General features: G+C 43.2%; 1 protein-coding gene across 3 annotated transcripts; it reads left to right on the top strand.

Moving 5' to 3' along the window:
- The first annotated feature begins 9,054 nt into the window (after positions 1-9,054).
- Positions 9,055-46,273, top strand: CAV1 (caveolin 1). Of its 3 annotated transcripts, none has more exons than XM_081102018.1 (3): positions 9,055-9,137; positions 10,440-10,604; positions 44,058-46,273. In XM_081102018.1, the coding sequence occupies exons 1-3, from the start codon at positions 9,108-9,110 to the stop codon at positions 44,397-44,399; spliced, it is 537 nt and encodes a 178-aa protein (XP_080958144.1). In that variant the 5' UTR covers positions 9,055-9,107; the 3' UTR covers positions 44,400-46,273. The 3 variants fall into 3 exon arrangements, with proteins under 3 accessions (XP_080958144.1, XP_080958145.1, XP_080958146.1); XM_081102019.1 differs by lacking the exon at positions 9,055-9,137 and adding an exon at positions 9,342-9,771 and having other exon boundaries at positions 44,058-46,272; XM_081102020.1 differs by lacking the exon at positions 9,055-9,137 and adding an exon at positions 9,765-10,036 and having other exon boundaries at positions 44,058-46,272.
- Positions 46,274-72,089: the final 25,816 nt, after the last annotated feature.

The raw sequence follows: 72,089 nt of genomic DNA on the forward strand, positions 1-72,089 counted from the left end.
GCTCCCTTTGGATTGTGTTCTTCGGATGACTGTGGCTGACATTTTGCCTGCCAGTTCTTGGCTTCCTGGGAGGTTCTTAGGTAGTAGCCACTGTTGGAAACTCTCCTCCTTTGGCTTTCAGCAACTAGTTTGTAACTTCATGTGATCCACAGTTTGTGTCTGTCTTCACAGGACTTGGCCATGTGTGGGAGGGGCAACCTGTAAAGGTAGATTTGTTAGCAGCACGGGGCCCAGGGGTGGGTCAGCAAACTTCCCCAGGTTCCCCATGCTTTGCCTCCACCTGTCTTTGTCTGCCTGCTGGCTGTCAATCTTAATCTCAAAAGACTGTTTCTGAAAGGGATTTAGGCGGAATTGGGAGCATAGACCCCTGGGTCTCCTCTGAGGGGGAGGTGATGTTCAGATTTCAGGGAAAGTGACTGGGTGTGTTTCCCCATCCCAGAGCTACTCCTCTGAGAGTGTTCCAGAATATATCCCTGCCCTCAGCTTGGCCGAGATCCCGGTATGCAGTCCAGTGGGATCAGTTGGATACTGGGAGATTCTATCAGCTCTCCAGCCAAGTTCTCTGGATAGAGGGGTGGACAGCACCACCCCCAGTCCAGTCACTGACGCTCCCTGAGACTGTTTAAACCTGTAGGCTTGGCCTCTGCTGCTGTCTCCTTTGTAAAGGTCATGTTGCATGGTGTGGCAGGTGGGGCTCCGGAGGATGGGTCAGGCTATATCACCTAGGGTGGATTTTTTTTTCCTTTTCCTGAGATATGGCTTCTGGGAGGGGCCAGTGCCTCAGGAAAAATGGCCATTTGGTTTGCAGGGTGCGACTAAATGCAGTTCTCCTGGCCACCTCTTTTCCATGTCTCCCCCAAATGCTTCCTACCCCAGCTTCTCCTTAGGCATCTTCAGGCCATACCGCGCTCCCTCCACTGGAGCCTTGGGTGAGTAGCTGCAAACAAAAATCCTGTGCTCTGGATTTAAAAACAAACAACAACAGAAAAACAAGCAAACAAAAAAACACTACAGTGGGGCCTTGACTTACGAGTGTCCCGACTAGCAAGTTTTCTGAGATACCAGCTGTCTCTTGGCAGATTTTTTGCATTGAGTTGATAGAGTAATTTGAGTTAACGAGCTCCTTAACGAGCTCGGTCTCGGAAGGAATTAAACTCATAAGTCAAGGCCCCACTGTATCTTTATCTCTGACAACCTCCGGTCTCCTCAGAGGCCAGAAGCCCTGCTGTCTTTCATGGCCGGATGTTACGTGGGCCCCCTTTCTCAGCTGTGTTGCTCTAGGAGGTGGAGCCCAGCCTGGGTTCCAGGCCACAATCTTCTCAGGGAAAAGACCCTCTTGTAGCAGAGAGATCCCTCTTCATGCTCAGCCTGCTCCGTGTGGAAGCTGTGTCAGCCCCTCTCATGACCTCACCCTTCCTACCAGCCTCCTATCTGTCCTTCCTCGATAACAGGTCTCCTCAGCTGGAATGCAGTTGGTAATTCCATGTGAATGTTCCCCAATTTAGTTTTTTGTTGTTGTTGTTTATTTTATGTTATTTTATTTTTTTATTTTTAAAATACTTATTGTTGAGAGTATTAGAGATATCACTCATTTTTCACCCTATTGTCCCCCTCCAGCCCGTTCCCACCTCACCCCAGGCCTTCGTAACCCTATTGTCTGTGTCCATAGTTAATGTATATATGCATATACGATCTTTGTTTAATCTCTTCCCACCCCTTCACCTCTTTCCCTCTGAGAATCATCAGTCTGTTCCATTTCCATGCCTCTGATTCTATTTTTTTTAATGTATTTTTATTGATTTCAGAGAGGAAGGGAGAGGGAGAGAGAGATAGAAACATCAATGTTGAGTGAGAATCATCGATTGGCTGCCTCTTGCATGTCCCCCACTGAGGATTGAGCCCGCAACCTGGGCATGTGCCCTTGACTGGAATCGAACCCAGGATCCTTCAGTCTGCATGCTGATGCGCCATCCACTGAGCCAAACCAGCCAGGACTCTGATTCGATTTTATTCACCAGTTTATTCTGTTTGGTAGATTTCTTATTCATTTATTTTGATTTTTAGATTCAATTGTTGATAGATGTGTACTTATTGTCATTTTATTATTCTTATTCTCCTTCTCCTTCTTCTCCTTCCTCCTTCTCCTCCTCCTCCTCCTCCTCCTCCTCCTCCTCCTCCTCTTCCTCCTCCTCCTTTTTCTTCTTCTTCTTCTTCTTCTTCTTCTTCTTCTTCTTCTTCTTCTTCTTCTTCTTCTTCTTCTTCTTTTCTGCTTCTTCCTCTTCATAAAGAATACCCTTCAACATTTCATGTAATACTGGTTTAGTGGTGATGAACTTCTTTAGTTTTTTATTGTCTGTGAAGCTCTTTATCTGACCTTCAATTTTAAGTGATAGCTTTGCTGGGTAGAGTAATCTTGGTTTTAGGTCCTTGCTATTCATCACTTTGAATATTTCTTGCCACTCCCTTCTGGCTTGCAAATTTCCTGTTGAGAAATCAGCTGAAAGTTGTATGGGCATTCCCTTGTAGGTCTAACTGCTTTTCTCTTGCTGCTTTTAAGATTCTCTCGTTGTCTTTAGCCCTTGGCATTTTACTTATGATGTGTCTTGGTGTGGGTCTCTTTGGATTCCTCTTGTTTGGAACTCTCTGTGCTTCCTGGACTTGTAAATCTAATTCTTTCACTAGGTAGGGGAATTTTTCTGTCATTATTTATTCAAATAGGTTTTCAATATTTTGCGCACTCTCTTCTCCTTCTGGCACCCCCATAATTTGAATGTTGGTACACTTGAAGTTGTCCCAGAGGCTCCTTACACTATCTTCATATTTTTGGATTCTTTTTTCTTTTTGCTCTTCGGATTGGGTGTTTTTTGCTTTCTCATATTTCAAGTCATTTATTTGATTCTCAGAATCCTCTCTACTGTTGAATGCCTGTAAATTATTATTTATTTCAGTTGGTGTATGTTTAATTTCTGACTGGTCCTGCTCAAGGGAGAAGAAATTGGGAAAATAAGCAAAGTAATTTTTGACATACCTGTGTCCCTAGCACAGGCTGAGATAAGTTGGAAGAATCTAAGAACAGAGATATTTGTGCCTCCTCCTTATGGGTAGAGCCCATGGAGGTAGCCACCTCCTGGAGTTTCTTGGCACCATGGCCCAGTGTTTGTTCTGTTCTCTACACTGCATTCACATGGGAGGCTCCATGATGCTGTGCCCCGCCTACCCACTCAGATTCATCAGACTTGCATAGAGTCCAAGAGAAGGACAGAAGTAGCAAAAGTTTCTCCAGCTCTAAGGGTCCTATGGAATAAGTAGCAGAGTTGTGAATGAACCAATGACCAAGGACAGAATTCTGTACCTATCAGCAGATCCAAGATATACAATCAAAAAAGAGTCTATCCTGCACAGACCAATCCTGAGATTCCTTGGCAATTTGGAGTCTCTGGCATGTAGAGATGCAACCTCAACAAAATGGAAGAAACTAGGAATTGCCTGAGAGGAAGGTTCTGCCACCTGAAGGAATGCAAGGTTGTGAAAGAAATTAAATTCAGTTACAGAAAAAGAGAAAGTTGCATCCCACAAGGAACGTCAATAGTATCTATGATGTTTTCTACCTTAAAAAAAATCTGAAACAAATAAAGCAAATTTATTATTTGATCAGGCTTGATGGCAGGTGTTCTTTACACTATTTGCTCTCTTAGATGGTGAACTATATTACAATAAAAATACTTTAAGGTAAAATATATATATTCTAATACTGAATCTGTGAACTGAAATTTGTACCCTTAATTCTTATCTGTTATGAACTAGGCAGTATCTTTAGTGCTTTAAAGCATCCCTCTTGGGTAGATGTAAATTATATTTTTCACTTTACAAATTTATAAAGTAGAGCTAACTTTAAAAAAAAAAAACTAGTATGAAAAGACTACTTTCTTAGCCACCTTGATCAGAAAGATTTTTAAAATATAGAAATTGTTGTTTATTTTTTTAGGAAAATACTTTTTTAAAAAATCATTTCAAATACTCAAAATGGAAAGGCTCAAACCAAGGAAGATTTCAGTGGAGCATTCAAGCCAAGACAGGAATAGGAAGGGATCAGGTGATCAAGCAAGTCTTAATCTAGAAAGCAGTATCTTTTCATGTATAAAGTGGAAAATACGGAAGAAGTATGGGAAGTATGGGAAGGAAGATGGAATGGAAGTGAATAGGGGTGACTAACGGAAGGTATGTGAGGTGATGATGGTGGTAATTAGGGTAAATATTCAGCTGAACACACAGATTGTAAAAATATTGACATTTGTGTATTTTCATGCAAATAGTCACTCTCTGACGTACTCCCCACCTCCTCCTCTCTCACCCTTCCCCAAAGGGCCCCCACCCTCCCAATGAGCCAGCAACAAGCCAGTAAGACTTTAAGGCTCAGCTCCAGAGCTGGGGCCCAAGTCTGGAATGACTGTGGGTGTCTCTGCCAGACTGGTCATTAGCTTTTTATATTATACACTAGAGGCCCGGTGCATGAAATTCATGCACTGGGGCTGGGGGGAGGGGGTGTCCCTCACCCTGCACCCTCTCCAATCTGGGACCCCTCTAGGGATGTCCGACTGCCCGTTTAGGCCTGATACTAGTAGGATCGGGCCTAAACGGGCAGTCGGACATCCCTCTCGCAATCCAGGACTGCTGGCTCCCAACTGCTCGCCTGCCTGCCTACCTGATTGCCCCTAACTGCTTCTGCCTACCAGCCTGATCACCCCCTAACTGGTCCCCTGCTGGCTCTATCACCCCTAACTGCCCTCCCCTGCAGGCCTGGTCACCCCCAACTGCCCTCCCCTGCTGGACCGGTCACTCCTAACTTCCCTCCTTTGCCAGCCCGGTCACCCCTAACTGCCCTCTCCTGCTGGCCTGGTTGCCCACAACTGCCCTCCCCTGCAGGGCTGGTTACTCTCAACTGCCCTCCCTTTCAGGCCTGGTCCCTCCCAACTGCCCTCCTCTGCTGGCCATCTTGTGTCCACATGGGGGTGGCCATCTTTGACCACATGGGGGCAGCCATCTTGTGTGTTGGAGTGATGGTCAATTTGCATATCACTCTTTTATTAGATAGAATAGTAATAACCTTATTGATAATCCAAACTCTACTCACTTTTCTGAACTCATTAACAAAGGCACATTTGGGCAGCCTCAGACTTTTGAGTGCCGGGAAGTATTGGAAGAATACCTACTTCTTAAAACCTGGATACCATTCTAAGTGACCAAACATTAGGTTCCTAATCCTAAAGTGGGAATTAGATGGAGCCACCTAAAAGTATGAAGAGAACCTAGATGGTAGGAACTAGAAAAGAAAGCTGTGCCATGTGCCTTGAGAAGATGAGAATACAAAAGGCAAACAACTTCACAATCTCACTAGACTACATACGAATCCGAATTCCATGTCCTGTAAATTGTTAACAGGTGCTAGTATTTATCAACTTTAAAATGTTCCATTACCCCCAGTTAACGTAAAAACATTCAAACCTGTAAAGAATTTTTGTGAGTTTATTTGAGCCAAGTTGTCGACAATTGCCAGGAAGCAGAATCTCAACAGATTGGGATAATGCTGTGGAGAATGGCAGTTCTTCACCTTGTTTTATACATTACAATCAAAAAAGGAGACATAAGTGGGTTACAGGAAATCCATTGGTGATAGATTAGGGAGGCCAGAGAAAGCAAAGGGGGGACTTCTGGGATTGGATAAAATGTAAAATGATAGACACATACTTCTTTTATGTAGGTGGGTGCAGAATCGTTAACAGTAAACAATTAACATGACAACAATAACAATGACAGCATTTATGATCTCCTTCCTGGTGCCCAGGCGCATTTGGTTGTGCCCTGAGGGGTCCTGAAAAAGGGAAATTACAAGTTACCCTGACATTTCATAGGTGTGTTATCTTAGATGCAAAAAGATGATAGACTCAGTTAACATAAAGATTGACCTTGTCAGGGAAGATACTAGCCTAGGACATGATACCCACTATAAACTGCTTTTAGTTAAAGTTTTAATTTCAGACCATCCTTTGTGGTTACCTTAGGCCTTTGAGTTTGCAAGACTTCCCTGAACTTGTCAGGTTAGCATGTGGGGCCCCTTTTGTTGTCCACATCCCACAAAACTCTTTAAGAATCTTATATAATAAAGAGGTAATGTGCAAATTAACCTTCACGCCCTCACAAGATAGCTTCCTAAGACCAGGCTGGCAGGGGGGCTAGTGAGGAACAACCAAACGACTGAACAGCAGACTGTGTGGGGTGACCAGGCTGGCGGGGGGAGGGAGCAGTTGGGGGCAACCAGGTCAGCAAGGGGGGCAGTAAGAGGCGACCAGGCCAATAGGGGGAGAAGTTGGGGGCGATTAGGCTGGCAGGGGAGGCAGTGAGAGGCAACTAGGCGGGGGGGGGGGGCAGTTAGGGGTGACCAGGCTGGCAGGGGGGACAGTAAGGGGTGACCAGGCTGGCAGGGCAAGGGCAGTTGGGTGCGACCAGGCCGGCAGTGGGGGCAGTTAGGGGTGATCAGGCTGGTATGCAGAGGCAGTGAGGGGTGATCAGTCTGGCAGGGGAAGGGGCAATTAGGGGCGACCAGGTCAGCAGGGGGAGCAGTTAGGGGTGACCAGGCAGACAGGCAGGTGAGTGATTAGGAGACAGCGGTCCAGGATTGTGAGAGGGATATCCAACTGCCAGTTTAGGCCTGGATCGGACCTAAACCGGCAGTTGGACATCCCCCGAGGGGTCCTGGATTGGAAAGGGTGCAGGCTGGGCTCAGGGGACACCCCCCCTCCCCCGCACCGGGCCTCTAGTAAATAATATTTATGTATTTAACTCCAGTTTTCTCATCTCTAAGATGGCTGGTTTGCACAATCTGTGTCCCTTTATATTTTTAGTAACATATAATACATGGGCTAACTTCTGAGACTGCTTCTTTAAAAACAATAGAGGGCAAATGATTGCCATTCACCCATGTTTTAGTAAATGATTTGGAGAAAGTTATTAACTTGCCTCCAAGCCTAACATTATCTATCTGGGAATCAAAGAAAAAATATTTTGTTTTGTTTTTACATCATCTATTCATTTCAATTCTCGTACTATGCTAACAATGTTCTTCTTCATCTTTTTATTTCTCATAAAGTTGGAGCCTATTCTCAAACTCAACTATTGTAACCACAAAAGGATCTGTTTCTCTTTTGTGCCAGCTTCTTGTAGAGGCAGGTTAATGAAGGTTTGTGGTTTTCCCTCTCATTAGGAATTCATTTTGGCATTGACAACGCTTCACTGATCATTATGATTCTGTGTGCTGCTGCTGGTTCCGCTTAGATGTAGACTCCCCCGTCAGGCTGCTTTCCCTCCTTTTAGTACTAGTTAAGCATTCACCCACAGGCCTCCCCAGAAAGTCTATCTCTTGCTGGAATGCAGGACATGCTCTCTCCCTGTTCCTGTTGATGTTTTCCACAGTCAAGATTACTCATCACAGCTGAAGACTGAATAACAATAGATGGGAACTGGTTTCCACATTTTTCCATAGAAGTTAACCCCAACTGCTTTGCAGCTAACATTTATGGAGGGACTGGGCGCCACACAGGACACGGAACCTGACAAGACCCTTTTCTAGCATAGCATGTTTGTTAACACACAATTTATTCAAAGAATTTACAAATGAAATTTGGTAGAAATAGCATTTTAAGAAAAAAATAACTTTTGGAAGATCTTTAGTATTCTAATGATGATTAGCCGGCACAATTCAAATCATGCCAATATTTGTGACATTCCCCCCACCACATGGTTTAAAACTCTAGTTTTAAAAGTTGTATTGCCTTTTGCTATCAACAATAGGCGGTCTTTTGTAGTTCTACTTTACAGATAATCAACTAGGTAATCAACTCAAAGAGTTCCATCCTCTATTTTCCCTTTTCTCCTCTTTTTGTGCCCTCCCCATAGTCCCTTTTCTAGACTGTCAGCTCTTTTAATGTAACATGTGCCCTTTCGGGTGTATTTCCGACTATTTTTTATTTCAAGTCATAATTTAACTTTTGATTGCATGTGGAAACTTAGGTTTAAAAAAAATCCTTTCCATTCTTGGATAGTAAATTTCCTAAAGTAAAAATGACTGATCATTGTTTAATTCATCTTGTGCTACTTTATAATAAGGTAAAGAGAGAAGCCCCAAATTCAGGAACAGATAACATATTTTAATTACTAAAACTTTCAAATATTTTATACCTATGGCATAACCTGTTGGCATAAATTCCCTTTAGAAAAGATTCGTAGTAAATTTATAGCAAAGGTTAATATTTCATTTCTTATTTCACATTATTTGGAAGCCATTCCAGAAGCGATTGGGAAACATTCAATTATTCTGCATGCGTTTGTCCACGTTTCCATCCACAGCAACTACTAGTAGATGTAGACCAGAGACACTAAAGCACGCCACACACGCACCGCACAGATTCCTGCCTTGTGTTTAGATGTGAACGGCACCTAAAGGTTCCGAGCCATTTTTTTTTTTACCCCTTCCTCTGTGAAACAAGGAGATGGTAGTGTCTTAGACCAGGATGGAACATGGACGACGAGAAGAAATGGCTTAGAAAGGGCAGAGTCCTTTTAAAGCTCTGGCTTCCTTACTGGGCATCTATCTTGCAGGCGTGTGGGAAGTCTCCACTCTCCACGCCTGCCGGGATGATGCACCGAGCAAACATTCGCTCTCCTCGGGACGCCTCTCAGTGGTTCCCAGCTGGGAAGATGTTGCCCCGGGTTTAAAATATCTGCCCCAGCAGCCCAGCGTGGGTGCAGCGCTTCCTCACTGCTCTGTGCTCCCTGCGGGCGCTCCCCGCCCTCCGCATCGGGAACTTTGGGGATGTGCCTAGACCCGGCGCAGCGCAGGTCCTGACCAACCCTGAGCAGAACAAACCCTTGGCGGGCGGCCAGGAGGCTCCCTCCCAGCCACCGCCCGCCCCCCGCCCCCCCGCCCTCCGCCAGCTCCATCCTCCCCCCTCACCCCCCCCCCCCCCCCGTACAATACAAGATCTTTCTTCCTCTGTTCCCTTAAATCACAGCCCGGGGAAATCTCAAGAGCCTTCATCCAGCCACGGGCCAGCATGTCTGGGGGCAAATACGTGGACTCCGAGGTAGGCTTGGGGGTGCGCGCCCGCGGGGCGCGGGGGTGCCTGCCTGTGCCATCTCCCTCTCCAAGCGTCCGGCGCTCCTCCGGCCCCAGCCCTCTCTCTTTGGAGAACTCTCGCGCCGAGCGGCTGCGGAATGGGCCTGGGCGGGGAGGTGAAGAGGGGGCAGGAATATTTCAAGTTTTCCTCCTGGGAAGGACTGGGGGCCCTGAGCTAGAGGCGCCCGGAGAAGGTGGTCGGGGTTTGAGGTTGGGTCTCCCTGACGGAGGACGAGTTTCTCCACGGGCCCCGGTGCCACCTGATGGCGGGACCCCCCTGGCCGGCTGGGAGGCGGGAGCTGGAGCGCGGGGTGGGAGCCCGCTCACCCGCCGTCCCGTCCGGGGGACAGTCCCGGCGACTCCCCGCCGGGCGCCTGGCCCTCCGGGCGGTGCGCGCCGTGTTTGCACTTTGCAAAGCTCTCAGGCCGCCTCAAGGGCTCCTCCTGCACCTCGGCGCCAGGCAGGGGTGTTTGAAGAGGGACGCACCTCCCTCCCCGCAACTACCACCACCCCTTTCACCACCCTCCAGCCTGGGTGTGGAGCCTTCGTTCCCCCAAACGTAGCGGCAGTGGCGCCAAGGGTGGGTCGGAGCCGTGGTGCAGGTGAGAGATACCAGGGAGGTTAGGGGGCTGACACCGCTCCGCCCTGAGGTTGGAGCGTGCGGAGCTGGGGTAGGGGGGTTAGGGGGAGAAGCAAAGGGCAGAAGGAGGGTGGAGGGCGCGGGCAGGTGCCCGGGAAACGCTGCCGGGAAGCCACGAAATGGGGGCATTCCACGAGTCCGGGGGTTCAAGTTGAATCTCAAGGATGCAACTGGAATTGTGGAGAGAGGGGGAATAGGCAGGGGCCGGGGACGAGAAAGCTGAACAGGTGAAGCGCTCGGGGGATGAAAGAGGGGGGCTGCAGGGAAGTCAGGGGTCGGTCCCATCGCCGCCGGGTCTAGGCGGGGTCCCTGGAGCCAGGCGCGCCAGGGCGGGGGCCGGGCGGTGCGCGGAGGGGGTTGCCCTGACCCCTGGCGGCGGGCGCGGGAGGCTGGCGCTCCCTGCCGGGTAAGGAGGGGTGTGGTGTCTTCTCCCCGATCCTCTTAAAAAGCTGGCGGCGCCGAGGAGTTGCCTGCGTGCGCCGCCGCTGCGGGAGCGGTTTGTTCGATTTTGAGCCTGGAGGTTTGCCCCGCCGCCAGGCTGACTTCTGATCGCGTTTTTCTTTTGGAAAATTTCTTCCAACTGTTGGTGCCCTTCTCTCTCTCTCTCTCGTGGCCGCCCGCCCTCTGCAGGGACATCTGTACACTGTTCCCACCCGGGAACAGGGCAACATCTACAAGCCCCACAACAAGGACATGGCAGACGAAATGAACGAGAGGCAAGTGTACGACGCTCATACCAAGGAGATCGACCTGGTTAACCGTGACCCCAAGCATCTCAACGACCACGTGGTCAAGGTAAGGGGAGGTCTGTCCCTGGAGGGGATGCTGTCAGGGCCCGGACAGCTCTCTTCTGGCCAGCAGCCTGTGCATCCTTTTCTGCCTTTACCGCGCGCGCACACACCCCGTTTTCTGGGCTTGGTCTCCCCTCCCCCAGCCTGCTGTTTAGTTCAGGTGGAATTTAGCTGACTTGGGCTTTGTAGGCGAAGCTTACAAAGTGTATAACTGCACTCTTCTCCTGGCAAATGAAGCTCCTGATCGCAGCGACAGACCCCACTGCTTGAAAGGGTGAAATGGTTGTGCAACAGGTCACCCCCTCCATTCCCAGGTTGAAAGTCTAGTGAAGGGTGGTGCCCCCTGCACAAGTAATTGACGTAGTCAGGTCATTTCTGAGGTCAGGTGCCAAAGGTGAAAGCTGGACCACAGGGGGGGGCATGTTCTCCTCAACAAAAATCAAGTAACTGAAGTGATTTTCTTAAACACAATCAAGTGGGTAGAAGTGCTTTCATCTAAAGATTATGCAAATATAATCATAGATACTCATATAGATCCATATATGAAGAGTGTTTAACTGGAAAAAAACATGACACTTGTGCACAACTGAACAAAACTACAAAATCACAAATAATGCACAGCTCTGGGTTTCTCCCTTAGAAACCTCTAGTTAGATGTGGAAAGTTGCTTCTTAGTGACTACCTGGGTCAGCTTTCGCTGAGCTAAAAGGACATTCCTGTTGCAATTCCCTTTTATACTATTAGGATGTACTTGGTGAGATTAAACATAGGTTAACTGAACAGGTTATTGGCCAAACTTAGATCTGACTTGGGGGTCAGTTTTTTATTTCATGATGTTATTTAACTTTGACCCTTTCAGAGGAATTTATTGTCTGCACCCATCTGGATTGTGAAATCATGGGCGTGAGCCATCCTTGGCAGAGGGTTTTCTTTGAGGGACCAGGAAGGCCAAGAAAAGTCCTGGCCTGGGAGATAGGGTGTGAAGACCCAGTTCTGTACCATCCCAGAGCAGCCAGTGGGGTGAATGAACCACTTCGCCCACTGGGCCTCCCATCCATGGATGGAAGAAGCTATAGTTGAGACTGTTCACATTCATGAATAATAGATTTCAAAAAGGGGAACAATTTAAGCTGTAACTAGAAGGAAAATGTAACTGTCAGAATGGACTCTCTTGGCTTGCTGGTGGAGGGAAAGAGGAAATTTGGAGCCTTCGCAGGTTTTTCTACTAGCCAGGTCATGGGATATTTAAAGGTAGCAGCAATAACCAGAGTAGCTTATAAACTGAAAATGGGAATTGCTATAAACTGTTTACTAAAAACATTACCTTAAAAGGGGTAAGGGCATTTTTTGCTTTTCCCCGTCTCCTGTAGCTTTGGGCGAGAAGGAGAGATGCCAGGAAAAGAGGCAGAAGTCAGGAAGGGCTGGCTGCGCTGGGGCCTCCCTGTTGTTCCACCACAGTGTGAGTGGGGTTCCTGGAGCGAGCAAACCTCCCTGATGAGTCAGAGAGGCCAGGAGTGTGGATGTGGCTCTCCACACATAGCATGACTAAGCTGAGAAAGAAGAGCCCGCTGGGAAAAGAGACTTCAATGCGGATGGAAAAAGGGCATAACAGGCCTAGAGGAAATAGCAGTTTACAGAGTAGCATTTCAGAGAGCAAGTGTGGGGATCCTCATATTAGAGAAATTAAAAGGGAGGACTAGGGCAAGCTCCTGCTGGCTTCGAGAAAGCAAACCCCACCCACTTGCTCATAGAACTGTGAGCAAAGCAAGACAGACAGAAAACATGTGCCTTGGGAAGAATTGGGGAGGCCCACTTACTCAGATGCCCCACTTAGAGAGGACTTCAGGATGCCCTGCAGAGAGGGAGGGAGACCCAAGAGTGCCCCCTGCCAGAGGGCGGAGAAAGGGGGCTTTCGCCTTACAGAGACTCCTAGTCCTTTTCTTTGAGTACAAGCATAAACACAACGACAGAATCAGGGGTGATCCTCCTTATGTTACCATGACAATAAATAACGAATTTCCCTAAATTTTCTTTTGATGGCACAGATTTCTTAAGATAATAAAGACATCCAAAGCCTCACTGTTAATGCATGGTAGCTTAAAACTTCACATGATAATAAACAGCAATCAATTGAATCTATGATTAAAGGTACCAAATCAGGTAAGGAAAGTTCTGTTCTGAAGGCAAGCAGCTCTGTAAAAGCAGCTCTGTCCAATTCTGTAGCCACTTGAAATTTAAGCGTAAGTAATTTACATAAAATAAAATTTAAAACTCAGTTCCTCCGTCACTCCAGCCACAAAGAGTTCCCAGCACATGAGACTAGGGGCTACCACAGGAGACAGCATAGTAGATGTAGAGCATTTGGACAGCACCAGATGTGAGTGTTCCCTGCATTTTACAAAAGGTTCCTATGCCAAGTTTAGAATAATAACTCTGGATGTAGAAGAAATTAAACCCTGATGTACAGTGAGAAGAACAGCATAGTATTATCTACAGCAAGCATGTCAAACTCACGGCCCGCGGACCACATGCGGCCCACAAGGGATATTTTTGTGGCCCGGCCAATATAATGGTATGTAAGAAACATTTTAATAAAAATTTAATAATTTAATTTTTACAATAGCCTGTTATAGGATATTGTACACGTTCACTAATGACTGATTACTATAATCATGTTGCATTCATTTCCTTTACCCACCTTACCCACAGGCGCACCATTTTAGCAGCCAATTGCCACGTCATTAGTCTTGTACTGACGTGTTTGGTGTGCGCAATAGGAAATAGTTCACTTTCGGAGAACAAGAAAAATAGGTTTATTTGCATCATGCTTATTAATCTGTGCAGTTATTCAGTGTCTGGTAAGTTAATGTTCAAGAAAAAATATTAGTTTTTATTAAAATGTTCTATTATTTTATGTTAACGATTACTCATTCATTTCAGCCCTTTGTATTCAGCATGTCTCCGTAGAAATAAACCTACGTTTCTATGAAAATTGAAGCTTTTGGGGTTTTTTGCCGCCACATAAACTTAAACCTTGTTTATTTGGCCTGTGTTGCCTTTGAGTTTGACATGCTTGCTCTACAGTATCCTCTACATCCCACAAAACAGCTATGTAGGGAGGGGAAGAAAACTCAGAATTGGCTGTGTCATGAATTTATATTTCAAAAAGGTGTTTTACCACCTATTCCACTGGCTTTAATGGCATAAAGTAGTCTATACCATTTAGTTCCACTGAATTTGTTCCTTATATTACTAAAGGTTTGCTGCTCTATATTATGAGATATCTGTACTGATATTTATCTAAAAGGAGTGGGCTATGAATGCTTCTTAAAATTTCCTCTAATTAAAGTGATCACAACTTCAGATCCTTCTCCCTCCAAGATTTCTATGTCTTCTTCTTACGTTCCCATTTTCATCTATATGTTTATTATTATGTACATATTTGGAATTTCTAGATAAATAAAATGGCTTCAAATTTATAATTCTGATATCACATTAGCCATCAATTAATTCACTTATTCAAGTCTTCTATGCTGAACTAAACACATACTACAAAGGGTAATCCCTAAAATAATTTCTAGAAATCGCAAAGATTAGAATTATGCGACAAGATACATACAGATGAAAAGTTTAAAAAAATACACACATACAATATCACAACAGTAAGTCACTGCCACATGTTAACTAAGGGGTTCTTTTTTGGTTGGACTACCAGGAAACATAACTAGATTTTAAGCTTTATTGACCCATGTTATTTATTCTCTCCCACATAAGGATTTTAATTTTCACTTTCATTTCCAATGGGCATGCTGTTTTATGCAGTTGCTATAGTGAGCTCTCTCATCATCATTTTGGAAATAGACCAAATACATATTACAATAAATCAAAAATAAGTGATAGTGACTATTGTATAATAAGGTTTTTAAAAAGTGCATGATATGAATTATCTTGATTTTGGTAATCATCCTACAATGTAGATGTATTTCAAATGATCATATTGTATACTTTAAATATATACAATTATATTTGTTAATCATTCCTCAATAAAGTTTAAGGGAATGGTATTAAGTGTTAGGGAGGCCCTACTTTGGAGAGGGCATTAGGGAGAGAGAAGAGGGGTGCACTAGAGAAAGGTTAATGGAGAAGAGCATGAAGGAGATGCAGTCTGAGTTGGGTCACACAGGACAGATGGAATGCAAATATCTGAGAGAAGCACAGGGGGGCATTCTAAATGAGCAAAGCATGGGAGCGAGAATGTCTCTCCGAGGTCATGAGCCTGCAATGCCTCCTAGCCCATTTTTTATTGGAAGAGACTTTAGTGACAGAGTGGCCGGTCATAAGATGAAAAAATTCATCATGGCCAGGTGGCGGAGTCCTGAACCCAGTACACATGATAAGTGTCGACTCTATCGGGTCAGCAGTGCAGTCAGGAGCACTTCAAGCACAAGGATGAATGCTGAAGGGAGGCATTTTGGAAGATGCCTGGTTAGGGCACAGGATGTAATAAAACATAGCTGGTCTGGATGAGCAGAGGACAGTTACACTATAATTGCACTAAATGGGGAGGGCAGTATGTGATAGCATTGGGAATAAAATCATATAAGCACAAAATGACGGAATTTTAGGATTAGAAGGGAATGGAATGGTTATATGAGACTAACTTCCACTTCCTCTTTTTTAACATTAGCAGGAATTTAGGGCTAAAGAAGTTTAAAATATTATCCATGTTTTCACTTGGTTACTGTATGAAAAGATATTTTGAAATGTATCACAAGGGAAGGAAAGACAAGATTATGTGATTCCCCTGGACGATTGTCATAAGGAGAGAAATTAGTTGAGATAATTCTGATGTTAGTTCTGAGACAAATCAAGACATCTGAGAGGAGATCCTTGCTGGGAAATACAAATATGCGTTTGTAATTTTCTTTTCCAAAGCTTGATTCTCAAATAGACATGAAATTTTTTTAGTAGTCAGCAAAAGGCATGCACATGGTAATCCCTGTGTTGGTTTCAAAATAACAGCCTCTGTGATTTCTTTCAACTTGAAATCATTCTAGGGTGATTGATGATTAATATCAGTATAATAGTAATTTTTAAGTTTATTCGATATAGCTATAATCAAATCATAAGGTTTAAAACAGCGGTTCTCAACCTGTGGGTCGCGACCCCTTTGCGGGTCTAACGACCCTTTCACAGGGGTCGCCTAAGACCATCGGAAAACACATATATAATTACTTATTGTTTTTGTGATTAATCACTATGCTTTAATTATGTTCAATTTGTAACAATGAAAATACATCCTGCATATCAGATATTTACATTACGATTCATAACAGTAGCAAAATTACAGTTATGAAGTAGCAATGAAAATAATTTTATGGTTGGGGGTCACCACAACATGAGGAACTGTATTAAAGGGTCGCAGCATTAGGAAGGTTGAGAACCACTGGTTTAAAAGATCAGATTATCTCAAAGAACTCAGCACATTGGTAATACTATCTTCTGTTGGGACTATTGTTTGTGTGTTTGTTTTGGGAGATGGTGATTAATATTCTGTCACACATGAGATTTTGCATGGAATTCAGAGTCCCCAGCTTATAAAAGAGCATTATAATCATCTTATGTGGGAAACTATCCTCACATCACTGAGCAAAGAATTATACTAAAATGGGGGATATTATTCATTCATAAGAATTTGAAACACTTTCAAGTTCAGCCAACAGTGATATACATTTTAAATGCTTATGGAAAGTCTTTTTTATGTTCTCTACCTCCTAGTTGTGGTAAAAAAAAAAAAAATTGAAGAGTTAGCTCCATTTTGGTTCTAGAATAGAATGTCATATTATTTAAGACAAGATACACCAAATACCCTTGAACTGTAAAAAAGTTTGTAATGTGGGTAATTCTCCCAATTAATAACAGTGTTGGCTACATTTTAAAGGGGCTTAGCCCTGGCCAGTGTTGCTTAGTGATTAGAACTTGGGCCCTGAGTTGGATTCATAGTCAAGGACGTGTACTTGGGTTGCAGGTTCCATCCCCCACCTCAGTAGGGGCGGGAGTAGGAGGCAACCAATCAATGTGTCTCTCTCACTCTCCCTCCCTCCCTTCCACTCTCTCTCTAAAAATCAATGGGAAAAATGTCCTCAGGTGAGGATTAACATAAATAAGTAAATGCATACATACATACATACATACATACATGCATAAATGGGCTTAAAGTACGAACCGCTGCCATAGTAAGCAGCATCTGGGAAGTCCAGTATGCAGCCTGCCCACTCAAGTCCGTAGAAACAACAGCCACTTGCATATTTCAAGCAAAACTGCTTTTGAGTTTGCCCTAGTTTCCACATAAGTTCTCTGTGACGAAATGGTCAGAGAACTGGTCCCCAGGAGACCTGGGCTGTGTGCACCTGGGGGTTCAGGGCCTTTTCATGACTCAGCTGGCTGGGCTTGCAGTGGGGAAAGGGCAGGGCTGCTATTTTCATACAAAGATGGTTTATGCCAAGAAACGCACTCTTCCAATCTCTGGACCTTGTGGTGTATGCATATTATCTTCATTAATGTACATAGAGCTCCTAAAGAATAAATTTGCATGCTGTATTTCTTTTTAAAGAAGTTCCTAAAAAATAAGCCTTCGGTCCCTAGAAATATTCCTAACACATAGGTACTCAAAGGCACCCTGACAGAGTGGAAAGAGTATTGTGCCAGAATAAGAAAAGATATTTTTGCAACTTTTTTTTTTTTTCTAAAACTTGAGTGTGATAATATGCAGGCACAAAATTCTTTTTCTCTAACACAGCAAAGCAGCCCCTTTGGCGGTCGAACGACCCTTTCACAGGGGTCGCCTAAGACCATCCTGCATATCAGATATTTATATTACGATTCATAACAGTAGCAACATTACAGTGATGAAGTAGCCACGGAAATAATTTTATGGTTGGGTCACAACATGAGGAACTGTATTTAAAGGGCCAGAAGGTTGAGAACCACTGCTCTAACAGTCAGGAAAAATGCATGCATTTAGTAATCGGATCAGTTGGTTTCCATAGAAGGGCCTAATGCTTTTGTGGCCTCTTCCAGCTAGAAAGCTTAGAGCAGGGGTCCTCAAACTTTTTAAACAGGGGGCCAGTTCACTGTCCCTCAGACCACTGGAGAGCCGGACTATAGTTTAAAAAAAAACTATGAACAAATTCCTATGCACACTGCACATATCTTATTTTGAAGTAAAAAACCAAAACGGGAACAAATACAATATTTGTATTTGCATGTGGCCCGCGGGCCGTCGTTTGAGGACCCCTGGTTTAAAGTCTCAATAGAGTGTACTGCACACCATGGAAGGACTACAATCAGGAATAAGATAGGTAGGAGCACCATCCAGAGTTTATGGCTATCTTCTTGCCTCCCTTCATGCAGTTTCCTTTGAAAACTTTTGCTGAAATTCCTTTACCAAATTTTGCTGTCTGTTAAAACCTTATAACCTTCAGGGTTTAGTTCAAAAATACCTCACCTCTCATGCCTCCAGTTGTTCCTGAGCCAGTAAACAAGGCTTGGGCAAAATAAGAGGCATATTTTTTATACAAGCTGCCCCTGTTTGAGCCCTATAAAAAGTGCAATTAAATTATGGACCATATTCCAGTTCTCTAAAACTCTCTCTTCCCACATTGGTGCTCAATTTCTAATCTCCTTATTGAAAATTTGACATTTGCAGCCTTTTTAAAACCTCGTAGCATCTTTACAAATCCAAATTTGGCTGAGCAGCTGACTCACCAAAATAATTTTTAAAAATACTGATGCCTGGGCCCATTACAGATCTACTGAATTAGCACTTCTAGAGATGGGGCCTAAGAGTCTTTGTTTTTCAAAGCTCACCAATGATTACATTTGTGAGGTCAGGTTTAGAAGTAATTGTACCCAAGGTTGGCTTAAAGATATACACCTTAGATGGTTTCACCCAAAGATAACAGATGAGTCACCCTGTATAGTAGCTCCAGATGTTCTTCCTGCCAGGAAAATACTTGGGAGTCAGGCCCATTTAAACCGGAGAGTTTTGAAACACCATAGCAGCGGTTCTCAACCTGTGGGTCGAGACCCCTTTGGGGGTCGAACGACCCTTTCACAGGGGTCACCTAAGACCATCAGAAAGCACATCTATAATTACATATTTTTGTGATTAATCACTATGCTTTAATTATGTTCAATTTGTAACAATGAAATTGGGGGTCACCACAACATGAAGAACTGTATTAAAGGGCCATGGCATTAGGAAGGTTGAGAACCACTGCCATAGAGGGTTCCCAAACCAAGCATGCTCAATGGTCCTCCATCCCTTGAGGCCACTTGGGCTTCCAGCCAACTGCAAGCCCAGAGCCGCATGGTGACATAGGAGGGGGGTGTTCATATGTCCTAGGTTGTCCCGCATAAACCAGTTACTACTGGCCAGCCCTGAGTAACTAACTATTAGTAGTGTCCCCATTCATGCCTAGAAGTGCCCAAGTTTGGAAGAAAAACGATATGATCACAAATGGGTTGGCAATGACCTGCCACTGACTCCTATGCCTGGAATCACTGGAAGCCCCTACATACACTATTTTTTAGCTGAATGAGCAAAATTTCCACACTCCAGACATGTTTTCTCTCCTCTCCACTCTCCAGTGTTACCTCTCTCCTGCCCTTCATCACAGCCCTCACGCTGCACTAAAATGCGGAGGAGGAACCCTTAACCGCCAATCTAACCTCACCCTTTAGCTTCTTTCCCGGCAACCCAAGTTTAATAAAACTGACGTCCTTTCATCATATATTTTGTCAACTACTCAATCAAAGATTAAAATGTCTAAAATAGTTTAAACTCTTTTTCAATGAGTTCAGGAAACAACAAAAAAAAATGGCATGCTTTCATATGAACCATTGTTTAAGGTGGAGGAAATGTTTTTTAATTTTGTCTTAAAGGAAATCTGCATGACCCATGTACTGTGCAAATACCCAGGGAATTAACTGGTAGAACAGATTGACACCTGCACAAAATACATACTTCCTGCCTCTCACGGGAACATGTTGATGGTTCAGATATAAAACACATCTTGTTTTCTTTATCAAAACTTGCAAAAATGTCTCTTATTGGTCACTATGTCAAAGCAGAGGAAGTGCATATTCCTAAAAACACAACTGAGCTGCCCCTTCGCCACTGTGAGCTGTTTAGGTCATTAAGAGACAGGCATTTTGATGATGTATCTATGTGCTTAATCTCAGAATAGGAATTTAACAGTCACGTTTTAAAAAGATGCATTCAGTGTATAAACCTTTCCTGAGCCCAGCAATGACATTATGATACAAATGGACATCGATAGATTCTATGTAAAAAGGTAAATTGAGTCTGGAGATTGCACTGGGCCATCTCACGTATGTTGCGGGTGTCAAACACAATTACATTTTCTCATTTACAATGATGAACTGGAAAATATGCTGACTTCTGGACCCAAGCCATGAAACAAGGAGATTGAGGGGAAAGGAAGCAAAGATAAAGAAAAATCCACAAGGCCCTTCTCCCTGTCCTGCCACCGGCTCTGTGCGGGATGGGACATTTCACATGCGAGGATATGATCAGGCGCAGGCGCAGGCACTGACTGAGTATTAACTCACTGCTCCTTCCCCCAAGGGGTTTAGAGTTTATCTGGGAAACACACATGTAAACACATCCAAGTGAGGTCGTGTAACTAAGGGGCAGGCCAGAATTGGGCAGAAAGCAGAGGATTTTCAGCAGTCTCCAAAGCCAAAACACATGTTCACCAGGCACTGGAGGCAGTAAATGGGTCCCTGTTTGATCCAAAAGAGGGAACAGCTGGAGAAAAAGACCCAGAGACCTGAGGACACTTGGCATGTTCTGGGCACCAGTGGCAAGTCAGTGTGGCCAGAGCAAAGGGACACTAGCAGGAGGCAGATCAGCAGGGCCTCTGGCCAAGGGGCACCAAGGCATTTGTCCCCTTGCAGGCCACAGCAACTCAGTACCTTTTAGACCAGGAGGGACCTGGTGAGCGACAGCCGATGCTAATTACAAAGCCTAACTCCAGTGCGGTGGGCAAACCACGCGGTGCTAAATGTGCAGGTGGAAGTGAGACAGGAGAGGGCTGCTTCCGCCAGCTCTCCCGAAGGCCAGCTCGGTGGCACAGGTTACTGACTCCTCCACTGGTCCTTTGAGGAGGCTGCTACTGTTATTACCCACCATCCTCTTCATTTTGCAGGTAAGGAAGCTCAGGCTTAGCCATTTGCTCAGGGTTACAGAGGTAGGAGGTGGCAGGGTCAAACTCTGAGTCAGGGTTGGAATCCAGATGATGCGCCCTCCAGGCTCAGGGCATGTGCTATGGTGCCGCTCTTTAAAACTGGCCGTGATCCAAGCAGGCAGTGATGGAGAAAAGTGACGGTTTTCTTGCAGTGGGTGGGCAGCATTTAGCCAGGGGAATTCCAGGAGCCATCTGTTTAGGGAGTGACAGGCCTGCACTTCCAAGGCCAGACTTTGGATCCTGGCAGGTGGGCTGGGAAGGAGTAAAGGACCAATGTAAAGACGAAGGTAAAACCCCAAACCTCAAGAAATGCAGATGCGGGGTGAATTCCCAACAAGGCAAGGAAGGTCGATTCCCAAAGACCGGAAGTGGGGTACAGAGTGTGGTCTCAGGGATTAGAAGTGGAACCCATGCTCAGAACCAGACAAGCTACCAAGCTACAATCCTAGCTTGTGTTGACTTGTTTGAGTCTTTTATTTTACTTTTATTTCAGTCCTCGCCGAGGATATGTTTTTTAAATTTATTTTGAGAGAGAGAGAGAGAGAGAGAGAGAGAGAGAGAGAGAGAGAGAATGAGAGAGAGAGAAACATCGATCGATGTAAGAGAGAAACTTCATTTGGTTGCTTCCCATACGTGCTCGGAATGGGATGGAACCTGCAGCCTAGGCATGTGCCCTTACGGGAATCGAACCACAACCTTTTTTGGTGTAAGGGAAGTTGCTCCAACCAACTGAGCCACCTGGCAGAGGGTGGATCACCTGAGTCTTTTAAAGCACCCCGATTGCCTAGGGCGGCCAGCTCCTGGGGCACTGATCCTCTGTGGGTGTGGGTGGGTGCCAGGGAATGAAGCAGGTCCTGACGGGCACTGGGAGAACAGCTTCTCACTTTGCCTGCTGGGTTTCTAGGTACCTGTGCCACTATAGCAATACGTTGTGGAAACAGGGAACAACTGAGAAAAGCCTTAGTTTTATGCTAGTGGCAGAAATGTGTATGTAATTCTGAAAGTAGTTTCTCTTAGACCTCCTTCCTAGTTGTTACATATTTGTTCTCAAAAACAAGTGCCAGACGTAAGGGAGAGACTTAATAGTGCATTTTACACTTAAGTGAATCTTTCAGAACAGTTAAAATGTCCTGTCAATCATGGCTCGCTATTTTCCTTTTTATTATTATTATTTTATTGATTTCAGAGAGGAAGGGAGAGAGAAGAGAGATAGAAACATCAATGATGAGAGAGAATCATTGATCGGCTGCCTCCTGCACGCCCCCTGCTGGGGATCAAACCCGCAGCCCAGGCATGTGCCTTTGACGGGAACTGAACCCAGGACCCTTCAGTCCACAGGCCAATGCTCTATCCATTGAGCCAAACCAGCTAGGGCTGCCTTTTCTATATTATTAGCAGTAATATAGTAAAAGCTGGAAATGGCATACCAAAATATGTCAAGAAAATGGAATTGCATTCACTGGATTTCATCACCAGTTATTTTGCTTAGGTCAACCGATCTCTCTTCCTTGCTTGTCCCTGAGCACCAGGGTTTGTAGTAGGGAGAGAAATTGTTCACTAAACTATTTGGGGTAAGTGCCTCTACCTACTCTAGTTATAAAGGTAGGAATGAGAGTCATTCCCAGGTCATGGGCTTCCCAGAAAGGCCATTCAACAAATACAGGTGTCCCAAAAAATGCCTCTCCCGCCTCCATGGCAGCACTAAGGATGTCCGACTGACAGCTTAGGCCCGGGGAGTGGTCCTAAGCTGTCAGTTGGACATCCCCCTAGGGCTCCAGGACTGTGAGAGGGCACAGGCTGGGCTGAGGGACCCTCCAAGTGCATGAATTTTGTGCACTGGGCCTCTAGTGAAAAATACACTTTAACAGCTGATAGCTCAATTTTGAAAATGAAATGTACTTTAAGAAACATTGCCTTTATAATAATTCAAAATGTGTGTGTACATTTTGGGGGGCACCTTATATTTAAGAAGGATGCACTCTGGACCAGGCATGGAGCATGGCCCGAGTCCTGCTGCACAGGAGCCTGCCTGGTAGAACCATAGCCACGCCCGAGGCTCAGCTCAGATTGCTGGGCCTGTCAGCCTTCCCTGGCAGCCTCGTCAGAACTGCTCATCTCTTCTTTTGGCTTCCACCACATATGTTTCTATTTCTATCTCAGGGTGTATCAAGGCCTTCTAAGTGTTCGGCTTCTCTTGCCCATGCCTCTTCCCCTGCTTCTCTTCCCACTTCAGGTGTAAGTTCCTCAAAAGCTTCCCAGTGCCCACCCCGACCCTACACTGAGTCTGCCGTTAGAAAATGGATACCCAACTGAATCTGCTGAAAGTAATCTGAAACCCTTCTTTAAGTAACTGAAGGTCTCCTCTAAGCAAACAGACAGTGGGATTCATGACTGAGTGTCTTCCTTTTACCCCTTTTCTCTATAAAAGCCACATTTAAAATCTTATAAGAAAAGTATAGCCCTAGCTGCTTTGGTTCAGTAGATAGAGCATTGGCCTGTGGACTGAAGGGTCCCAGGTTCGATTCTGGCCAAGGGTACATGCCCAGGTTGTGGGTTTGATCCCCAGGAGGGGGTGTGCAGGAGGCAGCCGATCAATGATTCTCTCTCATCACTGATGTTTCTCTCTCTTTCTCTCTCTTTCCCTCTCCCTTCCTCTCTGTCTGAAATCAATAAACTAAAAAAAATAAAATAAAAAGTTTATCCAATTAATAAAGAAATCCAAAAGCATTCTCTCTATTTACTAACGTAAAGAGAAAATGTGTTCTAATATGTGTATATATTTATTAAGATTTGTAGTCTCCATTTTTAGGAGAATACAAATACATGTGTCCGGTGGCATCCCAGGGCCTGGAGGACAAGGCTAATTTCCTAAGTATCTGGGGGCCAGGCAGGCAAATTCCCAGGGTCCAAGAGATGCCATCCGGCTGCTTGGCATTGTCCCCTAGGTCCAGAGGTGTTAAGGCTGAGAATTGTTCTCAGGCCACATGAGAATCCCCCTGCCAAGAAAGATATAAACAGACTCTCTGTTGAACCCCTGACATGTCTCATGTCTTCTCCTCCCCCCCCCCGCCCCCTCTAAACAATGGCAAACATCAGAGGAATGTCTAGGTCAGGAGACATCCCTGAAAAAAAAGCTAAAATCCTCCAAGCCTGAAGGAGACAACAGTCTTGAGACCCCAAGCCCCTTCTTCCGTCTTTTTGGCTTTACTGCTTTTAGATATTAAGTACACAGACCTCTGAGATTTTACTAGCTGGAAGGTGGCGACCATTAATCCACTACTCCAACAACATGGAAGTCTCTTTGTGCCTCAGAGGTGGTCTCGCATAGATTTCCGATCTCTTCTACAGAAAAAAAAAAAAAGTGAAAATGCTTAAGTGCCTCTAAAAGGGGTCAGACATTATTCATTTCACTATTGATGTTTGTGCCAACTGAAGGGACCACTAGCTCCTTTTGCAGATGTCTTTCTCTCATCTCCTATGAGAGGAGATGGATTTATTGTAATATGTATAAAAGTAATACTTGTCCATTTGACCCCAAATAGTTTAAGTATCAACAAGCTAAGTATAGGAAATCAGGATTAGGATTCAGTTTAGAATAGGTAGGACTCAGAAGTAGCCATCAAAAGAGGGTGGTGACGCGCAATGTGAATTTCAGGTGTGACTTGTATCTGATATATAGCCAAGACCATGGTTTTTGCACATTTACTATTTTATTAATGACTAGAATGAACAAGTTAAGAGGACTCTCAACTTACAAATGACACCAATTACAATGACCTTATTAGTATATGTAATAAAAAAAAAATCAAAGTGATTTTGACAAAATGCAAATATCCCATAAAAATAAGATAAAGACTAATTCAAAGTAAGATAATGTTTTATGAGCAGAAATAAAACATAGAGATATTAAGTAGGAAACAAATAGGTAAACACATCCTACAGTATATAATAAAAGCCTAATATGCTAAGCGTCCAGTCGACCAGTTGGCTGTTCAACCAATCAAAGTGTAATATGCTAATGATATGCTAAGGCAGCTCAACCACTCGCTATGACATGCACTGACCACCAGGGGTAGACATTCAACTGGTCAACCAGTCACTATGACATGCACTGACCACCATGGGGCAGACGCTCTGACCGGTAGGTTAGCTTGCTGCTGGGGCCTGGCCGATTGGGACTGAGCAAGAGGAGCCAGACACACCCTGGAGCCCTCCTGCAGTCCCTCCCCAGCTGGCCAACCTCCCACGTCTCTCCCTGGCCTCGATCGTGCACAGGTGGGGTCCCTTGGCCTGGCCTGTGCCCTATCGCAATCAGGGACTCCTCGGGGGATGTCAGAGAGCTTGTTTAGGCCTGATCCTACAGGGGGAGTGCCGCTCAGCCAGAAGCCAGGTTCACGGCTGGCAAGCACAACAGTGGTGGCAGGAGCCTCTCCTGCCTCCATGGCAGCACTAAGGATGTCCGACTGACAGCTTAGGCCCGGGGAGCAGCCCTAAGCTGTCAGTTGGACATCCCCCTAGGGCTCCAGGACTGTGAGAGGGCACAGGCTGGGCTGAGGGACCCTCCAAGTGCGTGAATTTTGTGCACTGGGCCTCTAGTGAAAAATAAAAAAATACGAGAAGAGGGTTGTCATTTCTGTAGGAGCTTTTGATGTGGAAAACCAAGATGCTTCGTGAGCATAATGGATATGGAAAGCCCTTGTAATAATTCCACAGTTTCCAAGACACCAAGATCTCCAAGGTGAAAATCACTATTTTAAATTCATCCTTAAATGAATCCACCACACTTCATACCCCTGGGGCAATAGAGAACCCACACTAAGTGTATTGATTGTTCCTGACCATTAAACATCTAAAGAAGTTAATGATATTTTAAAGGAAGTCTTAATGAATGGGATCAAAAGGATAATGTGATCAAAAGAAGTGTCATATACAAGATTCTCTACTTTACTAGTATTTGCTGTTGGTTTGACATTAAAAATGGATTCCTGATTTGATCTTATGAGGGACGTAGAGATGCTGGAAAGAGCAAAAGGAAGGAGATAAGGGATGGAGAGAAACCCCCAGCTGGGGCTGGGGCAGGACTTTTTTGTCTGAATGATTTGTTAGAAGAGTTGGAAAGGAGCATGGAATGACAACTGCTTCTGGTTATTGCCAGGTTATTATGAGACAAGAAAAATACTGCTCAGACACAATCACCATTCAGACAAGGGAAAAGGGAGGAAGGGGCGTACCCTTGTTTAAAGTGTTAATTTACATGGGAAAAGGGATTCCAGGTAAGGACTGGGTCACAGGAGGTTATTTTGTAATAGTTGTGTATTAAAATCCCTTCCTTGTCTGTGTAACTTCTCACATCTTACCTCTACAATTACAATTTGATGTATAACAACATTGACACACGGCCTCATCATTAAACCTAGGCATAGGTATGAACACTTTCCCCTATTTCCTCAAGATACCTGGTGTGTTTGGGGCAAAGGGGGGTTTATGTGGCAACGCAGCTGTGGTTGAGAATGCAAGTGGTAAACATCTGAAAGCAGAACACTGCACTGAATGTGCCGAAAGGTCAGTATGAAACGCTGTCTTCATGGCCAGCGCGCCCGTCCACTCCTACACGCTGCACATGCACAGTTTGCAGCTAGCATAAGCCCCTATTGTGATTGAAACTCATGAGAGAGTGCGCTTTCTGCCGAGGTGGCTGTTTTGTGACTTTAGACCAGTGGGTCTTTACTCTGGCTGCAGGTCATCGGGGCACTGTTTATATATAATGCTGTAGATGCTCTCTCCCTAGAAATTCCGATTGCATTGATATGGTGGGGCCCATGCCTATGTATTCTCTTTCTTTTTTTTTTTTTTTTCTGTTTTGAAAGCTTCCCAGATGAGGCTAATGTACAGCCAGAATGGAGTCTGTTTCGGACTCTCAGAATAAAGAAAACCATGTGCCATGATAAAACTTTCAGGACCATAAAGGCCACAGTGAGGAAATTATTACTTCTCATTTCGGGGACTAAGCATTTTTATTGGAATATTGTATTTGTCATTCAAATTCCCATAACAACAACAAAAAAATACTTTCTGGAACTCTATTGTATGTGAGGTAAACCTCATGTCCCTTATATAATCTAGTCCTGTTGTTTTTCCCTTTTCTCATCCTTTCTATTCCCAAAGAGGAAGATCGGATGGCTAGAGTGTGAGCATGCCATCTCCATGCCCCTTTCCTACCTCAGTCCATGGCTCAGGCATCCTAAGAAGGGAGCTCACAGCACGCACTGGTTGTTTTTCCTAACGGTGCGTCAACGCTCCTGTGCTGCCAGTGGCGACGCGAAGTTTCCCTGGACCTGGGCACAAGCAAGTGTCCTTCGTGTCTCCAGTGCCTGGCACAGAGAAGAGACCCCAAGTCACTGAGAAGTGCTTTCCTGATGCCAGTCCCTCGTCAGAGCAGATGGGTGAACTACGCCCCCGAGGACGTTTCCGAGGCCCTGACACCGGAGGTTACTTGGGCCTTGGAAGAGTCACTGGGCCCTCCAGACAGCAGGCTCCTCATCGAGAGCCATGACGAAGCTGAACCTAAAGATCTCTAGGTCACTTTCATTTCCAAAATCTTTGGTTCTGATTGGCTAGTATTCAGAAAAGAATGGAAGGCTGTAAAAGACCTTCTTCTTAGACTTTACCACTTGCCATTCTCAAACTTCAGATTGGGCTTAATTAAATCGTCTTTGGAATACTGAGCTCCCAATGCATGCTGACTGCAAATATCACACAGACAAGCGTTTGGCACTGAAGAAGTTCAAGAGCTGGGGTTCTCGTCCTCTCCTCATCTGGGCTCAGCACTCGGAGGTCTTCCCTGTTACTGTCCTTAACTCCACGTTGGCTGCTTGTGTTCCAGGATGCTCAGAAAGTCAGTATCGAAGGTGGTTACAAACTGTCAGTAAATTTTTTGTAACCAGACATTCTTAGTTTATTTAACAGAGAAGTGCATAATTACTTGCAACTTTAGTTAGAGCGATGGTCTTAAAAAGGTCTGGCTAGACAGAAAATGCTCAGACTTTATACATGCTGACAGTTGTCAAATTCACCTAGTTCATGGGGCCACCCATTTCTGAAGTCCTTTTTTTATTTTTTTAAATCCTCACCGGAGGATGTGTTTATTGATTTTTAGAGAGAAAGGATGGGAGAGAGATTGACAGAGAAAGAGAGAGAAAGAGAAAGAGAGAGAAACATTGATGTAAGAGGGAAACACCAATTGGTTGCCTCCCATATGTGCCCGGGTCGAACCCAAAACCTAGGTATGTGCCCTGACCTGGAATCAAACCTGCAACCCTTTATGGGACGATGCTCCAACCATTGACCCACACCAGCCGGGATGAAGTTCTTTTAAAGGCCATCTGTGAGCAATAGGATCAAATGACTAAGCACTACAGGGCAGAAACACTATTACTTTGAGCAGATTTTCCTATTACCCGGCTGTAAAGAGTTTGCTTTTCTCTGACTTATATAGAGTTTAGCGTTGAGGATCCTGTATGATTTGAATCCCATCACTTGGCACCCCAGCTGTATGGTATGATTCTGTAAACCAAGTTGTTTGAATTCCAGACCACCTAAACATTCTTAGGGAACTCATCAGCTCCCTAAGCTAAGCTATGTCAGAATCTATAGGTTTGAATCCAAATTTCATGATAAGCAAAAACTGAATTGATCTGTCGTCCACTTTATCAGTCATCTTTTGTCCACTCTTTTACCAAAATTACTGTGACTGGGTTAAAATAAGTGAATGTAATCAATGCATGCAATTACTAACCCTTCAGCTAGATATTAACATTCAGAGCTTTCTTTTCTAAAGGAGATTTATCAGGCTTCTGCTCTTGGTAATAGAACAGGGAAATATAACTTAGCAAAAGGTAACATTCACTAATTCATTCATTTGGTCAACAAATACTAACTTAGTACTTACTACATTCCAAGGAGCTTACAGTCTAATAGCAGGAAACACACACACACACACACACACACACACACACACACACACATCACATTAATATGTGTGTGATAGGCTGGATGAAAAAAAAAAAGTTCAGGTGAGAAAAGGGGTGGGGATCAGAAAGTAGTCTTTAAAAAAACATTTAGGTTAAGACATTACAAACAACTCAGACAAGTGAAACATGATAGAAGGAGTCATCCTTGTAGAATCAACAGCAAGTGGGAAGGGCCTGAAGTAAGAAAGTTCTTGGGGCCATTGTCCTGGGAGACATTATTCAAGATTCCAGTCTAAATTTAAGAGGTCAGTGACGTGGGCAGGTGCAAGAAAGTGACTTCCTCTATGACCTTAAAAGTAAGGGAGTGCAGCAGGGAAGGCCATCGCCCCTCTGGTCGTGATTCCTGGGTGAGCCGCAGCAGCCAGAGGCTGTCTCCATGTGATTGGCACTGTCTCCTTTCCAGTGACATGTAGCCAATCCATCAACCTTGTCCTGGCTCTGTTTTTTCATTTCACTATTTCATCCTCTAAAAATAGGTGCTTCATAAATACTAAATGAATGAATGAATTTACAAGGCCACGTACTAAAAACAAAAAATTTCTGCAATAAACAAGCAAGCATTCTAGGCTATAAATATTTCTACACTTCAGGTCCTGTCTCATTGCATCATATTCTCATTTTCTAGAGCAGTTTTCCAATCTGGGATAATTACCTCCCATTCCCTCTTAGGGAACATTTGGCAAAATCGGGAGAAAATTTAGGTGCTTCTACTGGCTTCTAGTGAGTAGAGGACAGGAATGCTACAGCACACAGGACAGCACCCCAACCCTCACCCTGATGACAAAAGGCCAGTGGAGCTCAGAGGAAGAAACTTGCGGCAGAGGTTGTGGGCTGTGATTGTCTTTGCTTAGACCTTACAAGAACCTTGGTGTAGATCCTTTTCCTCACTTGCAACGCAGTGTTCAAAGCTGCAGAGATTTTTATCACTCACTTTCTATCTGTTTAATAAACAAACTCAAAGCACTGAAGGGAACAATATTCCAGTAGTGACGTAAGACAAAAGCTACTAGTAACCCTGCTTTGACTTAACTGAATGGTAGGAAACCACCTCTGCCCTCAGGAAGTGAACTGTAGAAACTGAAAAGAAATGAAAAGTGTTAAAGAGCTCCGGTTCAAACAAATGTCTGTGCGGACCAATTGGTAGCCTGAAGATGGGGGAGACATGTCATTTCTTGTGTCTTTTGATAGACTGGAAAGAGCTTTTATTATCTTTAGTGCGGCAATCATTCATATTTGTCCCATGACACACCCAGAAGTTTAAAGAATAACAAACTCCCAAGTATAAACACAGAATTTTGTGAGCTTGTGAGGCCTCCAGATGAATCCTTATAATTGTATGTTTGGATAAAATAAGATTTCTGTGCATTAAACAATGTGGCTGCCTAGGGCTTCAGGGAAAGGGGAGCTGACTGGGAGTGACTGATAATGTGTATAGAGTTTCTTTTGGGGGTGTTGAAGTTCTAAAATTAGGTTGTGGCAATGGTTACACAACTGTGAATATATTTAAAAACACTTTAAATGGATGAAAAAAAATACAGGACTTTTCCATTTGGAAAGATAATTCTCAAAACTTTGAAGGGCTGTAGTTATTTCTCCTCAGGGATAGCAACATAAATGCTCCCCAAAGTATCCCTCCTCCCTGTTCAAATTCAATGCTGCTATCACTGGCTTTTGTGTGGCCTATTTTTGCACTGTTCACAGTTCCAGGTCAATTGTTTGGTGACACTCAAATTCAACAAGTGCCACAGAATTGATACCAGAAGACTGAAGATTAAAAAGGGGATCAAAAGGTATGCAGCCTGCTTTGTACTGAGCCATCTGCTTCTATTTTCTTTTTTAAGAATAGTTTTTATGATTTTTAGAGAGAGAGGAAGGGAGGAGAGAGAAACATCGATGTGAGAGCATAACATCGATCAGCTGCCTCCTCCACGCCCCCTCCTGGGGATCCAGCCCACAACCCAGGCATGTTCCCTGGCTGGGAATTGAACCAGCAGCCTCTCTGTGCACAGGATGACGCCCAACCAACCACGCCAGCCAGGGCACCATCCACTTTTTGTGATAATAAAAATGTGAGACTGTGTGGACAGGAGAGACGGTTCTGGGCTCTTGACGAAGGCCCATGGCCAACTGATCTGAAGTACCCCAAATGCGGCTTTAGGTTCCCGCCTAGGATCCAACCTACTCAAGGAGCAGAAACCCTCATACCATTGTGCCATGGAGGATGGTTTTTAGCTGTTTCAAAGGGATGCGCACGTATTCATTACCCATGATTACCTTCAAAAGGAGCACATACTGAGTCACTTAAAACAACAGAAATGTACAGGCTCCCTGTTCTAGAGGCTAAAAGTCAAAAATCAATGCCATGCTCCCTCTGAAAGCTGTCGGGGAATCCTTTCCTTGTCTCTTCCCTGCTCCTGGTGGTTTGCTGGCAATCTTTGATGTCCCTCGGCTTATAGCAGTATGAATCCAATTACATGGCCTTCTCCCTGTGTCTTCACACTGCCATCTTCCTCTCAGGATGCCAGCCACACTGGATGGGGGGCCCTCCCTACACCTGTGTGACCTCATCCTAATTCTGGGGTGCTGAGGATTGGGATGAGGCCTGCAGCGTATCTTTTAGAAGGGGACCAATTCAATGCATGACTAGATGTAAACTAGGAGTGTATATCAATTTTAACTTAAATTTTTGAGGCATAATACAAACCCTAGGGCAGTGGCTCTCAACCTTCCTAATGCCGCGACCCTTCAATACAGTTCCTCATGTTGTGGTGACCCCCAATTTCATTGTTACAAATTGAACATAATTAAAGCATAGTGATTAATCACAAAAACAGCCGAAGCCGGTTTGGCTCAGTGGATAGAGCGTCGGCCTGCGGACTGGGGGGTCCCGGGTTCGATTCCGGTCAGGGGCATGTACCTGGGTTGCGGGCACATCCCCGATGGGGGATGTGCAGGAGGCAGCTGATCGATGTTTCTCTCTCATCGATGTTTCTAACTCTCTCTATCTCTCTCCCTTCCTCTCTGTGAAAAATCAATAAAATATATTAAAAAAAAAAAAATTTTAAAGCATAGTGATTAATCACAAAAACAAAATGTAATTATATATGTGTTTTCCGATGGTGTTAGGCGACCCCTGTGAATGGGTCATTAGACCCCCAAAGAAGTCGCAACCCACAGGTTGAGAACCGCTGCCCTAGGGGAATTCCTACTCCTTTCCAGGAACAAATGATGGAGAAACCTAGTAGTTACCTTCAAACAAAAGGAAAGGAAAAAATAAAGCAAAAAGGAATTAATCCAAAGCAAATAGAGCCCCATCTAGTTGGTGCGGGTGCCGCTTTCTGACATGTCCAGGTGCACGGTCAGCTGGGGCGTCCTCTGCCCCGGGGCACATTTGGTCGCCTTGTGCCTCCTGTTTGTAATACACTCCGGAAGGCTGACCCACATGCCAGAGATGAGCTCATCCTTCTTGCTCACTTAAAAGCAGGATGAAAAGTAAACAGCCACCTCCACGAAACCATTTCAGGAATGCCAAGAGGTTCTCCTTTCAAAACATCTCCTCTGTCCTCCCAATGCTGTTCCTGAAATCTCTGACATGTTGCCACTTCTGGTCCAGGCACCTCGGCCAAAAGCTTCTGATATAGCACTACCCATTGTCCCAGGCACTGCCCTCAACATTTTGTATAAGTTATGTAAGACCCAGAACAACCCTATGAAGTAGGTACTCTTATACCTGCATTTTACAGGTGAGAAACTGAGGAAAGAGAGGTTTAGTAGCATATGTAAGATAACACCGCAGAGCTGGGATTCAAACCCAGCCCGCCTGTTATCAAGCAGGTCAACATATTGCTTTTCAAAAGTAGCAAGTAAGTCCCTGGCTGGTGTGGCTCAGTGGTTGAGCGTCAACCCATTAACCAGGAAGTCATGGTTTGATTCCCAGTCAGGGCACATGCCTGGGTTGCAGGCTCGATCCCAGTGGGGGTCATGCAAAAGGCAGCTAATCAATGATTCTTCTCACCACTGATGCTTCTATCTCTCTCCCTTCCTCCCTCTGAAATCAATAAAAACATCTTTTTTAAAAAAGCAGAAAGCAACACAGTAACTAACCTAGTATCATGTCCATCAGATTTTCACATGTAGCAGAGAATGAAGCCTGAGGCAACTTTTTGTTTCTCAAAGTGTCCTCCCCAGACCAGCCGAATCAAAAGGGGAGGGAGGGGGAGAAGGTACAGATAACTGGACTCTTCCCTTAGAACACAATACAGGACCCCAGGAATCTTCATTGTAACAAACATTCCCCAGAAAATTCTTGAATATATGAATGTTTCAGAACGACTGGCCCTGAAGGAATGGAAGAAGGAAAGGGTACAATATTATGATAAACCTGGAAAAACCAGGGAGGGATGAAAAGGCAATGGGGACCCTGGTCAGTGAAGCGAACCAGGAGTCCTGGCCAGAGAGGAGCGCCTTTGCTGGGAGGGAGAATAATGATGAACAGGAGGTTTGACGGAAGAAGTAAGCAAGCTGCATCCTCTTGCTTGGATCATACACCCTTTCCTAGTAGAAACGGTTATTTGCCTAGACAGGGACGGCATTTTCTATTGGTTTGGATGGGAAGCTTGGGTGCAGGCAAGGGAGAGCACGTGGATTCAGAAACCCCTACGTGAGGTTTGTATGAGCAGGGTTGCAGAAACAGAATAAGGTGCGGCATTAAGAAAGGTGTGTGGCCCTAACAGGTTTGGCTCAGTGGATAGAGCATCGGCCTGCAGACTGAAGGGTCCCAGGTTCGATTACGGTCAAGGGCATGTACTTGGTTGCAGGCACATTCCCAGTAGGGGGTGTGCAAGAGGCAGCTGATCGATGTTTCTCTCTCATTGATGTTTCCAACTCTCTATTCCTCTCCCTTCCTCTTTGTAAAAAATCAATAAAACATATTTTTAAAAATTTTTTTGAAAAAAAACACAGAAGGGTGGTGTGATGGCAGGAGAACTAAACGAAGAGCTAAGAGCCCTAAGTCCTGTTTGATCCAGTCACTGTCTACAGCCGCTCTGAGCCTCAGTCTCCTAGTCTGTAAAATGGAGGAAATAACACCTGCCTTCCAAGTCCTCACATACAAGATGTGATGTGAACTCCAGAAAGCATCCGGGGCCTATAACATAAATGGTTGCGAATCTATACCAAGATGGGTACAAGTGCATAGACGCGCCCTAAGTTCTGGTTTGGTCCAGCCGTTTATTAGTTAAGAAAATCTTTCCTTAGTGGGAAAATAAAAGACTATTTTTCATTCTTATTGTGAAAATAGCCTAGAACTTCTCAAGCTTGAAGAGAAGCAGATGAGTGGGCGCTATAAATGTAAACCATCATTTATTAGGCTTCATGCTAAAGCCTCTGTTATGTCTGGAAAGCAACAAGAGGGAGGCCAGTCCAAAGGGCGAGACTCGATGCTTCCAGCTGGAGACCCAGGCGGGGACTGCAGATCCCTGGGCACCACTCCTCCCGCACCCAAACCTCTGCTCTGGCTCACAGAGGGAGATAAATGCCTACATTTCACCCTCTCCTGCTTGAAACCCAGCCCTCCTCCTGCCTCCTCAAGCGACAGCCCTGGGCTCTTGTGCAAGGCCAGTTGCCTAGCACCTGCCACCCCAGGCAGCCCACGACTATGCCAGCGCTGCCACCCAGGGTTCCATGTTTCCTAAGGCTGCCTGTGGGTCCTCTGGGAATCCAGGCAACACAGGCAATAACAACACAATTCAGGCTGCCTGTTTCCAGCCAGGGCTGTGGGCACACTGCAGCCTTTTCCCCAGCGGTGCCAGTTGGGCCCAGTAAACACATGGGTATTTGCCCTTGTCCCCGACAAAACACATGGGCATTAGAGCAAAGTTGCTGTGTTCTGGAAGCATTTAATTGTGCTAGTACACCCCCCACACACATTTATTCCATGGACTTCAAAGGCTGCTCCACATGTTGGAAATATGCGTGGGATCAGCGAGGGGGGTTTGAAATGTCTAACCCCTCCTTCTGTGTGACTGGGTTTGGTACACACATACCTCGGGATTGTAGAAGTGCGTATTGGATTTTTTTTTAAACATGCATATTGTCTATATGGGGTTCAGAATGATGAAAATGAATCAGGATTTCTATTGCCAGTTTGTGTGTTTCTCATAATAAATAGTAGTCATTCATCCTTTTCCAATGATACATCTTCATAGGCTTAAATTAGGAAAAGCTTTTCAAAGGGAATGTCCATTCATTATTCACCAACTCCCAGATGCCACCCAGCACCCGAGGAGCTCCCAGAGAGAAGCAGGAAGCAAACCTGCTTGGAGGCATAGAGGAGGGAGCAGCGCAGACCAAAATAAGAGTTGTCGCTAAATGGAGAGGAGCTTGGCATACTTTTGACTTTTGCATGAAAAAAAAGGGAGAAATTCTGTTAAAAATATAGACACCCCCCCCCCCACCACCCCCTTTCCCCCCCTCCCCCCCATAATCTGATCTGAATCTGAAATGGGGCTTAAGCGTCTGCATTTTAACAGGCTCCGCCCACTCACACCCACAGTTGATCCTTTGCCACACTGCCCCTGCTGAGAGACTGAGAGACGCTGGGAGCCAAGAGCCCTGTGCCAGTGCATTACAGCCGGAAGGCCATGTTCATGACGGATTTTCTAGAAGGAGCTGGCTCCTACTCTTTGGTGCATATCTCAGGATACAACCAAGCCACTACAGGCGTATGAACTAATGGCACGACCAATGGCCTAAAATTTTTCTAATATTCTGTTTGATGTGAATGGTAGAAAGCTGAAAATGATGTGTTTCCTCCTCATATATTTCTGGACTTTGCCCCAGAAACAAATTCCTGGGTATTCAGGCACATTCATTGTATGCATTTTTCTATACGCACGAAAATCGAATCCACTAGTAGAAAAGAGCAAGAACATAGAAAACAAGAAATGATTCTAAGAATAAAAGTGGTTGCTCTGCTAATTCTATTCGTTTTCTATAGCTGCGTAACAAATTACCCTAAAATGTAATGACTTAAAAAAACAAACATTTATCACCTGACAGTGCGTCAGGAACCCAGGTGTCACGCGACTGAGTGGTCTGGCTCAGGGCCTCCCGCAGGCTGCAATCCAGGGGTCAGGGCTGGACACAGCCCGGGGCCAACGGGGAGAGGCTGTTGGACTGAGGGTCTCAGCTTCTCAGTGGTTGGTTTTTGGCCAGAGCCCTCCCTCGGTCCCTCCATTCCTCCCACACAGACCTCTCCATAGGACAACTCGCCAGATGGCAGCTGGCTTCTAACCGAGCAAGGTCCCTAGAGAGCAAGGAGGGACGCAAGATGGGTGCACGGACTTTTATAACCTGACTTTGGAAGTGACATCCCACCAGCCCACACTCAAAGGGGGTGCATTACACCGGTCATGAATACCGGGAAGTGGAGGAGGGGAAAACCATTGGGAGCCATCTTAGATGCTGTTATAGAATACATTCATTTGTTTCTTTCATAGTGAATTTGTCATTCTATTTATTTTTTGCTAAAACTAAATGTTAATGTAAAGGAAACATTTTTTCATACAGGTCAGGCAGCATATTCTGGAAGAAAGTCTAGTATAGTGATTTGCAACCGGTGTGCCCCAAGAATTTTTAAAACATGCAATACCTGACTATTTAGTCAGGGACACTGACCTCTTTTCCCTTAGATTGTCTAATTTTAAAAAATGGCAATGATCAATGCTACAATGAGTGTGAATGCGTCAAAATTAAACCTAATTTTTTTTCTGATTGGCAAAAAAATATATATTTATGGTGTGCCACAGAATTTTAGTAATTAGTTTATGTGTGCCATGAGATGAAAAGGGTTGAAAATCACTGGTCTGGTAGTGTTGAAAAGATTCATTGAGGTTAGACATTGAACTAGGGTTTCTAAATGAGATGTACACTTTCTATGCCAACCAACAGGAAAGAGTGCTACTGTACCACGTGGAAATGCTTTCTGCTATAGGTAACTAAAAATCTGAATAGCTAAGGCTTAAAACTAAGTGTGTGTGTGTGTGTGTGTGTGTGTGTGTGTGTGTATATATATATATATATATATATATATATATATATATCACATGAGGAAAAACCTAGAGATGAATAGGTACTGGCATTGTTTTTACATCTTGATAATGGCAAAGGTAGCACCTTTTATTCTCTTGGCCTTTTAATCGGGCTTGTCACCACGAAGTCACAAGATGACTTCTGTACATTAAGGCTCTACATCATATTCTAAGCAGGATTAAAGAAGCAAAGGTCCACACTATATGTTTCTGTCTCTTTTCATAAGGAAGATAAAGCTTTGTTTGAAATCCCGTCCAACAGATATCCACTTAGATCTTATTGGCCAGAACTAGGTCACATGCCTACCACAAACCAATCACTCACGAGGGAGACTAACATTACTATAGCAATCTAACCCAACTATGACTTATCTGGGAGATCAGAGAATTATTGCTATCACTTGGATAATGAAGATTCTGGGCAAAGAAGTAGAACTGTGGATGTTGGACAGACAACACCCCAGTCTTTGGTAAACATCTTGTGTGTTGTTATTTATATGTTCCATATATCCAATACAATCACAATTTCCACTGAAAGTCTAAAAAGGTATCTTCCCATAGAAACAGAATTTGCAAGCATCATTGCTAATGAGATTCTTGATGTACTTAAAGTTTCCTTCTTAAAAAAATTCCTTATTCAGAAATAAAGTGTCTAGATTTTTTAGACAAAAAAATGACCCCATGTTTTTATAATATTGTGTTTATATATAAAATATTTTTTAAATATTGCCATGAGATATGTTTAACAAGATGAAATCTTCTGAGATTTACTGTATTAGCCCAGTATTATAAAAACACAACAAGAAAGATTGCTTTTCCTGACGTCTGCTGCTAGGTTTTTGTTAACTTATGTTTCTGAAATGTTGCACAAAGGTATTTAATGTCATCTATAAAAATCTAGTAATATAAACTGTTGACTCCTTATAAAGCATCTATTAAGACACAGGCATATCACTAAAGCCACGTTTATGCCTTTGATCCTGAGCTACATAATGATTCTTGCCAGAAGGACAACTTGTTACATAGACTTCAAGACAAAAAATCAGTTCTTGGACCAGTAGCTCAACATCATCTGAGGGATCCCATTCTAAGAAACTAAATGGCACATGCACTTTTGTGTTTTTGTTTGTTCGTTTGGGGGTGTTTTGTGTGTTTTTTTAAAGCAAATCTCTAATTCCAGTTCTCCAAATCTAAGCAGGTAAAGTTCAGGCCCAGCAAAAACCTGCCTTCCTGTAAAGTATAAGAGGAGTAGTCCCTGAGTAAATGGAACTCCGGAGTGATAGTTTTGTGATGAGGAATAAATGACACCAATGATGCATGGGAGCCATGAGCTCCCTGGGGATTGTCAGAGAGAGAGACACTATCATCTGTTCAACAATAGACCTGCAGGACCCCTGGAGAACAAGATGGTGTCCAAGTTCAGAGGCAAGCTAGCCTGGCTGCCTTTTGCATTGGCTATGGAATATAGCTGATTGAAGATGCGCGGTGGTAGCCGAGGCAGGAGTGGAAGAACCCGGGACCGTTCCTTAGCTGAATTCCAATCCTGGGTCTGCCGTTGCATGGGAAGGTATCCTTAATCCAGTCACCTGACAGCATTGGCCATCAATGTTTCTATCTCAAATGAGACTTCATTTCTTTAAGGATCCCTTCAGCTTTCAATATCTGTGAATCTATTGATGCCACTATACTCAGATTGCTGTGGAATGCTGAACTGCCTTCACCTGGAATGACTGATCACTAGCAGAACTTAGTTGGGTTCAGTACATTATCAACATATGTCAAAAGATACAATGAAGATATTTTATTATATAACTAGAAGTCCGGTGCACAAAATTCGTGCCTGGGGGTGGGTCCCTCAGCCCAGCCTGCACCCTCTCCAATCCAGGACCCCTCGGAGGATGTCCGACAACCAGCAGTCGGACATCCTTCTCGCAATTTTGGACCACTGGCTCCTAACTGCTCACCTCCTGCCTGCCTGCCTGATTGCCCCTAACCACCTCTGCCTGCCAGCCTGATCGCCCCCTAACTGCCTTCTCCTGCCGGCCTGATTGCCCCTAACTGCCCTCCTCTGCTGGCCTGACCGCCTCCTAACTGCTCCCCCCTGTTGGCCTGATCGCCCCCTAACTGTTCCCCCTGGCCTGATCGCCCCTAACCACCTCTGCCTAGGCCCCTGCCACAGTGGCTTTGTCCAGAAGGACGCCCAGAAGATGTCCAGTTTAATTAGCATATTACCCTTTTATTGGTATAGATTCCCTCCCGTTTTATTCGCCTTGAATAAATGTATGGAAACGTTCCTATTCATGTTGTGAAAGGGACATTTCGCCTCACTTCACACAAAGATATCTTTCACATCAGTGTCTCTTAGAAAGCAATGAGAGTCTTAGATGAGACCTGGAGATATGAATGGGGTAGGTGGAGAAGGGATGTGGGAGAGAGATGTAAGTTTCTGGGGAATTGTGCGGAACAGACCTGGGAGTCAGGAAGTTAGAAGTCTAATTTCAGCTTTTCCACTGATTCACTTGGGACCTTGAGAATGTCAGGTCCATTTTAATTGTTCTGTGCCTCAGTTTCCTTACCTGCTAATTAGGGTGAGAGTCCTTGGCTGGGTGCCCAAGATTGTGAGAACATACTGTGCAGGGCCATGAAAATACAACCAGTCCCAAGAATGGAAAACATCCTAGTTACCAGATGTCCTGACTTAAAATGGAAATGTCAACAAGGCTAATTCCTTTAATAACCAAAATGTGAATGTTTTAAGAAGTATGTCTATCTGGGTGAAAATTAAGCAAATACCACTAGCATGAGGGCTTGTCACCCCAGGAATGCATAAGTAAAAAGAGATCAGGCTTGTGTGACCTTGAGTAATTTCTTAACCTCCCGTTCTTTTGTCACCTGTATAATGGGAATAATGGCATTCATTTCAGAGGGTTGTGGTCAAGATGATTACAATTGCAAGTTAATTCTTCTGAGCCACTGGCGGGTTTGAGTTCACAGCCACTATGTACTTTGCAGCTGGTCGTTTCTCTTATTACAATTGTCGCCCAGACGAGCTTAGTCACCCAGAAGGAATTTTTAATGTTACTAAATATTCAGCATTTACTATATAGCAGTGTTCTAACCCCATGCTAAGCTCTTTACATAAATGATCTCATGTACTCCTCACAAAAACCTATTACTGTGCCTGTTGCAGAAATGGAAGTAGAGAGAAGCTAAACTTTATTTCTGGCTCCTCTGTGTTTTCTTTACCGGCCTTGCTTTCTTTTTTTCAGCTGTTCTTTCTAATTGGTTGTTCATGTTCCCTTAAGCCACCTTCAAGACTAAAGCAACAGCTAACAGAATACATTTATATAACATGTTAATTCTGTCATGTTGCTGTCTACCCTTGGAGATCTGCTCTAAATTCACTTGGGTATTTGAGGATAAATCATGCTCACCAGCAGTTTCTGGAAAGCACTGGAAAAACAGCCACCCTGAAATTTTCTAAGCAACTAAGAGCTTATGAATTTCCATTATGTTCATTGAAAACAGCATTTATACTTACGCTTAGAAAAACAGAGTTATTATCAAGAACTCTTACGCAGAGGCATATGCTTGTAGATCGTCACTAATAATCAACTGTGTATACGATGTATATGACCTTGCCATGATGCTGTCCTCAAATGCCCTGCTGCGGAATTCTAAGTTACCAGGAGGGTTAAATTCAGCAAACTTTTTGTTAACGTGCCTTTTAATTGTGAAATACTATAATTGCCTTAGAGAAACTTTTAAAAGTATATATTTTTTAAATATATTTTATTGATTTTTTTACAGAGAGGAAGGGAGAGAGATAGAGAGTTAGAAACATCGATGAGAGAGAAACATCGATCAGCTGCCTCTTGCACACCTCCTACTGGGGATGTGCCCGCAACCCAGGTACATGCCCTTGACCGGAATCGAACCTGGGACCTTTCAGTCCGCAAGCCGACACTCTATCCACTGAGCCAAACCGGTTTCGGCTAAAAGTATTTTTTTTAAAGCGATGTGGTATTAGAGAAAGGATTGCTTTTTTCAGACCAGATTCAACACTCAAATCTACTCCTTATTTACTGGCACAATTGAACATTTTGAACCTCCCATTTTTCTATAAAATGGAAATGCTATATTACTAAGTTTCTGTGCGTTAAATGAGAACAGCGTCTGATCATAACAGCCAGTCAGCAAATGTTAGTAATTTCTCCTCCCTTGGAAAAGAATCTCAAGGCAGATGTGCTTCAAGTCTGTCCTGTAAAGAGCAAGGAATCCTCTGCTTCAGTAATGTCCTGCCCAAACTCCATTGGTAATAGACTCGTTATTTTCAAACAAATGTATTGTACTTTTGTACATTGTACCCTCAAAACACGTATACCCATTCAGAGGATCCATGTACCACCATTGCCCATCCTTTGATCCAAATTAAGAATGCCTGCTCTAATGTATTAATTCTGACTTCACCAAATCCTCTTACAAAACAAGGTTATCTTTTAAAAATAAAATTCTTTTGATATCTTGCTGTTCCATGAAGGAAAACTGAAGGCCTTTAATTTTATTATTTTTTAAAATAAAATTTTATTTTTAAATATATATATTTTTTTGATTTCAGAGAAGAAGGGAGAGGGACAGAGAGATAGAAGCATCAATGATGAGAGAGAATCATTGATTGGCTGCCTCCTGCATGCCCCACACTGGGGACTGAGCCCACAGTCCGGGCATGTGCCCTGACTGGGAATCGAACCATGACCTCCTGGTTCCTAGGTCAACGCTCAACCACTGAGCCACACCAGCCAGGCCAGGTCTTTATATTTAATAGCTTTGGGAAAATGCCGTGTTAGAACAAAACCCCGTAGTAGACAATTAAGTAAATTTGCACAGAAACTTCATTGAAGGATTGATCTGACTTGCCACATATTTTGTACAACCTTTTAAAACACACAAGTTAATGCTTACTGCTGAATCTAGCTCTAAATGAGCAAAGAAAAAATTAGAATGATGATAAATCTATAAGTTCATTTACATAATTGTGGACATACCATTTTTACATATTACATCATTAGGACATTGGACAATAGATCAAGGAACAGGATGTTGTAGAAAACATACTTTATTAATTAAGAATCATGCACTTCTTTCAAAAGTGTTGACTTCAAGGTGGCTCCTTGGCACAGAGAGCTCCGTGGAATCACCTACCTAATCCTGAGCTTGGCTGTATTGCTGCTAGCGGTAATCAACTTGTTTGGAGACCTGCTTTAGATTTCTTCATACATCTGCCAACACCAAACAGTTGAGCTGACTCTGTCCCACTCTTTGGGGAGTAATTTTTCCCCAATGCTTCAGTTGTTGTTTATATAAATCCTTCCAGAGGGATAAAAGCTCTTTTTTTAAAAAAATATATTTTATTGATTTTTTACAGAGAGGAAGGGAGAGAGATAGAGAGTTAGAAACATCGATGAGAGAGAATCATCGATCAGCTGCCTCCTGCACATCTCCTACTGGGGATATGCCCGCAACCCAGGTACATGCCCTTGACCGGAATCGAGGGCAGGCCGCAGGCCGACGCTCTATCCACTGAGCCAAACCGGTTTCGGCAGGGATAAAAGCTCTTGAGAATTCATTGCTTATGTGAACATGTGCCGTGGGAGAGAATGCTCTTGGGAAAGGGGCCACGTTTGCTTTCTGGCCCCACTTTTGTGATATGACAACCTACCTCTCCACATGGGTTTGAAACACCAGATCACGTGGAAACAATGAATGGAGTTGCTACTTGGTAATGGTTGAGTGCCATGTGACTGCGAACTTATTTGATTACTACCTGGTGGCCGAAGGACTACTACAGGATCCATCCGGTGTGGACCACTGATATTTGCATCTGTCCTTAAACTTTACTGTTTCCTTATCTGCCAAATAACATACTTATAGTTCAAAAGTGAAGCTTCCTCTTAACATTTTTAACTGCCTTCCTTTCTCGATGCTTTCTTTTTGATGTTAATGTCACCTCTGTTCTCCCTAGAAGGCAAATTGCAAGTTCAGAGCTCACTTTAGGCTTTTCTCTCTCCCAGCCTTGAGGTAACCAAGTCCTGTGCATTCTTCCTTTTACATTCCTAAAATTCATTATTTCTTTCTTTTTTCTTTTCTCCATGGCCACTATTCCAGTTGGGGCCTACCACCTCAAACTTGGGACACAGCAACAATCTCTCTGCCTTGAGTCTCTTTTCCCTTTTGCCCAGCCTCCACACTACTATCAATTCAATCTTGATAAATGACCACTGGTTATGGCTGCAGGCTACATTCTCCCACCTCAACATCTTCAATAGATTTCCCACCCCACACTGTAAGTAAAAAATATTGCATCTAGCCTCAACATGCCTTCCCAGCCGTGGGCACACAGGTTTCTCTGTTTGTGACACTCACTGTACTATCCTTCCTCATTCCTGTGTTCTTGCTCACACTATTTCCAAGGCCCCTGCTTCCTTCCTCTCCAAATCACACCCCATTTTCCAAGCCCAGCTCAAGACCCACCACCCCATGAAGATTTCTTGGGTCCTCACTGTTCACCATGATCTCATGTATCAAAGAAATTCTAACAGTGAAGTGTTGAAAAAGTTAATAATCAATTAACTAACTCCCCCTTGATATTTTGTGTATAGTTGTCTCAGAATAAGGTTAACTTAAATAGTATTGTTTATTGAGTGTCTTGCATATTTATCCATGTTGCTAGGTTTTACTTGAAGGCAGGAATTGTGTAATATCCATTTGGTTTCCCCTAGAGCAGTGGTTCTCAACCTTTCACCTGGTATAGAAACATCTGGAGAACACGTTAAAAATCCTCCTGGATCCCACCCCCAGAGGTGCAATAAGATCTGAGTAGGACCCAAGTATCTGTTTTTCCAAGAAGTTCGAAGTGCTGCTGCTGCTGCTGCTACGGCTGGGTGCTTTTAAGTGTCTCACGCTGTACATAAAAACTAATCTGTACTTACGGAGACTCAGTAGTGAGGTTTTTCTCTTTTCTCCCATTTCAACTTCACATTCTGTCACTTCTTCTTCCTTTTAGATTGATTTTGAAGATGTGATTGCCGAACCAGAAGGAATCCACAGTTTCGACGGCATCTGGAAGGCCAGCTTCACCACCTTCACTGTGACGAAATACTGGTTTTACCGCTTGCTGTCGGCCATCGTGGGCATCCCCCTGGCACTTCTCTGGGGCATTTACTTCGCCATTGTTTCTTTCGTGCACATCTGGGTAGTTGTGCCATACATTAAGAGTTTCCTGATTGAGATTCAGTGCTTCAGCCGTATCTATTCCATCTGCATCCACACCCTCTGTGACCCACTGTTTGAGGCTACTGGCAAAATATTCAGCAATGTCCGCATAAGTGTACAGAAAGAAATATAAATGACATTTCAAGGATAGAAGTATTCCTGATTCTTTTTTTTCCCCCCTTTGAATGTTCTTGGTGCCAATATCAAGTTTTAAGTTGCTAGTACAGCAACAATATATGAGTGAATTTTCTTGGTTCATAACAAAGAAATCACTCTCTTAGTTTTCATAACTATTATGTGTCTCTTCTGAGCTATTTCATCTAATTTTTTTTTTGGTCTAAATTTTTAAACCCACTTAAAATGTTTTCCTTGCATTTTTATTTGCATGTGGGGTCATTATTTTATTGCCTGAGATATGAACGAGAGAAATATGAAGAACCAGTGACCTCAACTGCCTATTCTAAAATGTTGACCATGTTATGGTAAGGGAAGAATTCCGGGCTACGGCCATTTGTTGTACAAATATGTGGCTGGTTTTAAACAAATTCTTCCCTTACCATCTGCAGTGTTAGTGGATTGCTGTCACTCATTTTAATGATCCAATGGGATCAATGATATTTATCAAATTAGAAAACCTACTCTGCATTCACACAGTCTGACTGACTTACCCTTCTTAAAATGTGATACTCTCTGTCCTGAATATTTGTTACATAGATAATGAGACTTAAGTGCCTTCCTGTTCATCATACTTTCCTTCTCAAATGGGCGTCTCGCTGGTCAGTTTTCATTAAGTCAGCAACCTCTCTGGAGACCAAAATTAGAGAATCCATTACCTAGTTCTCCACACTTGTTTCTGACTCTGAGAACGGAGTCGGATGAAGTTCCCGTCTGCACCTGCTCACACACCATCTTTATCCATATCGAGTATGGTCCGTCTCAGCCAATGAGATGAATTAAGGAGGACCAATGGGGCCGAGTCCTCTCTGGACTGGCAGGCGTGGAAGCCAGCTTTCCTGCCTCTCTTCAGCTGAATGAGGCCAGCATATCTATTCAGCTTCATTTATTTCCAAGAATAATCACACTTTCCTGACTCCAAACTAATCCATCACCGGGTGTTTTAGTGACTGAACATTGTGTTCCCTTTCCAGCTGACCGCTGGGCCTCCGGGGAGAGGCTCCTAACATGGAGGCCATTGTGTGAGCCTGTCAGAGTTGTCACACATGTGACCCCTTCAAAGTAAAGCACTGGCAGCCGCCTGTTATGCTGTGACACGTGGCCCCGCTACCTGCCAGGAGCTTTGGACCTAATCCACGCATCACTCTGCGCAGAGAGAAGACGGGGGAGGAGGCGGTCATACAAGATTGGGATCGTTTTGCTGGAATAAATTCAAATTCTTCTAAACTCAAACTGAGGAATGTTACCTGTAAACCTGAGTCACACAGAAAGCGGCCTGGTACACCCGAAAGCTTTTTATTCCTCCTGCTCATAGTAAGATTTTGCCCTTGGGGAATTGATGTTTAACCTTCAGGTATGCTTTCACTTTTAGTTTCATACACTTGTTGGAACTCTGCTTGATGGGTTTTTTATTTGTTGTTGGGGTTTTTTTGTGTTTATTTTTGCCTCTTCCAGTTTTTCTGACACTTTACTTACCAACTTGTTACCGACTTTAATGCTTTGCATTTAAAACAGACACTGGCATGGACATAGTTTTACTTTTAATCTGTGTACATACTGAAAATGTACTACACCGCATACTTTTTAAGTGTAAAGATATGCTTCTCTCTATGTGAGGAAGATCACTTGGGAAATGGCTTTGTGATTCAACCTGTAAGCTGTGCATCCCAAGGCATGTCTGTTCTACATATATGCTTAGTTTCCTGTGCAAATCAAATGCTGGCCTGAAAGACTGTTGAAATTTTATATGCTTACTGATATATTTTACACTTTTTTATCCTGCATGGCCTGTAAAGGTTATAAGTCTACACAATAAAAATGTTTAACAGTTCTACAGTCAGCTTTATTATTTCCCCCCTAAACAAATACATACATGTCAGGGCCTGTGTGCGTGTCTGTGTAGTACATAGTGCGTGTACATGTTTGTAGGGCGTTTGTGGGAGGGTGTAGTCTTCCACTTTTCAGATATTATAGTCATTTAAGTGGGATCGTTCTCCTAAGGCCATTGCCTTTCATGAGTTACTTTAGAGAAAAGTTATAATTCATAAGAAAGATTTGTTTAGCAGTTTACCCAGTGCTTTATTATATGTCATCTAATTTGAGCCCCTAATAACTTTGTGTGCTGGATATTAATATTCTCGTTTAGTAAATGACGCATTCAGGGAATATGCCTTGAATTTTGCCCTATCGTAACTAGAATTTCTTTAAAAGGCATATTTTACAAACAATTTATTTTTTTGGCCTGGGGTTAGATTGGGTAAGTTTAAAAACAGAGTTTCTGTATTGGTCAAAGTTCTCCAGAGAAATAGAACCAATCAAAATGTATGTATATAAAATATATATGAATATGTAAGGAATAGTATGTATTTAAAGAGGTTTATTATAAGAAATTGGTTTGCACAATTTATAGAGGTGAAGAAGCCTCAACGTCTGCAGGATGAGTCAACACACACAAAACACAAAACAAACAAAAACTCACAATGTTCCAGTTCAAAGTAAGTCAGACAGGAAGAATTTATCTTCCTTAGAAAAAGATCAGCCTTTCTGTACTAGTCAGTCCTTCAACTGATTGGATGAGGCCCACCCACCCTAAGGAGAGAAATCTGCTTTACTCAGTCTACTGATTTAAAAGTTAATCTCACCCAGAAACACCCAGAGTAATGTTTGGCCGGATATCTTGGCATCCTAGTCGACGTGCATAATTAATCGTCACAGTTTCCAAACACAGTTTTGCAAAGGTGATCTAATTTCTCTCACCCTGAAATCCCTTTCTTGCGGTCCCCTCTCTTCGCTGGGCTCTCAAGAAAGCACTAAGTCTGCTTATTTAGTAGCCCTGCCTGGCATTTCTGTTAGAAGTCCATTTCTAGTCTGCAGCGCGGAGATGTTCTTCTGACTCAGACCTTCTCTGAGGCAGGTGCTGATATTTAAATGTCTGGCTTATAATTATAATTCGTGTTTATAAAATTGGGAGTGGAGAGGAGAGGTAGAGAAAGACACTTAACGTAACACAAAAGAGTGAATGGCAATCATGAAAAAAAATGTATTAGTAATGAAATAATAAAAATCAAAGCCATGAGATATAATTTTGCTTAAGGTTGCAGTGAACAAAAAAAAACACATAATACCCAGATTGGTGAGGGTTCAGGGAAGGAAGCGCATTCATCAGTGCTTCGGTGAGTGCAGTTGGTGCAAGTCTTCTGGGGAACAATTAAATGTACACATGATGGATCCTACAATGTCACTTAATAAAAACAACAGAGGCGCCGAAACCGGTTTGGCTCAGTGGATAGAGCGTCAGCCTGCAGACTGAAGGGTCCCGGGTTCGATTCCGGTCAAGGGCGTGTACCTGAGTTGCGGGCACATCCCCAGTGGGAGATGTGCAGGAGGCAGCTGATCGATGTTTCTCTCTCATCGATGTTTCTAGCTCTCTATCTCTCTCCCTTCCTCTCTGTAAAAAAATCAATAAAATATATTTTAAAAAAAAACAACAACAAAAAAAAAACAGAGGCAAACCAAGGTTCATCAATCAGGGGTGCTCATTAGATGATTGTCAATGCTAGAAAATATTGGAAACAACATATTCAGAAATATGGAAACAGTTAAATAAAGGATAGTATATACATTTAATAGGCTACTAAATAGGCTTTTAAATATTTTTATGTAGTAGAACATTTAATGACATAGGAATATGTTTACTTTTTACATTTTTAAAAATTTTATCTTTATTGTTGAAAGTATTATAGATGTCCCTTTTGTTTGTTTATTTCCCATTGATCCTTTCCACCCCACGCCTGTCCCTACCAGGCCTTCACCACTGTATTGTCTGTGCCCATGGGTTTATGTTATAATGTTAATTTTAAAAGTAAAGTTAAAAACTGTATGTGAAATATGCTGCTACTTTTTTGTTTAAAAACAAAGGGGGGTGGGGTGGGCGGAGGAATCATTATATCATTTCCAAGAGCCCAACAGGCACTTTCCAGGCGGTATGTCATTTATACAAGATTTCAAACTGGAATTGCTGCCCTAATTTCACAAATGAGATATAGGCTTAGAGATCACCAATTACATACCATAAGCATTGGAGCTCTTATTTAATCCTGTGAGTCTGAGACCAAAGCCCTGACCCTCCCTCTTCTTAATCCTCCTGCTCTGTGTGATTTCTGAGCCCTAAGCTTGCCTCCTCTTCTGAAGGCTTCCTTTTCCTGCTGGCTTGTGGAATCATAATCAGCAAGTAAGGTGAGCAGAATTGGAGTAAACTTTAGCAATAGTTAAATAATAGTAGTTAAAACGGAGTAATCTCTGCATGCCAAGCATTATTCTATATACTTTAATATATTTGTTCTTTTCATCTTCCCAATAACCCTAGGTAGCATGTATTATCATTATCATCTCAACTGTATGGATAAGACATTTAGACACAGAGAAGTCAAATAATTTGCCCAAGGTCACACAGTCAGTAATTGACATGGAGACTGGCTCAGAGTCTGGAATCAGAACCACAGCAATCAACAATAGAATACTGTTAATGCCAACAACCAGAAAGCAAGTTGTGTCTCTACTGAGAACAACTAATGCAAATGAAAACATTTTACATTTAAAATATTTTTAAAAATCAAATTTCTCTCACAGATTACCCCAAATTTTGATGTAAAGATTTAAATATATATAAAATGTGTTTTTGTAATAGTGTACATTCAATCACATTTTGGTTTAATGACTTTTGGGACAATAGGATGACCAAGTGACAACAATGTACAGACTCCAGGACAGACATTTCAATTGTGGAAAGAAACAAACCTTTGAAAGTAATAAGATGGCAGGATGGCAGCTGAGTGGGTGGATGTTACACTCACCTCTTCCCAGGACAAAACTAGAATTACAACAGAAACACAGAGCAAGCAAACTAAATAACAAACTGAAGACTAGCTGAAAAGAAGCTTTATAATCAAGGATTCATAAAAGAAAACACATCAAAACTGATAGGAAAGGTGGAGATGGGAAAGGGGCTGGCCCTTCTCCCACGGGTCGGGGAGGTGGGGGGGTGGAAGGGCTGGGGACAGGGGACTGAGATTCTGGAGGGATATCTCAGCTGTGTGTGTGTGTCGGGGAGGGGGGTGCTCCCACCAAGCCAGGCTCCCCAACCCAAAGCACCAGAGATAGAAACAAGCACCCACATAACACCTGGCTATGAAAATCAGCAGGGAGCTTGTCTGCAGAGAGAGACAGGAATTCTGCTGGAGACACAGGCCCCTACTGAGGAGCCAGTACACAAAACCTCATTTGAAGCCACTCGCCCTGAGCTCCAGGGGAAGGAGGGCAGAGTGGACTACAGTTGCGTGAGGAAAGTTAAAAAAATAAAATTGTTGGATGGTTAGATGGACAGATGAATGGTTTGATGCTAAGACTATACTAGAAACTATGAAGGCATGAAGTGACAAATTTCTGCTTTAGCACTAAGAGTGTCATGAAGAAAGTCACCTAACCCATTCTGAAATAAATCACAGCATTATCAACAACATACTTGCCATTTTTTCCCACTTCACCTTATTTTTCCATGAAGTTTTCCCCCCATCAAAACTTTCTGTAAGGTACCTATTTGAACATTTTTATATGTCAAAACATTAGTTTCCCCAATGAAAACTTTAGCAAAGACTACCATGGATATTTGACATATATATTTTTTTATTTGAATGATAGCAAACACATGTTAATGCAGTTATTAAGAGGGAAAATGATTTCCCAGCAGCTGCTGATTTCACCAGTTCCACTATGTGATGAGTCATTCAAACTTCCACAGAGTTAAAAGTTACAAGTGAGGAAGAAGGAGGTTTTTTTATTGTGATGAGAGAGGAGTGGGAAGAATTAGACCTGGCAAAGTGAATAAAATCAACTGAAATGAGAATTTGATGCTATAGAAAGTTAAAAAATTTGTATGTCAAATGAAAAAACAAACAAACAAAAAAATCACTGTACACCTTCCTAGTATTTTAACGAACAACTGGGAACAAACAAGCTAACATGTGAAAAGTGGCATACAGGGTGGGGCATTTGCAACAGAAAGAACACAGTCATTTTTGTTGTTGTTTTTTAATAAAAAAGGCAGCAGCTGCCAGTCCGAGCTACTCTATGAATGGGTAACAAAGAAACCTCCTGGCCTTCATTTTTACTAATATGATGCCAACTATTAATGAGATGATCACTGTCCCAAGGCATTAGAACCCTTTTTGAAAGTCTGTTTCTTAAATCCTTCATCACATTGCACAACCTCTTAGGAAAGGTCAGATGTAGTTACCTGCCAACTCCAGAACAGGAAGTTCTGTCCACTGCATGGCACTGGGGAGAGCCCTGTGAGATGCACAGCGCTAGAATTTGGGTTGACACTGAATACATTTTCACCATGATTACGTTATTTGTTCCATTGCATTCATGTTGCCCTCAAAATAAAAATAGCTTTAATTTACTAAGCACATACCATATGCCAAGCAGTGTGCTAAGCATCTTACAGATAATACTCCTAACAACAGCCCTATGACTTACATATAATTATCTAAATCAAATGAACACCATTATTCTGTTTTCAGGTCAGAAAATAGAAGCTTAGAGGAGTTAAGTCATTTACCTAAGGTTAACTAGCAAGTTTAACAACCATGACTATTAACTCCAAAGCTCTTGTTTACGAAGAAACTCCCTACGCTCTTGAGAGAAGTTGAAAATGCGGAACGCCATTTCGAAAGGATTACAATAGCCCTGTGTGTCATCCCGGAGGAAAAAAACACCCAGTAAATGATAAAAAGCCACGTATGCAAATAATTTATTCCTTATCCAAGGTTCTTTTCACAGAGTTGTTCACTTTATTCCTTCAACAAACTTTTATGGAGCAACTATTTGGCATAGTAGAGAAAAGAAAGATACGTAAGACAAAGATGGGTAAGACAAAGGCCTTTGTCTACAAGAAGCTCCCTGAAGCATCAATGAAGGCAACTCCAGGATAGAGTTAATACTTTTCTATTCTTCTGCTGAGAAAATAGCTTTTAGTAAATAAAAACTATTGACAATAAATGTTATGGTTTAATACTGCAGCTTTAAAACTATGTCCTATAGAAACTAAAAGTAGCCCTGGCTGGTGTAGCTCAGTTGGCTGGGCATAGTCCCATGCACCTAAAGGATGTTGGTTCAACTCCCAGTCAGGGCACGTGCCTGGGTTGAGGGCTCAATCCCCAGTTAAGGAATGTGCAGGAAGCAACCGGTCAACATCACCAGGATGTTCTCTCTCTCTCTCTCTCTCTCTCTCTCTCTCTCTCTCTCTCTCTCTTTCTCTCCCTCTCCCTTCTTCTCTCTGTAAAAGTCAATAAAAAATATTTAAAACAAAAAAAGAAACCCAAAAGTAATAACTAACTCCCCTAAAAAACGGAGATGGGCTAGGGGTAGAGATGAAAAAAATAGCATCTAACACTTTCCTTCAAATAGACAAGCCCCATTTTAATTGCTTTTCATATTAATTTTCAGCATCATATTGTCTTTGACTATATAGTTCCATCATTAAGAAAATTGATTTAAAACCATTGATTGATAAAAGAAAAAAACATTGATTAAATTGGTGAAATAAATGCACATTTTATACCAACTTAGATCTTAAATAAAATGTCAGTGCTTGTTTTTGTGATTGTCACTCAAATATGTTCCAACAATGTTTTGGAAGATGCATTCTCAACTGAGATAACCAAACTCAGAAAATATCTATAAAAACCATGAATAAATACCAATTAAAATATATAATAGCTTTGCAAAATCAAGCTTCAGTTCTAACAGTAATGAGTAATAATTTGAGTGGAATGAGTAGGAAAAAATTAGTAATGTCATTTTTATTCCTCTGGAGGGAATAATTTACCAGTGAAGTTTTGGGCATTAGGAAAAATATCCAGATGATGTCAAATATTGCTCAAGGCAATTTACAAATAGAATATAAGCCTTTAATATCTACATTGGACTAGAACAATTTCTTTAGATCTTTCACCCTCAATCTTAAACAATAATAAATGTAAATAACAAGTCATCCTATAGCAAATACAAAATTTTTTTAGCTTAGAAGCAGGAACCTATAATTAAGTCCTCAGCCAAACTCAGAACCATCTGTGTAACCTTGGATAAGTCTCAAAACTACATGCATTCACTTAAACTGGCTACCATAATGCCTCCTACCTCATTAGATTGTGGTTCAAATGAAAATGTGAAAATGCCCAAAACAGAGCCACATCTCATGGGAATTATAGGGGGGATAGATGGTGATAGAAGGAGATTTGAATTGTAGGTGATAAACACACAACAGAATATGTAGATGGTGGATTATAAAACACCTGAAACCTATGTAATTTTATTAACCAATGTCACCCCAATAAATTCAATAAAAAAGAAAAAATCTATAATAATAAAAGTGTAATATGCTAATTAAACCAGACATCCTTCCGGACTAACTTCCAGACGAAGCTGGGGCTGCAAGGGAAGCCCGGGTCCCGGGTGCCAGAGGGAAGCTGGTGCCAGCAGCTGGGGGAAAGAAGGCCTACTCTTGCATGAATTTCGTGCATTGGGCCTCTAGTTAACTAATAACACACAATAATCTTAAAAAATAAAGTTACAGACAGCCCCTTACTTCATCACCCTGTCATTCTCTCTAGTGCCTCTGGGTTACTGTCCTGCTCTTCATAACACATTTAAGCCATTCTCTAGTGTGTCTTCATAGACCACATTTCTACTCATGCTTATCCATGTGGACTAAGTCAAAATGCCAGGACATTTGTCCCAGACCCTGAGCACCTACCTAGAGCTCAGGCGACATCTTCTCCTAATTTGTTGTATTGGCCAAGAAATCCTGACTTAGTTTCCACCTAGGATTTCCTGAGAGCACTTTGGCTTCTCCTGAGACTGAAATCCATTTGGGTTCAGAGGATTTGGCTGTGATCTTCCACCCTGCAGCCCTGCATGGTCCTTCTAAGCCTTCTCTTCCCATCCACAGGGGCCTGCACCCTATTCTCCATGTTCCTGCCACTCGCCTCTTCAAACCAAACCTACGCTCTCAGAGCAGATACAACTTACCATCTTACTCCAAGACTCCCCATTGCTTGAAGACCAGCATCTGTGCTGAACCCACCAGATCCCTGGCATCAACACCAGCCACACTGGAGAGTGGACTTTGGTCACTGGGGCAGAGACTGGCTAGTTTGTAAAAAAAAAACAACTCATTTCTCTTCCCTCCTGGACATACAATTAGACTACATTTCCCAGCCTTTCTTGCATGGCCATGTGACTCAGATCTGGCACTGGAATTTGGGCAGAAATTACATGCTTTATTTCCAGGCCTGAGTCATAATTACCTCCCATGTGTTTCTCCATCTGTTGGCTGGATGTCTAGACCAAGGGCATCTATGAAAACCATGTGTTCAAATGGCAAAGCATCTCTCAGCTTGGATCCTCCAAAGACTGTGTAGAGGAAAGTGCCATGCCCCACCCTAATCTCCAACACTAATGGACACTTAAATGAGTAGAAGCTGAGCAATTAAGATTTCAGGATGTATCTGTTACAGCCACTGCACTTACATTAACCAATGCGGCCACCCATGGCAAAGGCGAGGCCTGCCTCCAAGCTGACTCCCCGCGTGTCTGCAACCTGTTTCTCACTTGCAGTGGTGGAGGTCCCAGCTTTCTGCACTTTCTCAGGGTGTGTAGATGGGTAAGAGACACTGTCCAGAAAATGTTTCTCAAGGGAAAAGCTTTGACTTTTCCATGTTTTGTAATCAGAATTTTCCATGGTCACAGTGAGTCAGAGGCAAAGCAAAGAGTCCTGTTCTCCCTCTGCTGGGGTATCTCTCTTATGCAAAATGGGGTCTAGAACCTGTGCTTAGGGAAGTGGGGAATCAATCACAAGAAAGGTCATGAAACCAGGGTCATACTTTCCAACAAAGACCATTGAGGAGACATCAAGCCCACCAACCTCCAACAAGCAAGGAAGTTTAAAATCAGCTGCACATACCCTGCTGGTGTAGCTCAGTGGTTGAATGTCGACCCATGAACCAAGAGGTTGCTGCTTTGATTCCTGGTGGGAGCTCATGCCCAAGTGGCAGGCTTGATCCCCAATAAGGGGCATGCAGGAGGAGGCCAATAGGTGATTCTCTCTCAAATGGATGTTTCTCTCTCTCTCTCTCTCTCTCTCTCTCTCTCTCTCTCTCTCTCTCTTTTTCTTCTTCTTCTTCTTCTTCTTCTTCTTCTTCTTCTTCTTCTTCTTCTTCTCTCTCTAAAATCAATAAAAAAAATACAAGAAGAAAACCCTTTACATGAGCTGTATAATCCCTTTTTAGTTTAAATATAGTACTGTTCTCTAACCCAGCCAAGTGACTTTATCTCATCAGTATCTTTTTGCCATTAAAAATGCACATCCTCACTGTTCAATCTGCAAACTACATTGTCCAATTCCTTTGTACAAAGAAGCAAATTAAAAAGTACCACCCTATGGTGTCACCGCACTGAGCAGCTAAGTGCTGCCACCCAAATGCATAGCCAATTAGTTTAAAAACTGGAAAAAAACATGTCTTAACAGGATGTCTTGAGGTTCCCTACTCTGCGCTTGGTCACCACAGCCAGCTTGTTTGCTCCAGTGGATAGTTCAGTAGCTCCCGCAGGGAATTTAGGAACTGCTTCCTGGGCTCTGCCCTGAGGAGAAAGATTCCTCAGAGTAGTGCAAAAGGCACAAGGCCGGGAAAGGGGAGGAGGCTCATGACATGTAGCAGGCCTCTGTCTGCAGAGAGATGGCTGGGCCTGGGAGGCCTTGCAGGACCTATATATAGCTCACCCTGTGACATCTTTGCACCTCAGCGTCATCTCTCACGCTAGCAAAGTTCTGTGAGACCAAATGTTTTACTCATTGTAGCAAGGCTCTGACTCACTGGTTTAAAAAGAAAAAAATCTTTTGGAGAACAATAAGACCCATGGGGACAAGAGAGTTCCAAAAAATAATAATAATAAAGGAAACAGTTGAGCATTACTGCAGGCTAAATAAAAATATGAAGGTCCTGGAAAACTTTTCCAGAAGGCTTCCACTAAGTTATTTATTTTATTTTATTTTTTTGCTACAGCACAAGTCCAAATTGAACCCAGCACTAGTTTATAATGTCCAATGTGTTCTGAAAAACACAAGCCCATTCTTATAATGAGTGTTTGCAAAACGAAAATGTGAGTGCCGACTACAGACCAGCACTGTCTCACCGCCTTTGAGGGGCTGGCTCAAATTGCAGAGGCACCACATTCAAGTGGCGGCCTGTTTTGGTTTGGTCTTGAAAACACCTTAGAGACAAATTGAATATTTGTTAACCAATTATCTTCTAAATCTGTGAATAACTTAGTACAGGGGTTGGCAAGCTTTTTCTGAGCCAGATAGTTAATATTTTTAGGCTTTGCAGAACATGTGGTCTTTGTCACAGCTAGTCAACTTTGTCATTCCACACATTGACTGTATTCCAATAAAACTCAATTTATTAGAAAAAAGTGGGTGGCGTAGACATAGTTTGCTGACCCCTGACTTAGTGGCCAGAGCCAGTGTGGATGAAGCCAGGCTCACAGATGCTATCCAAGGCTTCACCCTGTCCTATGGCCAGAGATGTCCCCACACCCCAACTGAGCAGTCTGTTTCAAAAACCCTCAAATGGCCAAGAACACCAAACAAGAGTCAACGAATCTATCCCTGTATTTCTATCAGCACCACAGGATTATTAACTCAACTCTATTGAAGAAACAGAAAGTTACTAGAAATCTAAAAATGTCTTTTTTCATAGGGCAAAAAGCATGATGGAGTTGGGTGAGAAAGAAGAAGTCTTTTTTTTTTTTTTTTAAGTCAGGATAACTTTTATAAGACAAGAATTTTGGAAGAGACCAGGACCTGATTTTGATCCAACCCAGTTGTGAAGGGCAGGCACAGAGTTGAGCACAACAAGCCTCATATGTAAGTAAGACATGACATCAGGGGAAGAAGCAGGACAATGGCATTTCTAAACCCATCTGACCACCTGTCACCAGTACCAGTAGAAGTGAGCAACAGCATGGGGCTATGCTCATGGGGATCACTTGAGTACCTTTTCTCACTCTCCATCCTTGCTCTCAGTCCGACTTCCTCAGTCTGCCCATCTTCGGAAGGTGGAATTGAGTAGCTATTCAAAAAGTGGGCTTTAGTGCAGTGCTTCTAACCCCCAGGTGGGACTTCTGATCAAGGTAGCAGAACCGTCAAATGCTGTGCTCACCTCCACCCACGACCACAACAACATTATGACTAAATTATACGACAAGTCCCCTTGAGAAGCACCTGAAGACTAGCTGAACAGAACACCTATAACTAAGGATATGAAGAAGCCACAAGACTGGTAGGAAGGGTGAAGATGTGACAGGGTTTGCCCCCACACACGTGTGGCAGTTGAGAATCAACTGGGCAGCACAGGTTCCCACTGAGAAGTAAGGAATACTAGACCCACACTAGGCTCACCAGCCATAGCACCAGTACTGGAAAGAGGAGTCCCCACAACATCTGGGTGTGAAAATCAGTAGAGACTCAGTCCAGGTGAGACAGAGAGCTGCTGTAAATCCAGGTATCCTCCCAAAGGGGCTGAGCACAGTCTCACTTGTTCACAAACACTCGCCCTAAGTTCCAGAGAAGGAACAGTATCTCGAAAAGCACCAGAGACATATGGGGACAAACTGAATTGTGTGGCTTCAGGGAGGGGGTTGGAGGGGAAACCCTCCAGGAAACTAAAGTGCTGGCAGGTGCCAGTGTTCCTTTGTTGAGGCTTACTCACCCCCCCCCCCCCCCCCCGGCCCCACAGCTTGCAAGTGCAGGTGGGCATGAGGTCTGAGTTTCCATTAACCTGGCTAGCACTTATTGCCCCACCCTGGTGATTCCAAGACCCTGCCCCACCAATTCACAAACTTCTTTCAGAGGCTAAATCACACAAGCAGCCAGTCTGGGCCTGCACTGTGAGTTTTCCTAAACTCTCTAAAAGGTCCACAAACCCCAAACAAGGAACCTCTGGTCTTGGCATGTCCTGTACCTCTTGCTAAGTGGCCCCAAGCCAAGCTCACAGCAAAACCACTGCCAACAGGCTGCTAATAACCACAGATCACTTTATCGCTCCTACCATGTGGCCCCAGGCCGGACAAAGGTAGAGGCTGATGCTGACCAGCACTGGAACCACTCCCAAGAGGCCCCAGAACCAGCATACCTAGTGGCCTGTTTCAGACCACACCAGAACAGAACCCAGTTAGCACCACAAGTAGCACACCCAGGCAAATCCTGCTCCCTGGTATCAGGCCCTACGCAGCAGCTTATATGCTATGATCAGGGCCAATTCTCACAGACAAACAGCCAGAGGGTCAACCCCACCCACTTATGTGCCAACAGCAATCAAGACAGCCACACAGGAGGGCACACACAAACCACATAAGGACACCCCTGGAGCGCTCCGCTCAGGTGACCAGGAAGACTGTGCCACTGGGTTCCACAGGACACCTGCTACATACGGCCACTCTACCAAGATCAAAAGACACATGTGGTAGCATGTGTCAGAATTTCTTCCTTTATAAGGCTGAATAAACCTATATAATAAAGAGGTAATATGCAAATTAACCATCATGCCTTCGCACAAGATGGCCACCCCCATGTGGTCATAAGATGGCTACACCCATGTCATCACAAGATGGCTATGCCCATGTGGTCACAAGATGGCCTCCACAAGATGGCTGGCAGGGGAGAGTAGTTGTGGGTGACCGGGCCCACAGGGGAGGGAGGGCAGTTGGGGGTGACCAGGCCTACAGGGGAGGGAGGGCAGTTGGGGGGGACCAAGCCTGCAGGGAAGGGCAGTTAGGGATGACCGGGCCAGCAGGGGAGGGCAGTTGGGAGTGACCGGGCCAGGAGGGGGGCAGTTAGGCGTCGATCAGGCTGGCAGGGGAGTGGTTAGGGAGTGATCAGGCTGGCAGGCAGAAGTGGTTAGGGGCAATCAGGCAGGCAGGCAGGCAGGCAAGTGGTTAGAAGCCAGCAGTCCCAGATTGTGAGAGGGATATCCGACTGCCTGTGGGATTGGGCCTAAACCGGCAGTCGGACATCCCCCAAGGGGTCCCAGATTGGAGAGGGTGCAGGCTGGGCTGAGGGACAAACACCCCCGCCCCCAGTGCACAAATTTCATGCACCGGGCCTCTAGTATTCTATAACGTGTATCTGTTACCAAATCCAAGGTCAGCTGCCTGCTGCCAATACATTGAGACAGGTGCTGGTGAGGAGAGAGGTTTATTCATGTCTGGTGACCTGAGAAGGTGGCAGACTTCAATCCTAAAGACCATCTTAAGATCAAGGTCAAGCCAGTAATTCTTATAGGGTAGAAGTAAGGGGATGCAGACATGTGGTCTGTCTTCTTGGTGGTCCCAATATAGATGTTTAATGTCAGCATTCTGGAACTAGCCTGCATCAGATGAATTTCTGTAGTTGGATGATTTGTGCCAGCAGGAGTCGTGTGATCAGGCAATTTCTTGTTCATATGGGAACTGGAACTCTGAATCCTGCAATGTGCTTGTAAACAAACTTAGTATAAAATTTCCCTTTTAGTTTTGTTTGTGTTCATGCATTTTATTCTGGTTCTTGTTTTATAGTTAGTTGGAATAATATAAAGTTTTCATAATTTTATTGCAAGAGCCTAGATGACAAGTTAATACAGTCAAACCTTGGTTCTCATCTCAAACAATTTGGTTCTTGACGAAGTTGTTCATGGGAAAAAACGTCTCAGTTGTCAAACAAAAGAATCTGGCAACCCTTTCATGCTGATACCTGTGTGATCAGTCACATGTCTCCCAGGCAACAAAACAAATGAGAGAATGCGAGAGTATGAGTCAGTTTACTTGTTAACATCTCAGGAAATTATGCTGTGAATATTTTCATGCCTTTTTGCTTTTGCTGTTTCTTCTTATTATTAAACTAGAGGCCCAGTGCAAGAACATTCATGCACTCAGGGAGTCCCTCAGGTTGGCCTGTCCCCTCTCACAGTCCTGAAGCCCTCAGGGGATGTCCTACTGACAGCTTAGGGCTGCTCTCTTAGGCCCACTCTCCCCGGGGAGTGGGCCTAAGCCGCAGTCTGGCCTCCCTCTGTGGGAGGCAACTGGGCTTATCAGGGGAAGGCGCCTCCCCCATCACCCCATCACTGCTGCTGCCTCTGGCCTCCTTCTGTGGGAAGCGACCAGGATGATCAGGGAAGGAACCGCCCCCATCACTCCACTGCTGGCTGCCATGGCTGTGAGGCCTGAGCCCTGGGCCTCACAGCTGCCTGAGCCCACAGCTGCCTGAGCCCACAGCTGCCTGAACCCCAGGCCTCGCAGCCACTGGGGCTCACGGCTGCCCAAGCCCCGGGCCTCGCAGCCACTGTGTCTCATGGCTGCCTGAGCCCACTGTTTCCTGAGCCCCAGGCCTAACAGCCACCGAGGCTCAGGGCTACCTGAGCCCACGGCTGCCTGAGCCCCGGGCCTCGCAGACACTGTGGCTTTTTCTGGATGGACATCCAGATGGATGTCTACAAGACATTCACTCTAATTAGCATATTACCCTTTTATTAGTATAGATATGTACAGTAAGTCACCATAGGTCCAAGAAGGTTAGTGTAGCAGCAAAGTGAAAAGGAAAGTTGTCACAACAATGATAGAGCTCTAAAGAGAAATAATTGCAAAGTATGATAAAGGTGCTCATGTGTCTGATCTTGCTACCTAGTGTGGCATGGTAAAATAAAAAATTAGCACAATTTTAAAATATAAAGAAGCCATTGGGAGTGCTGATGTTGCTAAAGGTATGAAAATGCTCACGAAATAACAACCACAGGCAACTGAGAAAGGTTAAAATAGGGAATCATTTGGGCATCTGAAACAGATTAATTCAATGTACATTATTTCTAATGGGGGAAAAAATGATTTGGTTTTTGAACAAATCACTTCTCGAACAGCCTTCCAGAATGAATTAAGTTCGAGAACCAAGTTTCCACTATATTCTTCTAGTTTTTCCTAAAGTTAATATAGTTTGTCCTATGTGGTTTAAAATATCTTTCAGCTAGAACTAAATTCATGTTAGGATTCCCTTTAACTCTATATTCTAACCAAGGTTAGTATTGTTAGTCCTATACAAGTTAAAGACAAGTATCACATGATCTCACATCTATGTGGAATCTAATGAACAAAATAAACTGATGAGCAAAACAGATCCAGAGACATTGAAACATGCAACAGACTGACATATTTCAGACAGAGGTGGGGACAAGAAGAGATTAAACGAGTGATGGCGAATCTATGACATGCGTGTCAGAGGTGACACGTGAACTCATTTTTTTGGTTGATTTTTCTTTGTTAAATGGCATTTAAATATATAAAATAAATATCAAAAATATAAGTCTTTGTTTTACTATGGTTGCAAAGATCAAAAAATTTCTATATGTGACACAGCACCAGAGTTAAGTTAGGGTTTTTCAAAATGCTGGCATGCCGAGCTCAAAAGGTTCGCCATCACTGGATTAAACAAAGAACTTATATGCAAATATGCATAGTCATGAACAAACAATACTGCAGGGAAGGCTGGAGGAGGTAGATAGGGTCAAGTGGTGGGAGATTTGTAACACTTTCAACAGTAAAGTTTTAAAAGAAAGGAAATGAAAATAGTCTCTCAAAGAGCTACCAGCATTCCCATGTTCATTGCAGAATTATTCACAATAGCCATAATATGAAAACAATCTAAATGTCCATCCATGGATGAATGGATAAAGAAAATGTACAAACATACAACAGAATATTATTCAGCCTCAATAAATGGAAATTCTATCATTTGTGACAACATGGATGAAACTGGGGGACAACATTATGCTAAGTGAAATAAGCCGGATACAGACAGACAAATATTGCATGATTCATTGTAGATGGAATCTAATAAAAACCCCAAACTCAGAAACAGAGAGTAAAATGGTGGTCTCACCAGAGGCTGCCGGAAGTGAGTCATGGGGAGGTGTTGTTTAATGGACACAGAGTTTCCATTTTGCAAGATGAAAAAAATTCAGGAGATGGATGATGGTGATGATTGTACAAGTTTATGAATACATTTAATACCTCTGAACTGTATACTTAAAATGGTTAACACAGTAAATATTATGTTATGTGGATTTTGTCACAATAAAAAAGTAGAGAAAAAAAAGAAAACAATTCAAAAAAGTCAATAAATAAAAATGCAGTATATGATCATGGTTACATATATACCAGACATTGTTTATTCACTCAAGTTTTAAAAGCATTTGGATCATGTCCACCTTTTGGCCATTGTTAATACTGCTGCTATGAAAATGAGTGTACAAATATCTCTTCAAAACCCTGCTTTCAAGTCTTCTGGACAAATATGCAGAGTGGAACTTCTTGATCTCTTCTTAAGCTCTTCTCCTGGCCTCCATGCCTCCTTATGGTGGGCCACGTAGACTCCATGGCTTTTCTCAGGGTGGCAAGGGCTGGCTACCCTTTCTGTGGACAAGCTCTCCCCTGTGTCTCTTACCAGGGTTGTACTTGCTGCCTTGTTGTGTCTTCACACTTTTAGTCTTGGGATAGTCCAATAATTTTCTGCACATGATCATTCATTCACTGATCAAATAAATATTTACTCTTAGGTTGAGACATGAGGACTGAGCATGTGCTGGCCTGGTGGAAAGTGGAGGGGAGAAGAGCCTTTGGAATCAAGCTAACGGCACGTGTGAAGACTTAACCTTGAGTCCCCTCCTCTCACTTTCCCTGACTTTTACTTACATGCTCCTCTCCATCAGGCCACACACCCCTTGGCTTCCAACAGAACCAGTGACCCCTCCTAGTACCTTCCTGATTCTTTGACCGGGAGTGGTTCTCCTTGACCTTCCTCTGACCCAGGGCAGCCTCACCGCCTCCAGCAGCTCCTCACTTGCTTATTTCACAACAGATCTCGGAATGCACTGACAGCTGGAAGCAATGATTTTTTCTTCTGTGTTCTCCGGTGGACAAGGACAGGTTCTTTCTCTTGCCTGGGTCTTTTGAGATAGAAGCAAACCACCAGCCAGGCAAAGGCCCCCTTGGACATTCCAGTCCCTTAGGGGAAAACATTCCTTTTTCTCTCCCTCTCCCTCTCCCCCCACATATTTCCCCTTCAAAAAATCAGATTGGCCGTTTGTATAATGCCGGGAGCCGGTCCATCCTTGCTGTTTCAAGGGACCTGGCATATATGGCATATTGTTCTTAATATGTTTGCTCACCTTCTTGGCACTATGTGTTTTAACCAAGGTCACCTCTCTGAGAAAGGTTGTTTCCCCAAGTAGGGATTTTCCCCTGAAGTTAGGGAGGGAATAAAATCCCTTAACTAAGTGTCAGGCAGGTAATTAATCACTTTAACTACGAATAATCATGCTTAAGCTACATAATCTTTACTCCCTGGAATGGAGATAAAAAACGCCCTAACCTTTGTAATAGAGATTGATAGGATTGAATCAACTGGTATAAATACAGATGTAACAAGACAACAGAACACAGAACTTAGAAGACAGAACTAAGAAGACAGAACTTAGAACACAGAACCTAGGCACAGAACCTACACAGAACGTTCTCTAGAGACAGAAGAACTTCGCTGGAGAGAACATAGCAAAAGATCCTGGACAGAAACTGGCCTCAGAACCTAGCAAGAGAACATGGCAAAAGATCCTGGACTGAACCTGACTATAGAACATGGCAAGAGAACCTGACTAGAACCTGGTGACTGAACCTGGCTGGAGAACCTGGACAGAACCTGGCTGGAGAACCTAGTGAGGGAACATGGACACAGAACCTGGCTAGAGATCCTAACCAGAACTTCGCTGGAGATCCAGACCAGAACTTCGTTGGAGATCCAGACCAGAACTTGGCTGGAGATCCTGGCTAGAGGTCCTGGCTAGGCTGCTGATCAACTGAACACTGTCTCCGTGTCATTCCTTCTTCGCCGACTCCGTCTACACCTTTGGGGACCCCTGGACCTGCTGGGCTTGGGCCCCAGCAGTATAACAGCCACTTTGCAGTATTGAACATTGGTACAGATTCCTACAATCACTCATCAGTTGCTTCTTCAACAGAGAGAGGGAACTTTCTAAGAACAAAGCATCCCCTGGTATGCTGGTGGTCACATTTAAAGGGCAGCGTCTCGGCTGCAAATCACATCCTCCAGTCTGCTCCTCTTTCAAACATGAAGAAAACTGTCAGAAAATTGGTTCATTGCTTTGATCCATCAGGGCTTGGGGATGTTTTAATTTAATCATTTCTTTTGTTTTATTGTGCCAAAATCTTTTTCAAGTAACTTGAACCAAAAGGCAAATATATGTTCCATTTATATTGGTTCTTTAAGGATAAAGATTAAGAGCAAAAGTAGCTTAACATTGTGTTTCACATCACTATGTGAAACTTTATCAAAGTTTCCAACATGCAGATTTAAAAAAATGAACTGCAGCTGTTCTGTGGATCATAGTGTGCATGTGCTGCCATCTACTGGACATTTAGGATATACAACTAGTTAAACTGTTTAATAACAAAAGCAGGATTGTGGAAGAAAATTATGATACAAATGTAATTTTTATAATGAAGAAAAGTATCTGGATGGATGCATAGGATGATATTCAGTACAGCAATATTCTGCCTGGAAATACTCACTACTAAGGACTTTTCATTTTAATCTGCAGAGTAATGTTTGTTTTCTACTCTGGTGAAGATAGAATCACGGCATTCATGCTAGCAAAAGGATTTTCAAACGGTGGTTCCTTGATATGGTCAGAGAGAAGAGAATATTCATGTCATGCTCCATGTGGTATATTAAAGGTAGATATGTGAAACTCCTTTTTCCAAAATGTTGCAGCATAGGATAATCTATCTAATCACATTTAAAAAATATGTACTATAAATTATGCGCATACTGGTATATACAATTATGTGTTTACAGAAGCTAGCTGGTTTTTAAGGAACTGAACTCAATTACAGTCACAATGCTGAACTTTTCACGAGTAAAGTTCAATCTTCATTGCAGAAGGCAGTTCAGTGTTTTATAGTGCCTTGCAGTCATTACTGAAAACAATAATTACCTTTATATGGTGTTGTACACAATACACTCTATTGAGCATTGACCTATAGTTACTCAGGAGAGATAAGTGCTATTCTTTGATTGGGTGACAGAAAAACACATGGGATCTGCATTTTTAATGTACAAAGTAACTCGTTCTGATTATTTGACATACATATGGGAGTGGCAAGGCTTTTGCATAGTACTTTTAAAATAAAGCAGAAATTAGGAGTAGAACAGGCATAGGTGTGGAAAAGATAAAATTCATTACAGGTATTAAAACCAACCTTTATGAGTCACATGTCATTTTTCTACTCATTTTGGGCCAGATCCCCCTATGCATATGCACCTTGCTGAGAGAGCCCCTTTCAACACCAAAATACTAAAAAATTGCCTTCAGTCACCTTACATTTTAGAGAGATGTGTATGTGTGTGAATATATATGTATATGTGTGTGAATATGTCTGTGTATATGTGTGTGAGTGTATATACGTGTGTGTTGTTGGAAGAGTTGTTTATCTGGCGATAGGGGTTAAATAGAAAGTGTCTTCTATGTTGCCAAGGAATCAAGACAAATTATGTGCTAATAAAAGAGACTAGTGGGTTTAATTTTAACTGCAAGAGAACAAAAGAAAGTATACCAAAAGCCCTAGCTGGCTGGGCTCCGTGGATAGAGTGTCGGCCTGCGGACTGAAGGGCCCTGGGCTCCATTCTGGTCAAGAACACTTGCCCAAGTTGCTCGATCCCCAGTAGGGGGCGTGTAGGAGGCAGCTAATCAATGACTTTTCTCTGATCATTGATGTTTCTATCTCTCTCTCCCCTCTTCCTTCCTCTCCGAAATCAATAAAAATATATTTTTTAAAAAAGAAAAGATACCTAATAATAAATAATTTTGAAGGAATAAAATGGAATGAGTTTCTATCCAGAATCCTTGAGTTTTCAGGGTGGACTTTAAGGGAGCTAAAATTTAAGTTTAATACAATTGAAAGAACTTGTCTAAGTATTTATTTTTTTAGACAGCATAATAACAAAAAAAAATGTATTCCAGTATCTTATGAGATTCCTGGCTTTTTCTTTTTTAACAAAACTCTCAAATGTACAAAATTAGCTTACAAAAATAATTGTGAGGGTAGGCTTTGAATAAGTCATTAAAATCCTGTTTTAGTTCCTTGTTATAACTGTAGCATCCGTTTTTGTGTTTATTTTAGCAAAAACAAAATAATAATAACCATGCTTCTTCAATTAATAACTTTGTTTTTATTCAGTGAACAACATATTCCAAGCTTCCAAATAGAGCTTGCATATACATCTGTTAAAAGACATCTCATAGGGTGCTAAAATTTGAAAAGACCTAAAATAAGTAAGATATTCACATTTTACCAATGATAACTCTCAGACAGACTCAAAGAAGAAAACAAACTTAACAAAAGTCATAGGAGCTAGTCAGGGCCAAGACTGGAGCCAAGCCTCCTTACTGTGAGTCCCATTGTTTAACTTGAATACCAAAGAGTAGGTTATATCCATCCTGAGACTATGTCGTAACCTGAATAGACCTCACAGGGTATGTAAGAAAATGAAGTGGAATTTTTAAAATGGATACTCTCTTAATATACTTTGTGAAAATTTAGCAGTACTCAAAACTAACACTAGGTGTCAGATCATTCGATGAGAAAAGTTACACCTGATGAACACAGTTTTTGTTTAATAAAAAAAGTATCTTCCTAAATTCATTGCAAAATATGGAGACTCTCTTAATATACTTTGTGAAAATTTAGCAGTACTCAAAACTAATACCAGGTGTCAGATCATTAGATTTGAAAAGTTATACCTGATGAACACAGTTTTTGATAAAAAAAATTATCTTCCTAAATTCATTGCAAAATTGCATTTCCTGGTAAGGGAGTGTTGCTTGTCCCTGTGGATTGGAGCAATGTAACCAGGCAGCCCCTACTTCCGATCTGTGTTCTAAGAAGAGAATAATGTTTACTTTTCATAAGTCTAAATCAATTTTTGTTAATTATTTGGGACTTTTTAAATTGTTTCTTCTATGCATTTTTAGAAGAAACCAAAATAGTCCAAACCACTTAACTGTAAAGACACGGAGAGTGGCATTCTACGTCATCTTACGATGTGTGCTTAATATCTGAAAGGGATGTGGCTCCGGCGCAAATATAAAAGCCTTTCCTTTAGCTAACTTAAGTGAAAGACACAAATATCAGGTGAGAAATGGAGGTTGAATCTCAGCCGGCAGAAGACAAGATAGCAGTGTGCACGCGAGGAAGGAGAGCGTTCTTGGCAGTGCATTTCAGAAGGCATGTTCCGGCATGAGGGGTGGGAAAAGGCTCAAGTCCACGGCCAGCTGAGGGGCTGAGAGGGCAGAGTGAACAGGGAAGCTTGGCAAGAGAAGGGAACAGGAAGGAGTGTGGGTGGAGAGATAAGAGCTACACTCTAGCTAGCCATGGTTCGGCCCCTCCCTCTGAAGATGAGAACCTGATATAAGGGAAACCAGGGGCAAAGTCAAGGAAAGACCTTGAAAGGAAAATGAAGCCATTGTGATTCTGGGGGAAATGGGAAGAGTGAGATGAAATAAGTCAGAGTTCAGAGCATAAGAGAAATTCAGTTGAAATTATCCGACATAACATACGCACATATGATACCACTTCTGAGAAGAAAAGGGATCCTGCAATCAGTGATAAAGTCAATTAGACTCAGTAAGTTTTGCAGGTCGTGCTGCTCATGCTCTATTGTCTGACTTGTGGACACCCTGAAGACATTGGAGTCACCTCAAGCATGTCAGGAAAAGGTGCCAGAACTGATGTCCCAGCACCCTGAGAGCCTCAGTGGGACCCCCTAAGACCATTTTCAGACACTGCAGGAAATACGCAATGCCGTACAAAAGAAAAAAGAGCAAGTGGACAAAGTTTGCCCGTGGGTAGCTACCCTTTTATGGCCCCTCTGCTTTTTAGGAGCCCATCCAAAGGTCTGCTGATCGTTTAAACCCGCCTTTCAGTAACCCTTACCCTCCACACGTTGTAACATCCCAGCAAATCTTATTCCCTCCCCGTCTCAAGTTTCCAGTCTAGCAAACTAAAAAAGTAACGTGCTGATAGGAAGTTTTGGGGAGTTTTCACAACATGTGAACTTATGCCTACACGTGGGGCTGGCCTGCATCACAGGAGAAAATTCACAATTCCGTGAAGGACATTTACAAAGCGAGGAAGCTCGCTCTTCCCAGTGTCCTCAGGCTGATCCCTTTGGCACTGCCGCTTAAAAACAGCCTCATAAAACCAAGGGAAATCCTGCTGTTTTATGTCTGTTCTCTTAGGTCTAGTAACGGTTAGAAGAATCCAGTCACAGCGTGAGCAGAAAGGATTTTTCCCGGAGATTTTTAAGTCCTATGGAATTATAGAGTGCCACAGAGATGCCTTTAAGCCCTTTATGGGGAAAGGACAGGCACTAGGAAGGGGAGAGGCAAAGAGGGTATAGCTCAGGGCCCCATCCCCCTAACTCAGTCTTCCTTTGTTTTATACACTAGAGTTTACTAGTATATAAAAAATATATATTTTAATGGTTCTACTGATAAATGTTTAACAATCAGCTTTCCAGAGAGCACAGAATGCCCTGATTTGTAGTGTTTTCCACTGTCCGTGGTGGAAATGGCCGGTTTCAAGCTGCCAACACGAAGTCTCTTTATGCCAAGTTGGGAAGAAATGTGCACAGGGAACTCTCACAGACTGGCGTGAACTGGTTCCAGCATACTGCTGCACAGCGCATACGCAGAACCACCACAGTAAAATACAATCCCATTGGCCCTAACTGGTTTGGCTCAGTGGATAGAGCGTCAGCCTGCGGACTGAAAGGTCCCAGGTTCGATTCCGGCCAAGGGCATGTACCTTGGTTGCGGGCACATCCCCAGTAGGGGGTTTGCAGGAGGCAGCTGATCGATGTTTCTCTCTCATCGATATTTCTAACTCTCTATCCCTCTCCTTTCCTCTCTGTGAAAAATCAATAAAATATATAATTTTTTTAAAAAAATACAATCCCATTGCACATTACTCACTACCAACCATCTCGGGCTACATTGCCCAGATCCATGTTGAAATCTCATATGCCAAAATTTGAGTTTGGGCCTCCTTTTTTTTTTTTTTTTTCTCCTTCTGTTTTTTTTTATTATTATTAAATCTTTATTGTTCAGATTATTACATTTGTTCCTCTTTTTTCCCCCCATAACCCCCCTCCTCCCAGTTCCCGCCCCACCATCCGCCCTCACTCCCCACCCACTGTCCTCATCCATAGGTGCACGATTTTTGTCCAGTCTCTTCCCGCATCTCCCACACCCCTTTCCCCCCCAAGAATAGTCAGCCCGTTCCCTTTCTATGTCCCTGATTCTATTATGATCACCAGATTATTTATTCACTTGATTCTTAGATTCACTTGTTGATAGATGCATGTTTGTTGTTCATAATTTGAATCTTTACCTTTTTCTTCTTCTTCCACTTCTTAAAGGATACCTTTCAGCATTTCATATAATACTGGTTTGGTGGTGATGAACTCCTTTAGCTTTTCCTTATCTGTGAAGCTCTTTATCTGACCTTCAATTCTGAATGATAGCTTTGCTGGATAAAGTAATCTTGGTTGCAGATTCTTGGTATTCATCACTTTGAATATTTCTTGCCACTCCCTTCTGGCCTGCAAAGTTTCTGTTGAGAAATCAGCTGACAGTCGTATGGGTACTCCCTTGTAGGTAACTGAGTTTCTTTCTCTTGCTGCTCTTAAGAGTCTCTCTTTGTCTTTTGCTCTTGGCATTTTAATTATGATGTGTCTTGGTGTGGTCCTCTTTGGATTCCTTTTGTTTGGGGTTCTCCGTGCTTCCTGGACTTGTAAGTCTATTTCTTTCACCAGGTGGGGGAAGTTTTCTGTCATTATTTCTTCAAATAGGTTTTCAATATCTTGCTCTTTCTCATCTTCTGGCACCCCTATAATTCTGATGTTGGTACTCTTGAAGCTGTCCCAGAGGCTCCTTACACTATCTTCGTATTTTCGGATTCTTTTTTCATTTTGCTTTTCCTGTTGGGTGTTTTTAGCTTCTTCGCATTTCAAATCTTTTCCTTGATTCTTGCTGTCCTCTGGTCTGCTGTTGGGAGTCTGTATAATATTCGTTATTTCAGTCCGTGTATGTTTAATTTCTAGTTGGTTCTTTATCATAACATCAAGGGTCTCATTAGATTTGTTGAGGATCTCAATAACTTTATCGGCGGGTTCTAGACAGTTCTTGAGAGACCTTAAAAGTGTGGTTCTGAACTGAATATCCTCCATTGACAGTTTTGTCCTGTTTCTTTGTCTCCGCATTTTTTATGCTTTCTTGGTGCACCCCCTAGTTGTCTTTGTGTGCAGTCCTCCTGTAGTTCAGCTTTGATTGTTGTAGTTAATACTAGGGGGATTTGATCTCCAGGCCAGCTGGCTGTGAAAATCAGCTGTGTCTGCAGTGGGAAAACTTCTGTCCTCTAGGGCGGTGCTAATCTAGCCTTTGCCTGAGGCTATCTGGCAAATGGCTCTGCGCAGGGGTTGGGTGGGGCGGGTGGGTTGCTCGAGCTCAGGATCAACAGGGTGGGCCGCAGAAAGCAGTTATGGCGGCTCTCAGTTCTGTCCCTAGGGGCTCTGCCTCACAGAGTCCCAGCAACCGCTGCAAACCTCGGAGAGAAAGCTGCCTTCGAGTTCCGACTGAAGCCAGACAGTCCCACTTCTCCCATTTGAGTCTGGGTCCCTAGAGACTCGTCCGGATCTGGAGCTCAGAATCTGAGACTCCCTCCCAATTGAAAGCACCAACCGTGCCCTCCGCCGCCAGCCTGCTCCGCGCGCACTCCGTACCTGAGTATTTCACTTCAGCACTGCACCTCCTCTGAGTCTGGGTATGATATTCTCTTTCCTCCTAGTTGTAGAATTTCCACTCAGCCAGCCTTCCTGTGGTTCTGGATGATGTCCGTTCCATCTTTTAGGTGTATTTTGATTTGGTTGTTCAAGGCAGCAATCTCCGGCGTTAACCTATGCCGCCATCTTGGTTCTCCCCCGGGCCTTCTTCATCATGCTGATTCCAATATTTCACAAGTACCAAATGTTCAACCAGACACAGAAACGTTAGAATCACATGGTCAGGATTTCGAGTTTCAATGCAAGCTTAGAGGTTATTAATGCAACCATACTTCCTATGCCTAAATCCCTACTATAATTGATCTTTCAGCTTCTGCACAAATACCCCAGACAGAAAATTTACTTCCCCTCAGATCAGCCATTACAGTTATGCAACGCCATTTCTTAAAGTAAACTAAGTGTCTCTGGCCTTGATGCTCTATTCATTTTTCATCATCAGCTGCATGGAGCCCAGCAGAACAAGTTAAAGTAAACTTTCACATTAACAGTCTCTTGGCTGGACACTAAGATGTCTGTGAGTCTTGTCTTTCCAGTCCAAGCACCCTTCGTTTCTTGACTGTTTGCATGACATGGTGTCAAGTCCTGTCACCACCCTAGCCACTCTCTTCCGAGCTCGCTTCAACTTGCTTGTCTCTCTGTTTCTCCAAGTGGTGAGTGTCAGTGACCAGATCAGAGTAAATCAATGACTTGCTTTCTACGTGTCTCCCACATTGTCATCTTTCTCACACAGATGACTCTCGCATATGCCATCATTAAGACATGTCTGCTGGATTCATGCCCCCTCAGAATCAGGTTCTTGAAACTCAGCTACAGATTTTTACCTTTATCACCATCTCCTTCAATGCTCTGCTAGTTGGCTCGCCACTCCTTCACGTCAGTATTTTTTTGGTTCCTGATTCTTTCAGGAACCAAAAGGATCTATATTTATTTATTTTCCTGAGATGCAAGCAAAGGATAAAATCATATGGTAACATCTGGGACTTCTCTTCCAGGGGATATAAACTTATTAATCAACATCATTTGGGTATTATTATTCCAATTTCCCTTTGGAGAGTTAAAAATTACAGATTGATTTAGTCCTTTTGGCGGGTTCCTAAATGACCTTCAACTGATCATTATTGCTAGAATGTGAGAGATCTAGAACAACCCACAAAGAGGATTGACCTCAAAGTACATGTGCCTTGTATCAGTGGGATACTCTTCTTTCATTCGTAGTGTCATTAAAGGAAAGGATTGGGGAGAGAAAGTGGGTTTCCTGATACCTAATCTCTGTCTAAGGTTATGTATGTGTGTGTATTGTTCTTCTTGCTTACCCAGATAATGTGTAAGTCTCATATGCCAAAATTTGAGACTATGACACCAAAAGTATAAGCAATAAAATAAATAAACAAAATGGACATCATCAAAATTAAAAATTGTTTCAAAGGAGACCATGAAAGAGCAAAGATAGCCCATAAAAATGAGAGAAAATTTGCAAATCATATGCCTAATAAGAGACTTGTACATAAAAATATAAAGAACCATGATAGGTTATTAATAAAAAGACAACCCAACTTTAAAATTGGCAAAGGATCTGAATAGAGCTTTCTC

This window comes from Myotis nattereri (genome assembly GCF_964212035.1).
Source record: "Myotis nattereri genome assembly, chromosome: 11".
NCBI lineage: Eukaryota > Metazoa > Chordata > Mammalia > Chiroptera > Vespertilionidae > Myotis > Myotis nattereri.

Excerpts from the sequence above, each read along its gene's own strand:
- CAV1 (XM_081102018.1), top strand. The coding sequence starts at position 9,108 with ATGTCTGGGGGCAAATACGTGGACTCCGAG. Across the intron at positions 9,138-10,439 it reads GCAAATACGTGGACTCCGAG|GGACATCTGTACACTGTTCC; the intron begins GTAGGCTTGGGG and ends CGCCCTCTGCAG. Across the intron at positions 10,605-44,057 it reads TCAACGACCACGTGGTCAAG|ATTGATTTTGAAGATGTGAT; the intron begins GTAAGGGGAGGT and ends TCTTCCTTTTAG.